Here is a 72,089-nt window from a genome sequence, read left to right as displayed (position 1 = left end):
ACTACCTCATGGAGAGCAGTGTTTGTAACTGCTGGGAAGGAGACAGAAATATGAAAACACATGAACGCAACCTCAAAAGTTGTCACGAGTCTTTTTGGTGACTGTGTAAAAGGTGCAAGTTTTTCATCATGGTGGAAAACGAAAACACAGCAAAACCATGAACACTTGTATAACTCGTGCTTTGACTGTGTGAGGGTTCTGGCTGCCCTGCAGCCAGGGACGAGGTGCTCAGGCCGGCAGGTGCAGCGCTCTCCATGACTGACACCCGCGACCTTAGTCCTCTGTGGGGATTCTTCCCTGTCTGGTAAAGTTACCTGATGGAGAGACCCCCAGGCCCTGCTCCTGACGACATTAAACCACTCTGAGTGCAAACCTACCCCGAACCAAACGTTTCATTCACGCCATGCTTGCACCCCTCTCCACTGTCTGTGAAAGTGAGTGAATCCCTTATTTCAAAATGAGGGACTCTGCTCCAAAAACACTGTCTTGCGGAGCGCAGGCAGCATGATATCTCAGGTTAGAGTGAAAACAACTGATACGAAGCTCTTTTGAAGGGCAGGTTTGGGCAGAGCCGAAGAAGGATTATGGCAGTGGTTTAGCGGAAGAGAACTCTACTGGCCTAGGAGTCGAGATGCCAGGTCTAGCGTTTGGGGTTAATGGGTGATTTTAAATGAGAAGTTTCTGTAAAGTGGATCTATCTTATGGTACTTAGTGAGGAGATAGGTCAGATGAATGTGTGAAAGCACTTGGAACACAAAAACCTGGACACTGATGAACAGGTGGGGTCGGAAGTGGCAGAAAGGGAGAAATGGGCCGCAGGGGAAGCTAGCCAGTTGAAGATGCATTCACCTGCTTGGTGGGTTTTTCCAGGGTCAACTCTGGGGGTTCAGATGTGGAGGTTCTCAAAATGGGCTAGTTTCTTCCTGCTCTTGTTTGACCAGTTGAGTGGGCTTGATGGCCAATGATGACACTGATTGCTCCAATGACACAAATGCTTCAGTTTTTCCAAGTAAAGAATAGGGTAAAGAGTGATTTCTTGCCGGAGTCCCTGTGATGATGAAGAGGACTACGCTGTTTCCTTTCAGGCAGTGTAGGATTTCCCCCAGGCCCCTGCAATACTGAAGAGTATACCGGCCCAATTGTCACAACTGCAAATTTAGGAGAATGAGTTCACTCTTGAGATAGTTAAAGTGGAATTTTAGACATTTGGGAATATCAGGTCAATAGCTGTCTCTGGCTTGATGACCACTTTTCCATCTTTTGGATGAACCAGAGGAAGAAAATCTGGTAGTAGAGAAAGAGAATGGCCCAATTGCAAATTCCCTTGATGTCAGGCTGGTAGGCAGAATTTTAGAGAAGGAAAAGCTTTTTGTCCCCTATAACATTACTCTGGAAAGTTTAGATTGCTGAGACGATGCATAATTGACTTTTGAGATAGGAATAGCTTTTAAGACTACGGTGCTCTTGGTCTTTAACTTTGGCTGAGCAAGAGAGCACCAGAAGAGGCAGTATTGACTCTAGAATTTCTACATTGGAGAGGTCCCGGGTAGCAACCTGCTTGCAAGCATGGGTTGGGGTAGGGCAGAGTCTGCTGGGGTTGGCCAGGGCATTGTTGGGTGTAGTAGGTACACTGCTTTTAGAGAGGATGTTTCACTGGGGTGGCTTGGGGATCATACTGTTCCTGATTTTGGGAAAGGGCACCCAACCTCCATCAGCAACTCCATGGTGTCAACTCTTAAGAGGAAATGGGCTGGAGAAGCTGGGGCAATTGCTTGTTGAAGTGTAACGGACAGTATATTGACAGAGGAGGTTAGGACACATGGGTTCCAGTCCTCGCTCTGGGAATCTCACCTTAGACAAATCAGACTCTACCCTCTTTAGGTGTTAGGTTAGTTATGTTTAAAATGAGGGAAGTAATCTAGCTTAGCACTGTCACACAAAATGGAATGTGGGAAATATGTGGAGTGTAAAATTTTCTAGTAGCCACATTTTAAAAAGTCAAAAGAAACAAGTAAAATTATAATATTCTGTTTAACCCCATATATCCAAACTATTAACCATTCCAACAGGTAATCAGAGTGTGCTGGGCTTTTTTGTACTAACTCTTCAGAGTCCGGCATGTAGTTTACACTTATGGTGCATCTCAATGCGACCGGCACATCTCAAGTGCTCAGTGGCCCCACGTGACCAGGGGCTGCCATATTGAACAGCATGAATCTAGATGATGTCTGAAGGCCTGTCCAGCTCTGACATTCTATGATGCCATGACAGGCCATCCCTGGACTGCTTTGCCGTTTTCTTAGTCATCCTTCTTCTTCTGGATTCTCACCCCTCAAGGACCCCTGTGCCAACCTGAGCACAGGAAGAAATAATTTGTGACTAACCTCCTTGCCCCCGATAGTCTATAGGCCTCCCAGGAACAAAGCAATTAGCTCCCCTACTTACCTTGGGAAATTGCTTTGAGATTCCGTGTGAAAGGAGATGACACATACAAATGCAAAGTAATTAGTCCGTGAGCATTTCTTCTGACATAGTCACCTACGTAAGTGCAGTGTGTGATGCATGTTCCTGCCCGGAGCCTCAGGAAGCCTAATTAACTATCTCCTGCAAAGTGCTCCAAGATGCTCCAGATGAAAGGTGGCCAGTGAGAGCCAAACATCATCGTGAGCAGCATTTGATCCTGCCTGTCCCCAGGCTGCACCATTAGGAGCCTGGACTGACGTCACTTTCTGCAGTTAGCAGCCCTTCTGCCTGGGGAAAGATGTCATGGGAGTGTTGTGGCCCCACCAGGGGACCCATTAAAAAAAAGAAACACCCCCAGACGTTTGCTTCAGGGGCTTTGCTTGGCTATAGATTCTAGGAAGCAGATCCCATTTCCCCCAAATTGCACCCTTACTGCCTAAGTGAGCTCGCTTCTCCTGGAGCTGAAGTCACCTCGGGTAGTGGATGAGTCAGAAACACCACTGTGGTTTCCTTTGCTTTGGATGCACTTTTTCTTTTTCCTTTTTGTCAGGTTGAGCTGGTCTTCAGGACAAATGTAGAGACAGTGGAGTTTGTCTTAATACGTGCTCACTTTCTCTTTCTGAGGCCCGATGCTCTTCCTAAGGACCCGGCCACCTCGCAGGCCGCCCGGGCCCTTGCTTCTGTCCGTCGTCCACTCCTGCCTTGCCATCTCCAAACCAGGCCTGGACTCGTTTTTTTCTGCCTCTCATCTTTAAAACTGCTTCCTCACAGTTGGTAGCTTATAAAAGTTTTACCACGTTCATTCTCTGAGATGCGAAAGCTGTAGTGGTCCGTCTCATTCTTTCTTTCCTGTCTCTTGGCATTTGTTAACTCAGCATCTCTTATGTATCACTGTGCTTGGAAGGCAATGAACCGGGCTTCTGGGGTAAGATGTGCCTCTTTCAATGATTCCTTTTTTCTACTTGTCCTTCACATGCTCATGTTCCCCCAGCTTTCATCCTCCTCATTTGCTCGTGGAATATTCTCCTCATTCCACACGCTTTCCTGAGCGCTGCTGCACTTGACTGCGAAGGTTGTGAACTGGGCCACTCCAGGGAACACTGGGACGGGGCTGAGTTCTCCGGCAGTTGGTCCTGCCTTCCCTGAGAAGTCTCATCTAGTTCTATGCCAATGAGCCCCAAATCCATACATCCAGGCCCGTCCTTAACTTTTGAATCCTAGGCTTAGATTTATTTTTCTTTTCTTTTTTTCTTTTTAAATTGAGTTAAGACATAGCTGCAGTAAAGTGTGCCAAGGACGCTGTCTTGGTCAGTTTGGGATGCTAAAACAAAAATAGCTCGGGCTGGGGGCTTGAACAACAGAAATTTCTTTCTGACAGTTCTGGAGGCTGGGAACGCCCAGACCCAGGTGCTGGCTGATTTCGTTCCTGGTGAGGGCCGTCTTCCTGGTTTACAGATGGTCCTCTTCTCATCATGGCCTCTCACGGTGGGGAGCAGAGAGAGAGAGGAAGCAAGCTCGGAAGTACTTGCTTATAAAGGCACTAATTCCATTCATGACGGCTTCACCTGCATGACCTAATCACCTTCCAAAGGCCCCGCCTCCTAAAACCATCACATTGGGGGTTAGGGTTTCAACATATGAATTCTGGGGACACAAATCATAAGTGGACAGTGAAAGACTTTCCACATGTGGGTCCTCTCTCCGGTTCAAGATGTAGAACGTGTCTGACACCCTGGAAGAACCTTTCAGGCTCCTTCTCAGTCAGTACCAGCCTCCGGAGGGAACCATTTTGTAAACTTTGGGATCATAGATCAATTTTGCTTGTCCTTGAACTTTAGGTGCATAGAACATAAAGTTTGTATTTTTTTTCCCTAAAGGTTGGCACCTGAGCTAACATCTGTTGCAAATCTTCTTCTTTTTTTCCCTCCTCCTTCTCGCTAAAGCCCCACAGTACACAGTTGCATATTATAGTTGTGAGTGCCTCTGGTTGTGCTGTGTTCTTTTTTTTGTCTGGCTTCTTTTGCTCAACACAATTTCTGAGAGATTTATTCTTCTTGTTACCTGTATCAATATTCAGCCCCGTATTTCTAGTAGGATATTCCTACCTGCATATCCTCCTGGGAAATACAAAGCTATATATCCACAACCAAACACATTATTTCCATGTTTTAAAATATGATTGAGGATCATCTTATCATAAAAATAATTAATACTGACTTTATAGAGTTATTGTGATATTTCAAAGAGATAATGTACCTAAAACACTTAGCATAGTTCTCAAGTAGTTTGTCAAAATGTTATGCAGAATTAGGGGAGGAGTGATACCTTATTGGTCCACTTTAATTTAGCTGCTTACTTTCTGTTTGTGGAAGATGGGCCCTAAGCCATCTGGTGGTTATTTTATTACCTTAAATAAAATTTTAGTCTTTAATAGGACTAAATAAAACGGAGGTTTTTTTTTTTTTTTTTTTTTTTTGCTCTGGGAATTTAGCAACATGTTGGAGTCCACTTATCTGTACATTTGAATATGAATTAATTTCTTAGGAACTATGTATCAGGTTTTGGGGGTGACAATTCACACTTCAGTGTGAGAAAACAATCTAGATATCTTGTTACCTTTAAGCACAAGGTGACACCTTTAATCACAGAGACAATCTTAATGCAAATAAATAAAAAATAAATAAAATAAGAACACCCCTACAACAGCCTTCATTCCAAGTAAGTGTCATACTGTATCGCTAAAGTAGTGAATTATTCACTTTGCATAACCTTAAGACAAATATAATGTGAATCTATGGTCCTCAGTGACGTTCTTTCAAACATTATAAATATCTAGACAAAGGAAAAAAGGAAACAAAATTCTGGGAATTCAGAGCATAGAGTCAGGGAATCTCCCACTATGGGAACAAATGCTAGGATCTGGGAAAGCGGATGAGCTGCAGATGTCCGGAGTCAGGAAAGAGTTGGGAGTTGCTAGGAATTCTACAAAGGAAAGGTTAACTGCTGAACAGGAATCAAAGTTTGACAAATCTCTGATGCTGTAGTTTTAGTCATTGCAGCTCTGTTGCTGTAATACACACTTGGCAAAACTCTAACCTCTTCCACCCCAAGCATTGTCAATTTAGCCTAATGTGAAACTTTTGTAGTCATAACACATTTTAAAAATAGAAACACTAGAGAAACAGGATTTACTTTGCACAGATATGCTTCCCAGCTCACTCTGTGGTCACAGATTTATTCTATAACATAAAGGATGCCTATAGTGAAGGGAAAGCACTGATCTTTTTTTCCCCAAAGTCGTCTATTTCTCAATCTTTTCTTTTTATGTAAATGCAGTAAAGAGAATGTAGGAGTGACACCATGATGGAAATGGAGAGTCTTCTGGTGGCCAAGCACATCTGTCAGCTGTGGGGAATTTCAGGCAGTAACAGATTAGCAGAGTGATCAGCTGGATCAGAGGAGGCAGAGCCCCTTCTGAGGCTGTGAGGACCCTCAGGAGAAAAGGACAGAACCACCTCTCAGCAAGGCAGTGACAAAGCATGGGGCAAGCAATTGCCTTAACCTTGCTCTCCCTCTGTTCTCATCTCCAAGTTGATAATATTAATGGTATCTATCGCATTAGCTATTTTATTATTCATTCACTGAATATTTATTATATTTACTCTGCACAGGATTTGTACTAGGGACACAGAAACACAGACGTGAGAAAGACATGGCAACGCTGACGTTATTGCTGCCCCTTCTTTACCATGAAGATGACCTAGTTCATGAGAAGAGTGGTTGGCTTAGAGACGGAAGAACCAAACATAAGAGCTTTGGGTCATGGCTTTGTGGGCAAAGGTGAAGGAAAAAGAATGCGTGATGGAGAAACACAGCGTGGTGTAATCCTAGAAGTGTGACTCGTAAATCAGGGCTTAAATCTCACTTCTGTGCTTTACTAGTATGTGACCTTGGACAAGTCACTTGTACTCTTGGAGTCCCCTTTGTAGAGTGGAGATTATAATACCTACTTCCAAGGATTGAGGTGAGGATCAATGAGGTAACGTATGGGCAAGGAGGAGGAGAGGAAGAAAGGTGATAATAATGATTCTTCACTGATTTCTTAAGCACCTACTCTTTCAATTCTTCCCTTTTTCCACTTACAGTGTGCCAGGTAGGGCCCAGTGATCCAGCAGAGACCAGGACAGTGGGCTCCAGCAAGGCCAGTCTGCTGCAGCGCACATTGAGATGAAATGTGGCTCTCCTGGGACTGGGGTTGCAGCTACTTTCTACCTTGATGGCCTGGGGCCAGGTCTGTGTTGGATAAGAAATTAAGAAATATGGACCATAATGAGAATTATCTTCACATGATTCATATGAGGTGGTTTATGTATTTCTTCATGCATCGTTCTTGACAGTCAAGAGTGTTCTTAGGATGAGGGGTATAAAACAGATAGGGAGAGAATAACTAACATGTCAGGTTGTACATATCTGTTCTCTTAGCCCTGCTATTCCTACAAGACTGTCATTAGTTTTCGGGAAAGTCTTCATCTCTGAATTAAACTTTCAGTGCGCAAGGAGGCCTTATACTGCACAGTAGTTGGTTTCTTATGAAGTAGCATGCAAATTTTTAAAAAAATTATTAAACCCACTAGGACTGTTGTGGGTTGTACATGCTTAGGCAGTTCTAAGCATACATAAGCAATCAGTCTCTAATTTGTATTAAACTGGTAAAGTTAGATGATCACGTCTTGGATTTTCTCAAAGTGAGAGATATCCTTGTATTTTGTAACAAAAATTAACAGCTACCACATAGGCTTGCTGTGGGCAGTTCTGAGCAGGCTATTCAGCTCCTGCTGTAGATAAGCACTGGATAAGAATGTCAAGTCTCCAGCCACCGCCCCCCCACCTGCTTCTGGCTCCCCACAAGCCACCCCAGCTCTCCCAGATGTTTCAGATTCCAAGAATGTTTGCATTGATTAAACATTCTATTTTTTGCTTGTTTACCCATCTCAGACCTTGAAAATGTTATCTTTACTTTTATTGCCTGAGATTAGGGCTATTTCTGGAAGGTGTGGGGTTCAGGGAAAAATCACATTTTGTGCTCTTCTCTTCCCTGGTTCTTTTCTTTCATATAAGTGGAAGCCAACATGACGTCAAGGGCAGCTGTTGTAGGAAGAGAGAATATCCAAAGTCTATCCTTGAAGGATTCTGCTGGAATACTCTCTGAGTGATGGATAAAGGACTGTTTATGGGCTTGTTGCATAGAAATGATTCAGCCACCTCTTTCAGAGCGCTGTAGTCTTTGCTTAACAAGAGTATGGAGTGAATCTCTGTGTGTGGGGTGGGGTGGGATGGGATGTATGGGGGAGGGTAAAGATAGTCATATCCCCATATCCTGGGGAAGGAAGTGAAAGGCAACAGTGCTGAGGAGCCGCCCTTTGGAAAATAAACCACCATCTCTGGGACCAGCCTATCAGTCATCTAGCAGTCTAATTTCAACTCTAACTCATTTCAGTGATTTGGTACCTAGGTCACTGCCTTCAAGCTATGCTTGGGCCAGCAATTAGAGGCAGCTATGGGATATAATACAATGCATTAAGGACTTCAAGTCAGGAGGCTTGGAACAAAACTGGATGCCGCCACTCCCCAACTCCATAGCCTTAGGCAAGTCAGGTGTCCCCTCTGAACCTCGGTTTCTTTATCTATTAAAATGTGGATGACAACCTCTGCTTCACAGGACTGGCATTTCAATGTTATTATGAGGTGTAAATGGAAATAATGGATGAGGAAGTTCCAATCCAGTGTTTGGCACACAGTAGGAGTTTTGAACTTTCAGGAATTTTGAAGTTTGTAAGGTGCCCTTTCCTCAAGAGGAGTAGGCTTCATGGCGCTTCTGTGCTCTAAAATCTCTTTAAAAGGGCCCTTGCCTGTCTAAAAGTGAAACTGACTTGGAGAGTTCTGCGTCAAGGCTCTATCAAAATGGAAATTTTCAGTCCTATTTCCTCAGTGGCTTTTCTTTGTAAAGTTTCCCTCACTCACTCTTATGTGAGGTAGGTGGGGTTTGCCGAGACTGAGGGGTCAGGGTTTTAGGAGCGATGGGGAGGCTTTGTTGCCCCCAGTCTGGAACATTAGTTGGGGCCCATGGAATTACTCAGGGAAGGCACGGATGCTCAGGCTCCCCCCAACCCCAGACTTGCTACATCAGATTATCTGAAGGTGGTGGCCGGAAATCTGCACTAAAAACCAAGTACCCTCGATGATTCTTGTGCACACCACCTACTGAGAGCCACGGCTTTAAACAGTTACTGGGCATTGTTGCTTGGTATGCCCTTGGAATCTGAGCACAGACTTTGATTGGTGTGGAAGGAAGTTGGGGAAGGAGAGTCGGCTCAGGGTAGGGGGAGAGGAGGGAACTAGGAGTAACTGAGACCAGCTTGCTGACTGTGGTGGTTCCAGGCCCATTCCTCGCCTCCTCAGGAAGGATCACATTCTGTGTGCTGAGAGCAGGGCTGATTCCCGAGCATTTGCGCTTGGAGTGAATCAATAAGTTAACTTGCATATTTTCCCCAACTTTTTGATTTTGCACAAGGTTGTGACAAGGCTCAGTGTTGCGCTTAATGGATATATGATAGGAGGACTGGAGGATACACTCTGACCATGGACTGGGCCGGTGGGAACATTTTCCTCCCTTTAGTAACCTTTTTGAGCTTAAATCGCATGTTCGCTGGCAGCATAAGAAACGGGCATGGATTAAGTTATTGTATTTCCTGAATTTGGCTCTGTCTTTGTAACACTCATCCCGCATGAATAAGGGAGAGTTTTCCTCCTGGTGACACATCTGCGGGTCCTCCTTCTACCTCCCACCCAAACATCCTTCAAAAAAAGGAAGGGAGCTTTAGCACCAAGCACAACGAGGTTTCAGACAATTTAGCAGGCTGTGGTAGAGTTCCTGGAATGGAGGGGAAAGCCCAAAATAGATATCCGGGAAGAAAAGAGGAAATGGAGACAAAGAACTTACTTTAAAATTACAGGACCCTCCTTTTATTGCCACCGTTGAGTCACGTGAATTTTTGGTCTCTGCCATCAGGAGGGGTGTTCCCATGGATTGATTCAGGCTTGTTTCCTCTCTGAAGAAAAAAAGGGAAACTACTCTGAAGATCTGAGTAATTTCAGCCATCAAAGTAGTAAGAACTCATTGATTTCAGGCTCACACAGAAGTCTCAGGGAAATACTGCAGGGCTTGGAGATTCTGTTCTTGTGAAAATTCACTCACTCAGCAAGGGTTTGCTGAATGCCTACTGTATGCCCGGTGCTGTGTTAAGCACTAGGGTACAGAAACTAATAAGAAATTGCCCCCACCATTAAGGAGCTCTTTGTTGATGGGAGAAGGCACAAAGTAAATGAGGAATGCTGTCAAATATGAACCTAAATGATCGCTCTGATTTTCTCTGTGGCCTCTCACATGGCTGCTGCCTAGTGAAATTCAACAAGCAGAAGAGTTTCACTGTTCAGTTGTTGTAGTGGTCTGTATAATGTCCTGCCAAAATTCATGTCCACCTGGAATCTCAGAATGTGACATCATTTGGAAATAGGGTCTTTGCAGATGTAATTAAGACAAGGTCATGCTGGATTAGTGTGGGCCCTAAGTCCAATGACTTATGTTCTCATGAAAAGAGGAGAGGGTACATGGAAACACACAGGGAAGAAGCCCATGTGAAGATGGAAGTAGAGATTGCAACGGTGCTGCCACGAGCCGAGGAATGCCAAAGATTGCTGGCAACAGCCAGAAGCTAAGAGAGAGACATGGAACAGATTTTCCCCATCAGTCCCCAGGAGGAACCAACCCTGTCAAAAATTTGATTTCAGAATTCTGGCCTCCAGAACTATGAAAGAGTAAATTTCTGTTCTTTGAGGCCACCCGGTTTGTGTGGTTTGTCATGGCAGCCCTGGGAAACCAACACAGTTCCTTTCTGGAAACTGTGCTATTGTCCATTCCCTTGCTTTGCCCTTGAATCTACTAGAGATCACATGCAATGTTCCTCTTACTTTTTGAAAATTAATGACTACTGATAAAAGGGAGAACAGGACAGGGGACAGCTCAGCAATGCAAAAGTTCCCATGGTTACTTCTTCTATGCCTTCCTCTTTGGTATTTTCTAGTCAGGTTATTTTGGCTGGTTCTTAATACCTCCATACTGGTAATCCCCTTGGCTGTGGTTGTCTTCCTCTCCAATCTTACGTGCTGTCCTCCTCCACTTTAGCTATCTCCAACATTCTTTCTAGAAAAGTCTTTGTTCCTTATAACATTCTCTAGTACCTAACCACATGGACTTGCTAATTAATGGCCAAATTGTGATTCCTTGGCCCCATCTCTTTAGCAAAGATTAGTAAGAAGGTAATGGCTGTGTGAATAAATGAGAATTTTAGCCCTATAGGTTTCCAGTTGTACTTATAAATGTAAGAATGTTGATGTTGAGAGAGGTAAATGTAATTAGCTTTTCTACTGTATCAATACAGAAGTTGAGGGAAGTGGTGGTGGTTTGTCTAATATCTCATAGCTAGTCAGTGTCAGAGTTGAGATGGAATCAAAGGTCCTTCCATCCACCTCTCCGCTGTGCCTGGCAGGGATAGAGTGGCCATTATTCCATAGAATCCAGTGGCATATATGCCAGAGATGAGGATTTCTCTATCAGATTGGTTTATCTGGGAAAATTTTTAAAGTTCTACTTCTCTTCCATTCTCCCAGACTCATTATTAAGCAGATGCCAGATGGTGAATTGCAGATTATATTTCAGTTTCTCCATTCACTCAGAAATTTTATGACCTTGGTTTCATATCCACAGGGGAAAAATATTTCCAAAGAAGCTTGAAAATTATTGAAGGGATTGAATGTCCTCCCAAAAACCCCCTGGGAAACATCTAGGGGTAAACATATCTTTTTAATCTATCCACTTTTCTTGTCTATGGAAGCTACTGGATATATCATTTAGAAAGAAAAACTAGGTTAATTTAGTCAAAGAAATGGCCTAAATGATCTCTACTGTCTCCTTTCACTCTCCCAAACATGATTGGCTATGAAACATGCTAGAAAGAGAACCCAGGGTTGTTAAGGGGCCAACCACCTACCATGCTTCTGTTTTACAGCACCAGCACCCATGTCACTCGCCAGCTGAGGGACAGGCCAGCCAGAACGAAAATCATCGCGACAGCCATATCACCCATTCCCGCTTCCAAGCAAGTGCTTGAGTGAAAGGACAGGCTTCTGAGTGGCACTACTGCTTATCAGAGGTGTCACTTCGGGAAAGTTACTTAACCTCTCTGGCCTCAGTTTTCTCGTCTGTGAAATGGTGATCCCTTTATCCACGTCTCAGAATCATTATGAGGAGTAGAGATGAGGTACATAAAGCAGTGCTTGGCCCTGTGATCATTTATGGATCTCTGTGCATAACCTTGATCACTATGAATTCTTAACTAAGAAGAAACTTCCCTTAGGCTTATCCATTTATTTAAGAGGTAAAACATCTTTGAATCACCTTCAGTCACCTTCTGGCTGTGATTCATTTGCTTGTTAATGTTTCTGGACTTTCTCAAGGCTCCTAGGCAACTGGCCAGCTGAAGGTCCTGTGGCCTCTGCCCAGCTCCAGGTGTCCCGACGCAGGGACTGGGAGGGGAAGTAGGAAGAGGCAGTGAGGGCGTCCGTCTTCAAGGGTGTTGCACACTTGGCTGGGTTGCTCCAGCCCCAAAGGGCTTGTGCCTTAAAGAGGACATCTCGGAGACAACAGAGAAGAGCAGTTCATATTAAAAGAATGGGGACATCCCTCTGTGCCGTTTGGCCCCTCCCTCCCAGAGAGACAGCTTCTTTGGCCTGCAGCAATCCTGTCAGCCCTTTCTGTGGCTATTTTAGACACTGTTTGGTCTGCTGCCCTGCATTTTTGCATATTTCTGACAAGACGGGCACTATTTCACTTCTCACCTAAAAGGAATTATAGTTGGTGCCTCTCTGTGCTTAGAGGAAAGAATATGGCTGTGTGTTATTAGACTTGCTAAAGGGTCTGAACGTATTTAAGATTGAAGGAGTATCTACTTAATATCTTCCTTAAGAAATCAATGTGGGCAAAACATGAGGTATTGCATTATCAAGAACTGGGACCAGTGGGGAAGACGGAGAGAGCGATAGATAAACACATGGAGAATTAGAAACGAAATGGTCACACCATCTGCAGGGTTTCAGCCTGAACCACAGGGCACTGTGTTCTGCTGGAAGAGGGCTCTGCATTTGAAATCAGAACACTTGAGTTGTGTTCAGCTCTGCTTTATACTCCTTTTCTTGGGCAAGACTCGAGCCTTGGTGTCCTCATCTATAAATGGGATTAATAATGCTCGCCCTACCTGACAGACTGGTTGTGATGGTCAAATGAGTTTAATGTCTCTGAGAGTGCCCTGTAAATTACAAAATGCCACAGAAATATTAGTATCTGGATATGGCCCAGTAAAAAGGGACTTCACATCTGTTTATATATGCTCAGCGCATAGCTGATCTTGATCTCCAAGGAAATTGGGATCAGCTAATGACTTCATATGGAAAACTAAAGGAAAGTACTACAAAACTCACATTGCCATCTATGGCAGCTTTTTGTCGTTTCCCAATGAATCCAGGAAGAATTTAGCAGCTGAAGCGGTTTCACTGCTTCATTTGCTTTCAAAACCTCAAGTCATCTGGAAAATTACAGAGTTGGAGTGGCTAAGAATGTGAAGCCACCGAGGAAGGCATTTCTGGAGGCCCAGGGACCTGGTGCTGCCGAGTCCTTGTGCACACACCATAGGGAAGTCGGCTGTTTTCAATGAGAGAGTGGGGTTGGAGAAACTCAAGTAACTGGAAGAGCCTTTCTGGGTCAGTCCCAAAAAGCCGGAGGAGGAAGTTAATTTGCCCAAGCTTGCTCAGGCCCTTTCTGGTGCAGTGGGAAAAAGGAAAAAAAAAAAAAAAACCTTCATGAATAGCAGGAGGTGGAAAGTTAGAATTCTGGAGACCTGTCTGAACGGCTGGAACAAGAAGGATCCAGCTCGGAACCTGGAGAATCAATATGTTCCTCCCTGGACTCCGTTCCTTGATCTCCTTCCTGGCAGAATAGGCAGTATTGGTCTCTCTAATAGGACTCTCGAAAGGCTTCAGCCAGCGTGTAGGCTCAGGTGGGAAACACATTTGGAGTGGTCCTCCCCCATTGCCTGGTATTGGTGGGTTGATGTTAGGACCATGAGGCATGTTTTTCATAGAGCGCCCAGTGGAAGGATTAATGCTAACGTATAGTTTAAGTTCATAATGCTTCTCATCTCTGGGCCTCGGTGTTAGAGAGCCAGAAATGTTCTCAGTCTTTAAAACTCTTTAGGATTAGGCCCACCTCTATAGGGGAAAGGGGATGAATAGAAAACATGGTATGAATAGAAAACATACTCAAAATAATAATATCTTCATTTATTCACTGGGTTCTATGCTTTATTCACTGTGTTTTGCATGCATTTTTTCTCATTTAATCATCACACAAATTTATGAGGGAGGTATTATTACCTTGTTTTTCAGAGGAGAAAACTAGTGCTGACAGAGGCTTACATAACTAGCTCAAGGTCACATAGTACTAGATGTCAAAGGCAGGATCTGCATCCAAGTCTGTCTGTAGTTGACTGTACTGTCTCAACTAAACAAAGATTTACTGAGAATTCCTCATGCCCTTGCAGGGTGTTATTGAAGATGCTGTGCTGTCTTACTCTCTGCCTGCAATGGGTTTTTCATCCCATAGGGTAAGCAAAGAATGCAGACAACCGTAACAAAAGACCCAACATGGTGGGTGTCTGAAGGATGAGTCATATTCACCAAATTGTAATAATAGGCAACTGACCAATCATAACGGGTTCATGCATGAAATAATTGGTCCTGCTATGCCAGTAAGTACAAGCTGATCACCAGTCCTAGTATTGAATAAACGATTTGAAAGCTGTATACATGACCAACAGTCAAAGAGGGAGAAAGTGAATCTTGTTAACAAGGCCACATCTAGAATGTTAGTTAAACCTTTTGCAATTCCAATTATAATTTCAACAAACATCCATGGCATTGGTATGGGAAATTAGCTCCCAATCCTACCCCACTGTCCCACAGATACCCTGAGAGTCCCCCACGTGTGTTTGTTAGATGTCCCACGAGGTCTTCATGGCTGGGCTCCTAGTCTGCTAGGCTCAGCTGTGTTTTGATGACTGCCACATGACTCCCACAGCAGACTCCACAGAAGGGCTGCTGCTCTCCCTTCACCTGCAAGAGACCCATCCCCTTAGGTGTAGGTCTGCTCACAAACCATTTTGCTGTCTAGGTTCTACTTTATTCCATTCTCAGGGAAGTTTATTCTCCCTTAGCTGTTTGAGAGAATGCTAGCAATATAGTTTAACTCTGGCACCATCCTCTCTAACCAATTTTATAGCAGCTTCAAATCAACAGAGTACCCATTAAACTCTTAGTGTTTACCCTGTAGGTGCCATGTCAAAGACAAAAAGAGAAGGTGTGTTTTTGCTCTCGAAGAGATTTTTACCCTTCCTACAGAAATAAGGCAGAGCACACGAGTGCTCTGATGGTGACAGAGCATTGGAGAAATAGGTTTGAGATCAGCTCTGCCCTTTGTTCCTGGTGTGACCTTGCTCAAGTCACCCAACCTCATGGTGAGTTTTCATGTCCCCATCCGAAAATAGAAGAATTGTTCTAGATGATACTTCATTGCCATTTCAGCTCTATTTTTTTCTAATTCCATTATAATACAAGACAACAACGCTAAATGATTTATAATCTCTTGTGAGTGTAAGACATGGACTATATGTGTCCCAAGAAAGCGAAGAATCATAGTGAGCTTGGAGTGTCCCTAAAAGACATGGTGGATAAGAAGTGACTTATTTGGGTATTGAAGAGCACTTAGGTTTGGATTAGCAATAGATGAGAAGAATTTGGTCCATTTCTATCTGGGGTATAAGTGGACTGAGTTTGGGAGAGGTGATATGTAGGTGGGTAAATTAGGTGTGCACCTTGGATGAATTTGCTATATTTCTGTCCCCAGTTTGTTTTCCTAAAATCCAATTCTATTTCTTCTACTTCTTTCTTGCCCTCTGGTCAAAATGGAAGTGGCAGAACATTTTCTTGCACATTTCACCACTTCTTTTTCCTGAGTTCTAAGGGGAAGAAAAGTTTATGTGAGTATTAATAACTGCCCATTGTCTTTATTTCTGGAACCCCCTTCCCAATATTTCAAATTATCCTAAGTGTTCCTCCAGGAATAAAGAGGACAGTGATAGTTAGTCTTCAAAAATGACCTCCTCCTCAAAGAACCACATCTCCCCTTAATCACGCCCTTGCATAACTCTCTCTTCTTGAACCAGGGCTGCCCTTGAAACTCATTCAGTAGAGAACTGATTGCTGCATGACTCCCAAGAATAAGTCGTAAGAAACCTTCATGCTTCTTCCTGAGTCTCTCGGAAAGTTCAGTCTTAGGAAACTCCCTGTTGGAAACTAGCCACCATATAAAGAGGATAACCACTAGGTTATTCCGAGCCCATCGTGCTGTGAGATGCCCAAGACATGTGGAGAAGCCTGGGAAGGTGAAATCCCATGTGGAGAGGAAGGCCAAGGGACATCAAGGTGGCAGACATGTAGGTGAAGGAGCCACCCTAGAAGTAGATCTTTCAGCCTAGTTGATGCTACATGGATCAAAGACAAACAAACCAAATCTTTCTCAAATTCCTGACCCATAGAATCATGATCAAACAGAAGTGGTTGCTTAAGTTGTTAAGTTTTGGGGGGAGTTTTTAAGCTGCAATGAGTGACTGGAACAAGTATCACTAAGCCATAACTATTCCAGAGGTGAACAGTGAGCTTGGAATGTATGAGCTTGGAATATATGAAAAATGGTAGTGGAGAGTAAGGATGGAAAGAGAATTCAGGTCAGACTGTAACATTCTAAGACATTTGGTTTTTTTCCATTAATAATGGGAAAATCTACTAAAGTTTTTGATTAAGAGAATGGCCTGTTTGAATAAAAAACTTACCTAAAAGTCTGTCTGATGTGTCAGATAGGAAAAAATGGAGCCAGAGAACCCAAGAAGCCCAGGAAAAGAGTAAGGATAGGGTGTAAAGTAGGTGAATGGCAATGAGAAGGGAGAGAGCAGAGGGGGCAAAGTATATTGACAATATTATTATAAGAGGACTGGACAACCAGATATGGGGTGCAAGGAAGCATGGGAAGAGATTCAAAGGGGACCCTGAGTTTGTAAGCCTGTGTGGCTTGAAAAGATTGAACCATTAATAGAACAAGAGGACTTCAGAGGAGGATCAAGTTTGGAAGTGAGGGAGGGGCCAGAGGAAGAAGGAGAATAATGAATTCAATTTTGAGATGTTTCATTAGTAATGCATTGCTGTATAACAAAGTATCCCCAGACTCAGCGACTTAAAACAACAAACACTTATTACATCACACAGTTTCTCAGGGTCAGGAATCAGGGAATGGTTTACCTGGGTGGTTTTGGCTCAAGGTGTCTGCTGAGGTTTCAGGCAAGCTGTCAGCACAGGCTGCTGTTATGTAAAGATTTGACTGTGTCTGCAGGATCCCCTTTCAAGCTCACTCACGTGGCTGTTGGCAGGAGATTGCATTTTCTTGCCACGTGGACTTCTCCATAGGACTGCTCACAGTATGGCTTCCCCCAGGGCAAGTGATGAAAGAGAAAGGCAGAAAGAGACAGGAGGGCAGAGGAGGAGGGAGAGGGAAAGGGTGGAGGAGGGTAAGAGGAAAGGAGGGAAGGTGGGAGGGAAGTAGACTCTGAGCCCGAATGAAGCCGCAGTCTTTGCTACGGTCAGAGTATGTCCCCCCAAAATTCGTATGTTAAAACCTAACCCCAAGGTGGTGTTAGGAAGTGAGTCCTTTGGGAGGTGACTAGCTCTCATGAATGGGATTAGTGTCCTTATAAATGAGGCTCTAGAGAGACCCCTGGCCCCCTTCCACAATGTGAAGATACTACAGGAAATCTGTGACCTAGAAGAGCAGCCTGACATGATCGTGCTGGCACCCCGGTCTTGGACTGTCAGCCTCCAGAACTGCTAGAAATAAATTTTTGTTGCTTATAAACCCTCTAGTCTGTGGTATTTTGATATAGCAGACTGAATAGACTAAGACAGGCTTTCTATAACCTGAGCGACACACAAACTCCCCTGCTGTATTCTGTTGTTAGAAGCGAGTCATTAAATCCAGCCCATGCACAAAGGGAGGGAAATGAAGAGCCACCTCTCTTGAAGGGAGAATTTGTGGGCATATTTTTAAAGCCATCACAGATGTGGTAAGTTTTTTCCACTAAGAGTCTACTGAGGTGAAGACTGTCGTGGACCTGAAGAAATGTGCCTATGAGACTCAGGATTGAGATTAGAGTGCAAACCGGGGATTGACAAATTATCTTTTGATTCATTTTAGAATTCTATTTTGAGCATCTCCAATGCGCCAGGCACCCTGCTGAGTGAGGAGGATATGGCGGTGAATAAGACAAACCAGGTGCCTAGCATTATCATGCTTATAGCCTAGGGGAAAATCCAGATAAGTCGATAGGAAATTGAAAATCGGAAATGATAACGCTCTGACAATAGGAAAGGGGGTCAGTGGTGAAGTTTTTAAGATGAGATCTGGAAGATGTGTAGGAATTAACCAGGCGAAAATGGGATTGAAAGAGAGATGTAGACAGCATAGGAGTGATGTGGAAGTCAGGAAAAAGGATGCTGTCTAGGAGACGGGCAGCCGAGGCATTGTTTTCAACCTGGCTGCTCGTGAACAGAATCTGGCTTATTTTATTTGGCCTGCATTCTGCTTTTTTTTTTTTTTTTAATGAAACAGTTGCCAATGTTTATCAATCCTGGGTTTCTATTTTCTCTAGAAATTTGCACTCTCATGTGGCATACCCCGCTGGTGCTGAGGTGGGGCTGCCTTCCTCTGAAGGGCGTTCACACTGGCTGCCCGCTCTTCTGGCCACTCTGAGTTAAGGCCAACACCGGCACTGCTATTTGCTAGCTCATTTACACTGTCAGATTGGATATCTTGTTCATCCATACTCTCTGCCTTGCTCTTGTTGACATTTAAGTTAGCGATCCTAGACTAGATGTTTGGATGTACCATCATTCACACAGATGTTTAAGTCACTTAAGATGATGGCAGATGTAGGATTGGGAGAAAAATTTTCTTGTAGAAGAGGGATTCTAGACGGCATGGCAGAAAGGTCTGGAAGGGGAGGGAGGCGTGGCAGAGCGGTCAGAGGAGCAGAAACCCTTGGCCATATGAGGATGAAATGCTGGAGAGGCCAGTGTGTGTGGGACTGCAGTCAAGGATGACAGAGAACAGGCCTGTGAGACATGTCAGTGCAGCTGCCACAATCTCTCCGAAAGAATAAGTTCTGGCAGTTCCCTGGAAGATGAAGAAAATAAGAACAGCCAATGACCGCTGAGCACCTGCTATGTGGCAGGCCCTGCTCTAAGTGTTTCACATGCCTTTTCTCAGTTTATTCTCACAACAGCTCTATGAGGAGGTACTAGGACTGTATCATCTTTTTCCAGATGAGAAAACTGAGGCAGAAAAAAGTTGAGCTATTCAAGTTAGAAAGCGGCAGAACGAGGACTTTTTCTTAAACCATCTGACTCTAGAACCTCAGCTCTCAACTCCCAAACTGTGGGAGAGGAAATCTGAAAGCTGTATCAGAATGAGCCAGCTAAGACCCAGGTTAACCACATTCACGCAGATTCTTCTCAGCAGGATGCATAGACACCAGTCTTCCTGGAAGAAGGTCACTTCACTCTGGATGACTTGTGTGTTCTCAGTTTTAGTTTATTTTTTTATTTTTGGGCAGGCTCCGTGGAGAGGCTGTCAGTCTGAGGTTGCTGGCAAGCAGATTCCCAAGACACGAGGAGGGAGAGTGGTCATGCATGCATGGCCGTCTCGGATAGCACCTTGGCGGCCAGATGCCTGGTTTCTCAAGGCTGATCTAAGTGCACAATCCAATGCAGCACTTTGGCAAGTTCATTTTTGTTATTAGTCTCGAGCACTTCTCAGTGGTGGGCCCTGCCTTGAGCTTGGTCTGTTGGTGTCTTGTGTAGTCACACATGGCTCAAGCTTTGGTCTTGCCAACATAACCGGAAATATTCAATCCTTACAGCCTACAGGTCTCTGCTTCCAGCTCCATCTTAGTGATAACTTCACTCTCCAATGGAAATCCTGAAATTCTTACGGCTAACGCTTCTTCTTTCCTGGACCAGGTTTCTCACTGAAGGAATAATTGAATTCACAGAAGCAGATAACTTTAATTGTAAACATAGTTTATGAATACGAATCTTTGCAACATGGACTGGCTTATCTCTTGGCCAGTCTTGAGTCCTGGGGACCCTCTGAAGAACAAACAGGAGCCCTTCTGACAGCAATTTGCTGTGGCCGTTTGGACTTCCTGGAAATAGCTTTTTGATAGTTGGAGACATGCTTAAAAAATAAAGGCTGTCATGCCCGGGTGATGGGTGAAGGAGCTATTTATAGATGAGCAAAAAGTCTCCAGTGTGATAACTTCCATTATTGTACAAGGACAATGGGAAATCCTCCAGGAGACAGATAGCGTAGAAGGGATTTAAAATTAACCACGTCATGTTTTATTCATCAAGACCTTAAGTTGACTTATTCTTTTAAAAGGGCCATATACTTTTGATTCCTCTTACTTCTTTTTGAAAAATAAAACAGCAAGCTATTTAAATAATTATGCCAGGTCACAAACTGTGGTCCTATGGGCCTGTCTTGCCTAGAGACCTATTTGTTTTGCTCAATAAATATTTTATAAAATTTTGGTTGAAATCCTTAGGCTGGGCCCCGGCTCTCTAGTTTGCTGCAGTCTGCACTACTCCCTACTATGGTGCCCTGGACTGCTTTGGCTGCCCCCATCCAAGTGTGTGACCCCTGTCCCGGGTCTCCCTATGCCTTGTACAGAGCACGTGCATTCTGTCCCCTTGCCTTTGTGCATGCTGCAGCCCCAACTAGTGTATCTTCCATAACCCTTTCTCTTATTCCAAATCTTACATACCCATACACTGTTTCTGAGAAGACTTCTCAGGAGATTTTGACCCATGGTGGTCTCTCTTCTTCCTATCTCCCCAACGCATGTAATCCCCAAATATTGGGGGAAAACACAGGAAACGTGATCGCTAAAAGGTGTTACAATAATGTTATAACAAAATTTAAGATCCTTGAGAGCAGATACCAGGCCATCTAATTGGAAATGCACACCTGAGTGTCAGGCGCGGCTCCTGCACCCGGCAGTGCGTTTGGGCTGCATCACAATTCAGGGTAACTCGGCTCACTTGTTTTAACACTTCAAATCATGAACTTGGGATTCAGAGACAGAGAGAGAAAAGGAAGAAAGAGAAAAAATAGAAAGAAAAGGAAGGAGAATGAAGGAATAAATTTGGAGTAACATAATTCTTAAAGAATCACCAAGATTAAAATATCATCAGACCTTAAAAAACACCTGGGATCTTCCCTCATTTTAGCACAGAGAGTTGAGGTGACCAATTCAAGGTCACACTGCTAGTTGACGGAAGGTTGGAACCGGTAACGTAGTCTGCTAAATCCTGCTACAATGTCATTTTTCTCTCTCTCTCCTCCCCTTCCTCCCTCCCTCTCCCTAAGAGTGTATGATTATGTGTGTATGAGGACTGAGTGAGTGTGTGTGTGTGTGTGTGCAAGCACGTGCATAATGGTATACATAGAGAATGCTTTGGAAGTCTGTCTGTACCGAAACCCACTGATACATAAATCTTTTCATGTCGATGGATACTGTAGGAATTGAAGGAGAAACGGTAGGAATTTATGGTTAATTTGAATTGAAAAAGTCAGAGAATCCAGGGATACATTTTAGAAAAGTTTTTATCTCTAAATGATTAAACAAAAGTTGGGGCTTAAATGTGTCAAAACCCTTCAGCTAACTAGAAAGCTGGATTGTCCAGATTGTCTCCTTCCCCAAAGTTTCCCGAGTGTTAAGCTTTTATTGCATTTCCATTACTTAGCAAATGTGACGCCTCAGCCTTTCTGAATCTGGGGAGCCAGGGAGGGAGGCTCCAGGTGGCAGGGTGCCCTCGCAGACGGCTTCTCTTGCCTTCCTGCTCTGTGTGTTTCTGGGACTGATATGCAGCTGTTCTCCAGATGCCGGCTCTTCCCCAGAAGCAGCTGAATCCCAGCAGGGGCCCCTTCTATCAATGTGACAACCTGCTGAGGGCTTTGGAACTCTTCCAGATGTGAGGCATGTTAAGGCTATAAAACATAATCATTAGCAGTATCCCCATTTTCATTTTAGAGTCTCAGCTGTTAAAGTTTCTTGTACAGAATTAGGGCTTAATTGTTCTCATTTTTCTTCATAGGTAGCTTCTTTTAGACAGCATGGAATCTTCCCTTGGAGCTGGATTTCCCAAAAAGAAAGAAAGAAAGAATAGCTTAGGAGTAACGGTCCTTGCTTCTGCGGGCTGAGAAGGCTGAGGTTAAGGGCGCAGTCTTTCCTGGCTGCAGTTACATGCATGTCCGTAAGCTAAACACAATCAACCATGGCTCTCTTTTGCTGAATCACAGGCTTTCTTTCGCTGAATTCACTTGGAATCAATTTCTTTTTTCTTGTTTTCTTTTCTCCCCTCCCCTCCCTTTGTTAATACAGCCCCTCTCTTATATATTCCCTGGAGAAGATCTCTTGTTACTTCATTCTTCCTGGGATCTATGCTTTATTCAAGAGAGGGAATATATTTTGGGGGGAAAGGGGTTTAAAAGCTAATGATGAAAAGCTAATGTTTCTTTGCAAAAAATAAAAAGGGGTTTCATATTGAAGGTGGAGAAAATTGGAAACATGGGGATCGAAGGTTTGTGAAAACATTAAAGAAACAGATAAAATAAAGACCTTGAATAAATTTGCCCATAGAAACTCATCTTGTTGGTTTATACTGTGGTCGTTTTGTCTTAGAAATCCAATTCCTCAGTGCGCAGCCTCAGAATCACACTGAGTTTTGATGACAGGATTAGAAATCCCCGCACAATTCCACGCTGATCTTCGCAGGCGGGTGCTAATGGCATCTGTGGCAAGCATCTTGTGCCAGCGACCGCTGAGAAGCATTTGTTCACACAGGGAGCTCAGTAATTGGCCAGAAGACAGAGACTTACACATCCCGATAGATAAATTTCCTGCAACGTTTTACAAGTCTTGAATTCTTTATTCAGAAGATTCCTGTCAGTTTCCCAGGCAGTTTACAAAATGCCTGCAGGGCAGGCTCAGGAGGGCCCGCTTGGCTGCAGGCCTCCCCCAAGGCCGAGTCCTGGGGGGCAGGGCCTGGAGAGCTGCTGTGAACCTGTTTGCTCCATGAGGCTCTGTGAAGAAGGATGCACAGTCTGGGTAGTGGGCCTGAAGGTAAAGGCAGAAACTCTTTGTGTCACTTAACAATATAACACAATATGCACAGTGAGATCCTATCTGAAAAAAAATATACACATACGCATATCCATCTATCTATCCAGCTATAAAATAAGGATTTAAAAGAAAATTGTAAGACATGAGGCTAATGTTGATTTTGTCTGGGTGATAGGCTCATGAGTGATCTTTTTCTTTGTTTTACAAACAATGTTTTGTATTTGTAAAATAGTCTTTTGTATTTTCTTTTTAAGTTTTTTTGTATTTGCTGATTATTTTTGTAATAAATATGAATTACCTTTATAATCAGAAAATATCTAAAGATATGTACAAATCTACTAAATATTTGAACCCCAAATTAGCATTAGACCCGGACAGGATCAGTGTTGAGATTCTTTTCTCTGCAAATGTACTTGAATCTCTTTTACTTAGGAAATCCACTATGTATGCAATAAAAGCTAGCTCAGCTGGAAGCTGTGTGAAACCCAGATTTACCATTTTGTCACCAATGTTGCTGATGGGTTTCTCCAATACCTGTAATTTTATATCTTGTTTCAGCTGGTTATATTGTGTATACAGTTGTTGAAACTCTGAACTCTCTTAGGATGTAAGCATTCATTGCATGTTAATTACGTACCAATAAAAAAGAAGTAAAAATGAAAACTCAGTGTAAACGGAATCTTTTTTTTTTCAGATTTTTGTAATGTTTATGAGATAATGCCACAAACTGAATGTACCGGTCATAAAACCACCTGATGGGAACAGAGTATTAGTCTGTTATTTGTATAGTGCCAGAACCAAAGTGTGAGATGTAATTAATTTCCCTAAGTTGGAAAATGGAATAATAGTAATATTAGGAGAAGTCACTAGGCCACCTCTTCCCCAAGAAACAGAAGTCTAGGAAGTGTCATCTTTCCTCGTGGAAGACATTGGTGTTAGGAAAGGAAGGCACTGGGCAAAGTCTTTCAGCTCTCCTAACTGGGAGAGTGACAAAGGAGAGCAGGCTAAGAGGCCTGGAGTGACATGAAAAGGGCTGAAGGGTAGAAAGCATCATCTGGAATTAAAACACTGAAGAGGACAAGAAACAAATAACTTACTTGGGATATCTTTTAATCAATAAGGTAACCTTCAAATTGTGATTTTCTCCCTTCACTGTTTGAGAAGATGCTCATTATGTGTGGGGCATTTCAAAATGAGTAACTAGCCTTAAACTCGTGATAAGGCCAAGAGCTTATTTCTTAGTCCTTTTTAATTTCGGTGATGCAAGGAGAATTGGATCATTAATCAACTATGTTTTGTTACAAATATTGGGCTAATAAAGTAAACTTAGAAAAAATTTAAATTATTCCAATTATTGCCTCCATCCTTGATCTTAGGCTATGTGTATAAATACATGATTATGTGAGTAATGGTATTTTAAGTTTATAGTGCATTATAATTTTTAAACCATTTTCACACACATGATTCCAGTAGATTACACTGACCATCTTCAAAGAAGTCAGACTAGGAATTACTGTTCTTTTTTAAGGAACATTAAGCTCGGTGAGGTTATATGACTTTCGTAATTCCACTGCTAGGAGTTGGGTCTGACCTCCACTTTGGCTTCTGATATCCCAGGTTCAAAAGAGACCTTTCTGACTTATTTCTATTTTTGAAAAATCCTATTAACCAGAATTTACTACAGTAGTGGTCTGGGATGCTCCAGACACGGGAATGCCCTGGACTTTCCACGCAGCAGTCTGCTTTAGCTTCAGGCTCCCCATGCCTCATGGGTCTGTGGAGTCAAATGAGATCACTGTAAAAATAATAATTTAGATTTGTCCAGATCAGGTTAACTCTCTGGAAAAGGTAGAAACCTAACATTCCATACGATTCCCCACTACCCTCAGTGCCCCCCGCCAAGGTATTCCCTTCTGAGCATGTTCCGTGGATGTTCATGGATGCTCTCATTCTCTTTCACTTGGGGCTCAGGTGCTTGTTGTCGGTTGGAGGCAGCCCTGGACCCCCACCACCATCATCAGCGCCCTCCTGGGATGCTGTGTCTGATGGCGGGGCCCTTGCTCTGTCCCTGAGTCACCAGCCTGGGAGTCACCAGAGTAGCAGGGGAAGGGAGAAGCTGGTACAAAGGATTGGACTTGGAGATTCAGAGTCAGCCCAGCTGTGTAAACTGCCAATGTAAACTGCTAGTAAATAGCTTCGCCCATCTGTCATTTAAGGGGGTCTGGAATTGTCTTTTAAAAAATGGGATCTAAATCTGCTTTTGGTAATCCTAACCCTCCCCTGGCCTCCCTGTTGGGCTGAGACCCTGAGGAGCAGTCAGTATGCTCGGTTCACCTGCTTTCTGCTTCTTTTTATCACCGGGGTATCTAAAGAGAACAGCTTAGCTCCCTCGCCTCAAGACTTGCTCCAGAAAAAATTCTCTCAGCTCCATTAGCAGATCTCCCCTCTCTTGGGTTCCGACCTGAATCCACAGGCTGAGCAGGGAACTAACGTCTGCAGCCAGGCATCAGGCTCTCCCCAGTTCCTGTTCTTCCTGCACCCACCTTGGAACACACACACCCATGTGCTCGAAATCTTCTTCAGCAAAAACACACGTGCAAATAACTTATGGCGGCCGCACCTGTTAGTCAACACACAGGCTAGACTGCTCAGACATATCCGAATCCCACTTTTGGCGCAAGCCAGGAACTCTGCCTCATTTTCCAGCTGGAACAACAAGATTAACACCTGTGAAAAGATTATCAAACAATCCAAGATAGAACATAATCAGATGCTACATAAAATATACATACTGGAAGCGCTTAAGGGTTTTGGGGCAAGAAAAAGTCCCTACAGGCTAGTGTTGTTAAGAAAGACTGCACGTGGAGATGGATGTGTGCTGAGCCCTAAAGCAACAGTAAGATTTTGATAGGAGGAACCCTGTGTCACATTAATTCTACTTGAGGAATGTTTAAGACACACATCCTTATATAAGCTATTTAGTGAGTTTTCTAACTTCAGGATTTTAATTGAAATCAAATTTCTGGCCTATTTTTTTTCTTTCTGTCTTCTGGCACTAGAGAGATAAGCAGTGGAGTTTCAATTCCATGCTCTGATGTATTGAAGTGATCCAGGCAAGAACTGTGGTCCTTTAGGCCAAAGTCGAAGCTACAGAGACATAAGAAATTACCAGATTTTAGTATTTGCTGATGAATTGGATGTGAAAGTGAGGAAAAGAAAGGAGTTAAAAATGGCTGCCAGAATTTGGTCTGATCAACTGGAAGGATGAAGGCCGCATCAACTGAGATAAGGAAGGCTGCAGGTTGAAGCTGTTTTAGAGGGGAGAAGATTAGGAGTTCAGTTTTGGATATTTTGTATTTGGTATACAAATGGAGATGCTCAGTAGCCAGTTAACTATAAGAGTCTGGAGGGCAGTCGAAAGGTTTGGGATAAAGATACAAAATTGAAGTCATTGGAATAAAGATGGCCTTTTAAACCACCTAGAAAATGAAAGGGGGTGGAGAAGAGGCAAAGTGCCCGGCCTGAGACCTGAGCTAAGGGGGCAATCCAACATTCTCAATAAGCGATGTGTATTCTGGATCCCTGGGCTTCCCTCCCTGTGTGCCACTTCCAGCCCAGGCTCTGGAGTCCAGTGAGCTGCTATGTGGTGTCTGCTAGGCACTGAGCAATTTTCTTCTGGGGTGCAAGACATTGATAGACTCTGCTACCTGAATCAGTTACCACTGCCATCCCCTGAGCACTCATCAGGCTTTTCCTGGGTACAGCTGCACCTTCTGGATGCCATGGCTCTGTCTCCTGCAGAGCTGTTGATATCCTGGGTGCCTGAGGTCCCAGAGTGGGGTGGAGTGATGCTGGTGTGTATGTGGGGGCAGAGAGGTTTACCAGAGCAGTGTAGCCTGTGGCTCCAAATTTAACAGCTGAAAACTCCAAATTGTCCCTCCTGCAGCCGGCTCCCCCACCACGTCTACAGGACTAAAATTCTAGTGAGAAACACGGTGCTAAGCTTAGAATTGTCCCTTCCCTGACCCCAGTGGCTGTGCTTATCTGTTTGACCTTCTCTTCTCTTGGAATGAACTCTCCCCTGGGAGGTTTCTTCATCCCTCATTCAAATAGACATTTGGCAAGCCTAGTGTGTTGGTTTGCCAGACACGTCGAGATATGCATCAGTCCTAGCAGTGGGGTTTCAGGCATTGACAGGGCCTAAAGTCGGACTTCTTCTATTTGATATGAGAACGCATCTCACATATTAGTCCACTGGTTTAGAGTGCTATATATCTGATTCATTGTAACATGCAAAAAGGTGGTAGCTTTTCATGTGTAGATTTCTTTTCTGAAAACCTCTTTGATCATTAGCCTGAAGGAAACAAAACTTCAGTTGGCATCAGCAAAGACAAGGACTGCTATGGCAATTGAGAGCCATCTGCTATTTAGCTGGTTTAGAGGGGAAAGCATGCAGAAGTCTTTTAGACAGTTATGCTTTTACGCAGGGAACAATGCTTAAAAGTGTGTGGAAATCTGACTGTAAAGTCACATTTCTACTCACTTTGTTAATTTTTATTATGATCATGTTTTATAAATTTCAAAGTTTTTAAAAAATTATATTGCCATTGGGACTCTATGTACGCCTTAACAAATACCTACTTTTGAACGGGGCCAGGCCCCACAGAAGACTTTGTGCATGTGCTTATTGGCTGGTTACTCCTCTTCCCTCACTGTGTCATATGAGATCCACTGAGACAGAGCAGACGTTCTTCTGGCAATTACCCGTACTGCTGGTCGGTGTTTATTTCAACTGCTAGGTGTCCTCTTTGATTAGTCTTGTCAACGCCACATCAGTCAATAAATATTTTGAGCATCACCCTGGTTTTAGATAGAGTTATCAATCCATTGATGCAGTAATTTACATTTTATAGAATGATTTTATATACTTATCGCATTGGAAAATTATAACAACCATACAAGGTTGACGGGGGAGAATGTAATATTAATTACCTTCACTTGAAAGATAGGAAAACTCCAAGTCACAGTGAGGATGCCCCGAATGACGCCATGAGAAAGTATCGACACTACCTTTAGATCTCAGGACCTCTGACCCCTCAGGAAGTTGCTTTCTCCATTAGGCAGCTCTCCCTTCTTGAGGTTCTTCTGCCTTTTGGGTCATTATTCACCTGGACTTTGGTTCCTCTTCAGAGTTACTGTAAAGGAGGAAAAATAGAAACTTTTGCCAGCGCATATTTTCCATGATTTTTTTTCTTTTCTTTTTTTTTTTTTAAGTAACATCTCCTCTTCATTCTGGGTTTGTGTGTTTGGGAAGGATGTCTAATCTAAATGGAAAAATTAGGATGTGCATTTATAGGCTGATGTATAGGTTAGAGGAAGGGAGTGTTTTGTGGGTGATGACAGGCATGTGAGGGATGTGAAGTGTTGAGCAGGGGTGTGAGAGGGTGTGATGGAGCACAGTGATGTCAGCCTGAGTAACATTTCCTCTCCACAGGGTAATTTACTATGGGACACTTGACCCAGCAGGAAATGGGGGAGTAGATAGTGTAAGAACAGCTGGAACACCTGGAGAAACTTGATACTTGGAGGGAACTGTGGATTCACATCTTCATTTTGTGTGCTACCTGGTATTGTTTTTTTATCTTTCTTTGGGTGTGTTAGTTTTCTTTCCAACTGCATGCCAAGCTTCTGGATGGAAGGAATGGCATTTTGCCTCATTTTATCCCTGCAATGTCTGGCCAGCGCAGGAACAGCATATGTGTTTAGAACCCATTGTTAATTGATTGAGTCCTGCCATTCCCAGTGGTCATATATTTCATTGCTCTGCAAGCTGTAATTAAAAAAAAAAAGAATCCATGAGCCCCAGTAAGGGACATCGTTAACAGTCACTGCTTCCCTTAACTCTTAAGGAGTTCAAACACAATAATGCTGTCATTTGGGTTTGCAAATAGAATTTTTTGGCAATATTTAACAAAAAAACTGAATAAACATTTTGGAAAGTCTGGCTGAAATAGTCTCTCCCAAGAAGGTTTTGTTTACCTAACCTTAATAATTCTATAGACTTAATTACTTCTTTTCTGAGATTTGCCCCACAATCCATTTCACCCCAGAGTTTGATAATTATCATTGTTAGCAGTAGAAACTCAGTGGGCAGAAAAAATAAAATGTAAGATCCATGAATGTAAGGACTTGGCACAAAAAAGATGCTTGTAGTAGATTACAAAAATGGCCACAAGGTCTTCTTCCCTCTCTTCCACAGTCCCTGCAAGTGACTTCATAGTTCTCATCACGTTTGAGCCTCTTTCTCTGCTGCTTAAATCCGGGCTGGACTGATTTTTGTCAATAGGACAACTAAGGAAGGTGGTCCAAGCAGAGACTTGAAAAGTGCTTCTTCAGTGAGACTCTGCCCTCCTGCTATTCGCACAGTCCCAAGCTGCCATGTCAACAAGCCCAGGCTAGCTGACCACATGAGATCCATGTGGCCCAGTGGCCTCTGTTGACCCAGCTGATGGCCAGCCTAGTTTCAGCAGTGCAGCCACCTTAGCTGACTCACAGCTGATTGTAGACACATAAAGGAGCCCCAACTGAGACTAGCAGAAGAACTACACAGCTGAGCCCTGCCCAAATTGCCACTCTGCCAAATTGTGAGCTAAATAAATGGTTAATGTTTTAAGTTGGGGTGATTATACAGCGAAAGCCAACTAATACAGTACTCACTAAAACTTTCTTGAGTAGATAAATAAAATGAATGAATGAATGAATGAACGACATAAGTAGTTATTTTATTCAGTCTTCCATTCCACGAGTAAAGAAACTGAAGTCAGAGTAATTAAATAACTTGGCTGATATTAGGGAATGAGTTAGTAGAGGGGCCAGTATAAACTATCTATTTTCCTTTTCTTTTAAAACAATGTCCTGTCTCCCTAATGCTGTTGCAAGCTCCTTGAGACCAGGAATCTCTATTTCCGTAGATCAGCAGTGTCTAATAAAGACACTTTAATGAATACTTTTTAGTAAATTTTAAAATAATTTCAAATAAATTTTCTATTTAAAAACTACTTTGAATATAGAACACATGCATACAGCATACAGGTGAAGAGGTAAAAGGCTTCAGTGAAAAGAAAAGCTCTCTCTCGCCCCTTTCACTGAGCCACCCTATTTTCCTCCCCAGAGGCACTGACTGTCAAAAGTTTTCCGTTTGCTTGTTGGTTTTGGTTTTTGTGTACTTATGTATGAGGTCTATCATACCTTTACTATAGATGATGGTGACTAAAACTCAGGGCTTGCTTGTTTCCAAAAATCAGGGAACAGAGAGGGACAATAAACAAAAGCCAGTCTGGAACCTCGTTCCCCCTGCTGTGCTCTCTACAAAGCTGCACCATTTGGGGAACAAAGCAGAGACAGAAAAGAATCAGGTCTGATGAGAATACTCAGAGTGAGCGTATCTTTGTGGTTACTGGGATCTAACTCTATCTTACTAAAAATGAGGAAAACAACAGTAGCGGGAAAACGTGGGGGCGTCCCTCTATTCTGGTCAAGATCCACGCCCTTCAATGATCTGTCTGGATCACAAAGAACTACAGCCCATCTCCAAAGGGTGAGGCTCCGAGGGATTGCCTGGTCTGCTGTCCTGTGGGGACAGCTGTGCACAGAGAATACTGACACTGTGCGTGCTGGATGGGGGAAGGCACAACAAAGGAGAAGGGAAAAACCCAGAACAGGTTAAGAAGGATGGGCTTTCGACAATTTAAAATGTGGCAGAGAAACTAAAAGGATGAAGCCCGAAAAAGGATTTGGGAGTGATTGAAGGGCAGCTATTACAGCATGGAAGAAAGACGCAGTTCAGCAGCGCGGAGGGATGCAGAAGCCAGATTGCTGGGAATGGAGAAGTGAGGGAAGGAAGGAGGGAGGACTCACAGAGAAACTGAAGGCAGCATGTGAAGACGATGTGCGCAAAGTTTTTTGGCTATTATGGTGGAGTGAAAGACAGGATGGTGGTAGAAGAGCAGAAAGCATTAAATAAGGCTTTTTATTTTTTTGAGATGGTTTTTAAGATAGGGAAGTTCAGAACGCGTTTGAAAATGGAGCAAGGCCGAGAAGAAAGGGCCAAAGAAAGAAAAACTGCAGAAGTCAGCTTTGGATAAGAAGGACAAATTCTGTTGTATTAATAATATCTTACGTATAGCTTTATTTTGTCAGAGTGCGTCAGTGTACTTTATCTCACAGGTATTTCCTATTATAAATACACTTACATGCTATACTTACAAATTTATAGCTATTTTCCCCTGTCCAGCAAGCCAAACATTTTTACAATTATGTTTTAGTTTCTTATAAAAATAAAAAACTGAGGCCAGCCTGGTGGCTCTGCTTTGGCAGCTCAGGGTTTGCCAGTTCAGATCCCAGGTGCAGACCTACACACTGCTCATCAAGCCATGCTGTGGCAGTGTCCTACATACAAAATAGAGGAAGACTGGCACAGATGTCAGCTCAGTAACAATCTTCCTCAGCAAAAAGAGGAGGATTGGCAACAGATGTTAGCTCAGGGCCAACCTTCCTCATCAAAAAATAAATAAATACAATTTTCTTTTCTCTTCTTTATTTCTCTCTTTTCCTTAATACATTCTCCTTTCATGGTCACCCTTTCCACATGTGCCTGTTTGTTTCTGCATTTGTCCTGCCAGAGATCGTAAAGTGTCATCCCCCTGACCCCAACATTTTCTTTCAACACAGCTCCACAAACTTGTTCTATCCTAAAATGTTGCCCTGTTTTTCCAAATTTTTTACTGTCAAAATTATATAGTTCACCTCCTTTCTACAAATGTACTTTAGGCAGGCTATTTTCTCCTCCTCCAGGGTGACGCAGTTTTCATCAGTTATCTGATACGTACCACATTCCCCATCAGATGGGCCTTTCATGGTGATGGCCATCACCCTGCAGAGGCTGGCTTAAATCTTAGCAGAGTCAAGCTTTTTCTACCACTACAACATCTCAGTTCTGTGTGGTGAGGGGTTTTTAGGTCCTGGTGGCCTTTCCATGTGCAGGAGGGTTTTCTGAAGACAGGGGAGCTGAATCTCTTTCTGGAGGCGCCCGTGGAGGGAGGCACTTCTCAACATCTTCCCACACTTGCTCCTTCTTTGCTCCTCCTGTTGCCTTGCCTTAGGTACGTCTTCTCTTTGGAGGCCAACCAAAGGTGTGGCAGAAGAAATTTCTCCACGACAGAACTGCACTGTAGCACGAATTCCGAAGACCCCTCCATGCTACGTTCTGGACATTCCATGGCCTGGGAAGTCAGGCGGGTGGGGGATTTGTTTTCAGTACACTCAGTATCTTTTCTCAAGATTCTGTTGCGTCTCCTTCCATTTCTCTCCCCAAAGTGCTCCTGTGGGTAAAACTGGGACAAGCACAGACATGAGAAGGTGTTAGTAACTTTAGGGAGAAGGCAGGACTGGATCTGATCCTGCAATGATGGCTTCTTAGACAACTCAGCACAGAAAGGGGAGATATGTCTGGGCAGACGCAGGGTCTCCCAGGTATCCTCCAGCTCACTCAGTAAATTGTCAGCTCGACTTGCTTATACTTATGCAGGCTCTGAAGGTAATTTTAGTGCTTATGCAAAGGCTCGAGGCTGTCTTTTAGCCAGTGCCTCTGCTTGATGACCGCTTCTCCTACCCCCATCACCACCTGGAAGCTCCACCCACTGCGCCTCCCTGGCCACCTGCACAGAAAGGTTGCACACTGTCTGTGCGTTCTGTGTCTGGCAACTACGGCGTTCAACCACCCTGAACTGGCAGAAGAGGAAAGAAGAACTAACAAATCCTCCTCGTTGAGAATTCATTCCAGCAGAATCACCCGGCCCAGGCACCCGGCGACGCCTTCCAGGTTCCCGCCCACGCGCAGCCCGCGGCTGCCAGCGCGGTATCTGCACAGCCTGGACTCTGTCAGCTTTGATAAGAGCCGGGGTGTAATCTGCGCAGCCGCAGTTCTCCGGCTCTGATTTCCCCTTGTGGCTTCTTCGTTCCTGTTGATAATTAAAGGAAGCTTTTCTTGCCATGCTGAAGGCTATATAAAATAAGTTAATAAGTAATAAAGCAGGTGGCGTGGAGCCAGGACTTGCTGCTTCTGGTATGTTCCCATCCCTGTGGTATGGTTAGGGAGGGAGAAGCTTGGCTCCTAGACTCAGCCTTTTGAATTGGATAGCTGGGAGAGTGAAAACTCAGCTTGGCACTCTGCTGAAAATGTAAGATGCGTAGAGAACATTCTGTGAGAGTGCTTGTGGGCCTTGACCTTTGAATGAGACTGGTCTCTCTTCCTATCTTCCCACCTAGTCTTCTCTTCTTTCAAACCCTCCATTTCTTCATACTCTTTGTCATTGTTGTCACTGCAGGGCTCACTCCTATTTTATTAAGTTTAAAATAAATGCAGTGGGGACTTGATCTCCGAGTAGTATGTGTACTCAACCATCAAGTTCTTTCCTGCCTTTTCAAGGACGTATGTGGACCTACACTAAAGATGAGTACCTTGAAGAGTGCTATTTTGGTGTTCCTGTGTGTTTGTTCACTTAGCTCTCTTGAAATGGCTGTGGGGCATCTTCCTGTTCCTGGAGGCCTTGGATAAACTCTCTGTAATGAGGTGTAGGCTCCAGCACAGCCAAGAAGACTTACAGTGAAGTGTTTGTGCCTGGAGGAGCAGAGGTGGTGCTGAACCTGTTTTGATTGGTCACAGATGCTTTCCTTGCATTCAGCTTGCCTTTGGCACGAATAAAGAGAATAGCTGAGGCCATTATTTGGGTTAAAAAATATCCCTATACTCAACTTCCCTGTCAAATAAGGGGTGATTTTGGTCGTGAATGAGCCAGGATGTCTGTTTCAATGAACGAGTGCAATCGATGCTCAAGACATGTATTTGCTTTTATCAGCTGTCCACATTGTTCTCCGGCCTTGAAAAGGCACAACACTCTAAAGGACTGGAAGGGCAGTTCCAGGAGCATCTCCCAGCAAAGCCTCTAAAGCAGCCCCTTTGAGCCTTCACAGCCCCCAGATCCACTGGCTTTTAAGAAGAGCACTAGCAAAATTACTTCTTGCACCCCTAACTGCTACCTCTGATTCTAAGGTCTATTCTGGAATTATCTATAGCTCATCTCTTGTTTCTGTCCTTGACATACATTCTCTCCATCCAGTCCTTGGTACTGACTTCATAGTTAACATTCAAAATCCTGCCAATAATTCTTTTTCCTTCCTGAATGCTGATATATCATTTCCTATTTGCCTTGCATATACTGTCTCAGAGTTATTCTTGGTTGATTCAGAATTTCCCCTTGGTTTTCTACCCTAAGGTGGCTCCTGACTCCAGCTTTTCTTAAGGTTATTCACTGTAAAACTTGACTGCAGGGTAGGTGATGAAACAGTTACCACCACACATCTATTTGCTGACTCATCCTGGAATCCCAGAGATATAATTATGATAACTTCCATTGGAATTAATCAGCCACATTCTATGACCAGAGGTGCCACAGTGCACAACCACAGCAGACACAATTCACATGGAATGCCAGGTGAATGGTGCTTCCTAGACTTGTGCTATGCGAAGACTTGGATGAAAGCTTTGTCCTTGTAAACCAACTTGTTCTTCAGTCCCATGCAAATGCAAAATGCATTTGCAAAATAAAATGCAAAGCTGTATTTTAGAAGAGTCTGGAAACTGGCATATTTAGTTACTGCAAGAATTTTTAAGATTAGACTCACTGTAGTTAACTGATATATTATTGTCTTCCATGTCTATACTCTAGGTAGAGGTAAAAGAGCCACATTCAGGCTGGTCACGCACCATATTATAAAAACAGATGTACTCACATTACTTTCTTCCACATCATCCTAACACACTTAGGCATCTCTATCCCTAGTTTTCTCCATTGTTCTCAACTTGGAACATTCCCTACTATTCAGAGTCTTTGTTTGTTTTTGGGCTAGTCAGTGTCCTTCCTAACAGACACTGAATTCTGAACGCCTCTTCTTTTTGCCCCAAACACATTTCTAGAAAGGTTTCTCTTGTTGGATTTCTTTGCTAATGTGCTTTGGCAATTTTACAGAGTAGTTATACTTTCTCATGTAACTTCTGGAATTCTTTGTTGGAAGTTTGGGAGAGAGGAGCTGTTTTATTATCAAGAGGACCAGGCGTTGGACTAAGCTATAAACATGTTCTTCTTGTGCAGATGCATGAATATAACTTTGATGACTACTTTTTCTCTCTCTATTTGTTTACTGTTATCATGAGAGGATTGGACTATATAGCTCCAGCAATATCACTGATCAGTGACCGTGTCACATATGGTGATTTCGTACTTTTTCAGTGTCTAATATATGCAAAATTCCATGTTAGAACTATAGTAGCAAATAAGAGAGATCCACATCTCTTATGTCAAGGGAGATAAATATTTCACAATTAGTTACAAAATATTTCATTATGGTTCCCTTAAAGTACCTTGGGAGGGAAGAATAGTTGGCTGTAAGAGCTGATAAAAGGGGAATGAACTTGTCTTGGGGGCAAGGAGAGACTTCTTTGAGCTGGAGTTGAGATTTGAATATAGAGTAAGAATTAATTAGGCAAAGAGATGATGGTGATGAAGGAATTGGGCAGTAGAGGTGAGCTAGCATTAAATGCTCTGAGTAGAGCCTAAGGCATGTGAGGATCTTGAGGCTGGAAGAAAAATGCCATATTCAAGGCACTGAAAGACTAAGGTGGCAGATATACAGAGAGCTTGGGGAAGCATGGTATAGGGTTCGGCAGAGGTCAGATCATGTTTGACTTTCTATATCATGTTAAGGATATTATCACAAGTCAGGATCCCCAAGAAACAGACTCTGAGGTGCAGATTAGCATGTAGGAAGTTTATTGGTGAGTAGTCTAGGGATCAAAATCTATAGGCAAGTGAAGAAACTAGGACTGGACAGAGAGATAAGTCGGACTATAATGCAGTCTCAAGAAACATATCAGTCCATTGTATATGGAGCTTAGAGGACCCTCCAGAGTTGTCACAGGTTTAGGTGAGAGGGCTGGGTCTTTACACTTTCTCAAAGACCAGTTGACCACCGGTTAAATGAGAACTGCCCTGGGGAAGAGTGTGTGGTCTTGGTTGAGATGGCTTTCTTTATCTGAGGGCAAGTCCTGGAGAGGGATTCAGCTGAAAGTTATCATCTGCTACACACCCAGCAGCTGGGGGAATGTATGCCTTGGACCTGAGTGCATATCATGGCAGCCACCACAGATATTTTTCTAAATCTGGTGAAAGACAATGTAAGGTTTTCTGCCTGGAATTAGTATCATATTTGTGTGAAAAGATTATATTCGCTATTGCATGGAGGATGGATTGGAAGGGTGGCAAGATGGGCTCCAGAGGGACTAGTTATGAGGCTATAGTGGAAACTCAGGCAGCAGATAACAATAGATTGGACAGGATGGTGGAAGAGGAGATGGAGGGGTACAAGTATTTGAGAGGCAATAGATCAGATATGGAAAAGGTGATCTGACAACAGATTGGTTGGGGGAAATTGAATGATAGAGAGATTCAGGGATAATCACAGAGTTCCTGGCTTGTAGTACTAGGCTGATGGTGAGGCCATCACTGAGATTCTTCTATAGAAAAGGAGAGTAAATCTTGAATTCAGTTTAGGGTAAGTTAAACTGAGGTGCTTGTGAAACATTCAAACAGAGGAGGTAGTTGGATATAATTCTAGAGCTCAGAAAAGATGCCTGGGCTGTAGATGTGAATTTTAGAAATGTCATGGTATTTGAGACCTTGGGTTTAGATAAAAGATTGCCTAGAAAAGAGTGTGGAGTAGAAAGTGAACCTAAAAATGCCCATGGACTAGCTGCCACGTTTCAAGATCAAGTGGACCAAGAGCTCCTAACTAAAACAGAAGAGGAGGAACCAGAAGGGTAGGAGGTAAGCTAGGATTGTGGAAAATCCTGGAAACGAGAAGGGGTCTCATTGAAGAGTGTGTCAAAGTGGCTTCTGTAGTAGGTAGGATGATAGCCATGTTTTAGACACTTTTTATATTGTTATAAAATGCTATAGTGTAAAAATGATGTAAATGTGTGTAAAAATATGCTTACTGTGTTTTTACGTTCCTTTTTAGGAAGGAGCTACTTTATCCAAGGTTTTGAATCTGTGGTCGTACATTACGTTCCTAATTAAAGAAGTACTTTATCCTGATTCAAAGAAGGGAAGCTTTCTTTTCTGTTGTATCATATAGAGAAATGACTGGCGAAGACCTACCGAGCAACTACTCTGTTCCAGCGCTCGGCTACGGGCTGTTGCATATACAGAGGCCAAGGTAAGGTCTTTGCTCTCCAGAAGCTTAAAACCTAATTAAAGGAATAAGACCTGCCACTTCCTCAGATATGCTTTATTACCAAAATAAATGGTGCTATGGAGCAGTAGATGAGAGCAAAACTTGTGAGATGGGGAGATCAGGAAAGGCTTGGGCGCAGACGTTGAAGTGTTTGCTTGGTTCTGAAGGTTGGGTAGGGTCTGGATGGTGGAAAGATACTTCAGGTGAGGGTGGGATTTAGGACAAGGTGGAGAGGGTGAAATATGCAAGACGCATTTAGGAGATTTTAATAATTGAGAAATATATAAACGTGGTGGTGCTTAAATACTGTTTGAAATAGCTGCTATATTCTAAATTCTTATCCAGTTTAAAGGCCTTTAAATATCTTGATAGTCAGTTTGCAACATCTTTTGAGATTCTAAAATTTTCTGATGAAATATTTTTTATTTGCTTTTCTTTTGACTTTTAATTGGTGTGTGCTTTACTTTGTGGTTTTAAATTTCAGATTGACCAACTTAGACATCAAACCTGGAGAGGTTTTCCCTGAAATACAATCCAGTGACCTCACACATTGTGCTTCATTCTTTTATCCCAATGCCACCCAAAGAGAGCATAGCATGTATTTTCACCAATGAATTATAGACAACACGTTTGGTGACGCTTTGGAATCCAGAACGATCAGTTCTTTGAAGCATCCAAAAGCTGTGCTTATACTCTTCCCACATTTATCTAGAATTGATAGACTGTAAAAAAGGGAAAATATGATCAGCACGTATATGTTGAACTAGTCAGCAGGCACAGCTCCACAGCATTATTTTTATGATAATTGAACTTATGTATTAAGTGGCAGATTGCTGTCTGGCTCTTTCCCAAACATATAATACTGAGTATCATTTCACAGGTTTGTAATCTTCAAACCTAAACTGCTAAAAGCTTATCTCTTCATGCCTGCTATGATTGTGGTCAGTTCCAAAACTGAACAGCTCCAGGGGGTGCCACTGAAGTCCTGCTTTATGTGAATCCCACCTTCTACCTCCCTTACTGGTGCAGTGCGCAGCCCATGCCGTTTATACCAACGCCTCTTGCAGGTGGTGTAGCAGCTAAGAGGTGACGCCCGGTCTGTGGGCTTGTGACAGAAACAGTTATCTTCCCCAAAGCCACAGGACGAAGCCACAGTCCTGATAGCTAGCTCTGTATAGCATGGGCACAAGCCAATCTGCCTTCTCCAACGCTTGATTGATAGGTTAATTGGATAAAGAATATTCTAGGCTGAAATTTATTTTCCCAATGAATTTTAAAGGCAAAATTTTAATGAACTTTCTTCCAACATGCAGTATTGCTATTTAAAAGGCTAATATATTTTGATTCTTGATTCTTTGTTTATGATAAGTTTTAACTGTCTAGATAGTTTTAGGATCTTCTCTTTGTCCCTGATGCTATCAAATTTTCTAGATTTTGAGTTATTCTCTCTCTTGGGTTACACCTTTGTCTTGGTGGACAGCATTGCTCAGTAGCTTGGGAGGTAAATCATCCAACACATTCCATGTCTGAAAATATCTTTATTTTGGTTTCTAGTTTGTATTTTGGCTAGGTATAGAATTCTAGGTAAAGATTATTTGCCCTCAGAATTTTGAAGGAATTGGTTCATCGCCTCATAATTTTGACAGTTGCCGTTGAGAAGGCCATTGCCATTCTGATTTCTGTCCCTCCAAGTGATTTGTATTTTCTTTAGTAAAATTTTTTTTTTCATCCTGAGAGTTCTGGATTTTCATAATTATATGCCAAGGTGTGACTATTTTAAAAGATATTTACATGTTGGACCCGTGGTAGGCGCTTTCACTCCAGAAACTCATGATCTGTATTTTTGTGAAAACTTTTGCATTAAAACTATGTTAATTAATTCTTCTTTATGGGAACCAAAATCTTTGGATTTTGAACATACTAGTCTGATTCTCAAAATTTCATAGTTCTTTAGTTTTCTCAGTCTTTTTGCCTTTTCTTCTTTAAAATATTTTATCATCTCTTCCAGCTTTCTTATATTGAGTGTTTTATTTGTGCTCTCATATTTTTAATTTCCAAGAATTTTTCTTGTTCTTGGAATGTTCCTTTTAAAAAATAGCATCATGTTCTGGTTCATGGATTCAGTATCTTTTCTGATCTCTCAGAAGACATTAATGATAATTAATTGTTTTTCTTCTCTTTCCTTTAGGACCTCTTTATTTGTGTGTTTTGGTTGCTGTTCATCATGTTTCAGGTTCTCCTCAAATATCTGATGATCTTTGGCAGTATTTAATCTTTGAGAGTGAAATTCAGAAAAGGTAGCCTCTGTGCAAGGCTTGTCAACTGGTGGGTTCACTGTAGGATGACTGGATCAGGCTGTTTCATTGGGCTGGTCAGTTTACCTGGAAAGGGGCCTTTAGTCTGGCTGGGGCCTTATAAGCATGGCTATCTTTATTCTAGGAGTCAAATAGAGGATGGAACTGTGAGTCTCGCTGGTATGTAAACTTTCCTGTCATCCGTTTGCAGGACTCTGGTCCTCAGCTGTGCCTGGCATTCCTTTAAACCAACATCCAGTCTTCTCCTGGTGGAGGGAAGGGAGCGGAGAAGGATATATTTCTATTTTCTTTGTCTTTGTAGGTTTTATGCCTTTTAAAAAACTCTTTACCTTGCTTTTGGTAGATATTTGAGAGACATTCACAGTTGATTTTTTTCTTTAATCTCCTGTATTTAACCTGTGGCCAGTGGTGTCTTCTTTGGAGCCCAGGGCCTCCTGGCCCCCTCAGACACTCTCCGGAGCCGTGAGGTACATCTCGGACCTCCATATCACCGTGACCACAGTGAATTCTACCAGAAGGTGATGGTCCCGAAGCTATCTCCACTGTCTTGCAGAGTCTGCCTTCAGGCCTGGTGGTTTCTCACTCTTCCTGCAATCTCCACTGCCCCTCCTCAGGGTCACCAAACAGCACCCTCCCCTCTCCAGGGTTCGGTTTGGGTTCCACAGCAAAACACATCTGTGGTCCATGGGCCTAGGTCTGTAGACCTTCCTCGTACCCTGGAAGACTCTGCCCACCACAAATGAAACTCCTGAGTCCAGCCAGTCCCTAACTTGCTTCTAATCCCTGTCACCATGTCACCTACAAATGCAGCCTCTCCAGTCTCCTGTCTTCCCACTTCCTCCTCTTCTCAGCCCTGTGCTTCCTCCTACGTCACCCTTCTCACTGCCGTCCCTGCTAACCATCTTTGTTAGAAACATCGTGGCAGCATCAAGAAGGCTTTCTTTAGTCTCTTTACAGAATTCTTTCTAATACCTTTCCATAACTTCACTTCACTTGACTACATTTTTTAACTTTTGAGCCCCTCTTGCAATATTTTGTAATCCTTTTGACAATTTTTTGAGTTTATAACTTATTAAATTATTTTTGAATGGTATGTTATAAAGAAGTACTTTCAAGTAAAATGTTTTGCTTATGTCAGTGTACTATTAAAATTCATATTATAAATTTCATTAAAATGCAACTTTTGTATTGTATTCTTAAACCAAGAAAGAGAAAAACTGAAATTTGTATGTATAGTAAAGACTATTCATTATTGCATATACATATTTAAATGTTTTATCCTATGTACATTTTAACTTTTTCTGCTTAAAAAATGAGGCATCCTCTTTATTTTACTGTACATCAAAACACATATATTTTAGCAACTAAATTGAAATTTAATCATCTATTACATCATCAAGAAAGCACTTTCTGGTCTGATGTTCAGCATTATTTCACTTCCCATTTTAACGGAAACCTAGCTCTTCTTCTAAGGATGTCATCTTCTTGTAGCTCTCTTGAGTAGAGACAGTTGTTCCCTCCTCTCACAGGGCATGAATATGCCGTCAATTTCTCCTTTCCTTTTGCCAGTCTTACTACTGTTATTGTCTGAATTTCAGGCACTCTCCTTTGTTTGTTGAGGGTATTGTCATCTGGCTCACAGTTGTCTTTCATCTTCAGCAGGGCTGTATGCTATGATGGATGAGTGCTGTCTTCAGGTGGTGGAGGGGAGCATTGTGTACCACATGTTTGACAATACCAGGCTGGACCAGCTCTGCGTCACCTCTGAAATCATCAACTCCAGTAGCCATTCTCTATGACTTCAGTCCTTTCTCTTGCCCCCAGTGCTCTGGGCTTGGATGCCACTATGATCCCCAGTCTCTCATTTCCTTCCTTTCTCTCAGTCCACAGGCCTTCTTCATAGCTTGACTTCTTCCCCATCTAGTCTAGACTTCCATTGCTTTATTTAACTATTATTTTTTTCTCACCATTTTCAACACTTTACTAGTGATAACAAAAGATAACATTTATTAAGCATGTTCTAGGATTAGGTATGTTACTAACCGCTTTACATAGATAATCATATTTCATTAAAAAGAAAGCTCTATGGTTAGATACTACTATTATCTCCAAGTTACAGGGGAAGAAACCGACTGAAAAGATAAGATACCTTGCCTCGGGTTATGTAGCTGGAAAGAGTTGCACTGAGTTTCTGTGTAGCTCTAGAACCGCTACTCTTTTAAATCATTGTGCTAACACCTCAGTAGTTTCATCTTACCTGCCTCACAGTTGCCCCTTGGATCATTTTTGTCATCCCTTTTTCCACTCTTACATCAGGACTTCTGAGAACTGTTGGAGAAAAATCACAGCCCCTCCGTGGATTTGTGCCATGACAGAATCATGGTCTCCAAAATCACCGGGGCATTTCTTTGAATCCGTGCATCAGGTCAGAAAACTCTTTCCCTTCTTGCAGTGGTTATTCCAAATTTTCAGCATAACCTTCAGGTCCTTTACCTTCCTCCCATCTTGTTCGCTCTTAGCAAACAACTTTGACTCCTACCTCACTAAGAAAATCCTGACTATCAGGCATAAACTGCCTGAATTTCCTGCCTACACACTGACAAATAGACTTATATCTGCAACACTTTAGTCTCTTTTCCTTCAGCCCAAGAAGACAATGCTTCTGTTTAAGATGAATTCTTCTGTCTGGACTCTACCTCACACTCTTCCATCTAGTCCAAGATAAGGATCATATCACACATTTCTTGCTTTTTCTTCTGTACTTTCTGTTTCTCCATCTCCACTGGCTCCTTCTCCTCACTCTGGTCCATAGTCTCCATTAGCAGGCTTGAGATATTCATTAATCATGGTCTTAGCAGGAAGCAGACAAGTCAATTTGAAGAGGGTTTAATAAAGAGAGTAATTGCAAAGCTATGAGTAGGCTGCAGGGAAACTGTAAGCACAGCGGACATGCAAGGCTGAGGGACAAAGGAACTGAGCACTTACTGGAACCCAGAAAAAGAGTCATGTGGCTAGGGTCAACTTAAGAGGAGTTGGTCAAGTGTCAGAACTAGTCCCAGTTGACGCTGTAGGAAGATTTCAGAGAAATAAATACCACAACCTTATTCTTCTCCCTCCGGTTTCCTGCCAGAGCCTCCCATTGGCCAAACACAACCAGAAGCTAGAGGACAAAAGATTCATTATAATTATAACCCACGGAAATCAGCCTCTTAGAACACAGAGCAGGGTGGAGAAGGATAGAAAGTGGATCTAGAGGGGCAAAGAGAAGATAGAAATGTTGCATGGAATCGTTTTTTTCCTGGAACATCTTCACCCTAATTTTCATTGGAATGCTAATTTTAAAGAAGAAATGTCCTTTTAAAAATTTTAATTGTCACTATTTTATTTCTAGATGGTGGAATAAATTTCAAAAAATATATCATTGAGGAAAAGTTCTGAGTTCTACAGTTCTCTGTTCCATCATTCTAAGTGTCCATTTCTATGTGTCTTGAATGTAGTAGGTGCCAATAAATGACTGATTGAATTTGTTTTAGCTGCGCTACACATCATTCTCTATTTGCTTGTGTTTCTGTTGCCTGGTAACTTTCAAAGGCTTTGTTCTATAAAAAGGAAAGGTGAGAGAAAAAGCAAAAACAAAAATACTCAGGTTTTTTCCCCGCCAAGTATCACAAAGTAAAAAGCAAAACAGAACAAAACATGGAGCGGTATGACACACTGTGGAAAAAGACTAATTTTAAGGTAAGGAAGAAGGCTTCCCCATCAGGCCTGGCTTTGGTTAAGCCCTGGTCCATCATGGCCAAACTGTATGTGGCCAGGGCAGGCCGAAGGGAAGCCCCCGTTTCAGGACTGACTGGCCCCGCACCTGCACAAACACCCTTTAAGAAAGGGTGCAGTTACATCTGGCAGCCGGCCCCCTATTGCTCTTTCATCAGGGCTTTCTCTTGCTTTTCTCCATTTATCCAACATGTATCTTGGCTAGTGTATTCCTGAAGCAGAGGAATCTGTGGCTTTCCTGGGAGCATGATGTTGAAGAGCGCTGGTGTGGGCTTCCTGGAGTTGACAGAGTGTCCCGGCTTGCTCGGAAACACTGAAGCCCCGAATATCCCTTGGGTCTGTCTGAAGGTTCACACAGCTTTCTTAGGTTTGGGGCAGGGTGCATCACCACCAATTATTTTGTCATCATTATGTCCTGAAATGGTAAACTTTTGCCACGTGGGCATATAAACGAAATATGGGGATACACTGGTGGGTGTAGCCTGAGGAGAGGGTGATATGCAAATCTTGGCTTTATCTTGAAATCAGGAGAGCCTTAAGAAAACTCCACTATCTTCTGAGGAAATTTAAATCATTTGTGCTTACTTTTCAGGCTCCATTTTCCCTTCCAATTTTCTATTTTTCTTTATAATTCCACTTAAAAACGTCTCCTGCCATCAGGCATGACATAGGACAGGTCCACATCTGGTTACCATCGTTTGATGCCTAGACATCTATTCCAGTCTGTAGGCTAAGTGGGTTTCAAATGGCGAAACAATCTTACAGAAGCTTTTCACTGTTACAAGAAATTATATTGGTTGTATGCCACCAGGTGAACAGCGGAGCTGGAACCAGATTAAATGCACAACGATTGGAAAATTGAATAAGGCAGGAATGTTCTCCTAATAGGCTGTCTCATTTCCATATAATTAAAAACTTGACATTGCATATACATTGGAATTAAAGTAAGACCATTTTCAAGTAAAGCTTTTAGTCCTTATCATTATTTTATGACCATCTTCACTATGTTCATTCTCTCCACAAATATTTACTGAGGACATTTTAAGTGCCAGGTCTTGTTTTAGATTCTGAGATGACAACGGGGAACACCAGGCAACACCTGAATTCATGCAGCGTCCATTCGAGTGAGGCAGAGATGCATGTGGTAGACTACCTGGCGGAGATAAGGTCTATTAGGAAAAGTGAAGCAGTGTGAGGGGAGATGGGGCTGCTTTGAAGCTCCTGTAGTCAAGGCCTTTCTGAGGAGGAAACTTTTAGTGAAAATCTGGATGCTGTGAGGGAGTGAGCCAAGAGACTACTAAGGAAAGAATATTGCACAAATTAAACTCTACAGTCTATATGTGTATGCATGCTTATGGCTACCCATTTGAAGCAAGTGATAAACAAGTGCCTATCTAGATGATATACATTATATCTATCGTGATGGTTAATTGTGTGTGTCAACTTGACTGCTCACGAGGGTACCTAGATTAAATATTATTTCTGGGTATGTCTGTGAAGATGTCTCTGGATGAGATTAGCATTTCAATGGGTGGACTCAGTAAAGCAGATTGCCCTCCCCAATGTGGATGGGTGGGCCTCATCCAATCCATTAAAAGCGTGAATAGAACAAAAGGCAGAGAGGGAGGAATTCACTCCTTTTTTTCTGCTCACTGCGTGAGCTGGGACAGCTCATCTCATCTCCAGCCCTCGGACTGGGATTCACACCATTGACTCTCCTGGTTCTTAGGCGTTTGGATTCAGGCTGAATTATACCACCAGCTTTCCTGGGTCTCCAGCTTGCAGATGGCAGATCCTGGGACTTAGCTTCCGTGATTGAACGAATAATTTGGCGTGATTAATCTGCTTTATATGTACATAAAAATCCACACATAAAATGCACATATATAAATGCATATATAAATATTTTGTTTCTCTGGAGAACCCTGACTAATATTTTATCTTTCTTTCTCTCTATATATCTCCAGATCTATCTATCAATTATCTGTTTCTATCTATGTTTCTATCTATCCCTCTATAATCTATCTATCCATCCGTCTATCATCTATCTATCATCTACGTATCTCTATATCTTATCTATCATCCATCATTTACATATCTCTATATCTATTCTATCTATCTATCAATCAATCTATCTATCTATCTATCTATCATCTATCTATCAAAAGTATGTTGCTATACTTTTTTGAGTTTCTGCTTGTTTGAGTGCCTGGTGACCTGGATGGACATTCAGCCCAGATGATGGTGCAAGGATATTCATATCATTTATTGGATCACGCAGCAGAGACTCAGGAATGATCTGAAGCAGGAACCAGGGACTAAGAAGCTTCAACAATGAAGGAGTAAGAGAATGTTACTCTCTGTGCCTGCGCTGGAGTGGTTGGAATGGCTACAGTGGTCAAGTTCCATGCTTCAGTTGTACTAACAGCTTTCTGAGAAGCATAGTATTCTTTACACAGTAACATTAGACTTGCTAGTCAGGCGTTCGAGCTCTCCAATGGGTCTTGCCCTTGTGTGGTTGGCAATCTGTGTTGGTTCTGAGAGATGCACTCAGCAACAAAGGTGGGGAGGTGAGGGCAAATCTGGAGGTGTCAGTAGACAAGTTTGACTGGAATAGAGGTTTTGAAGAGAAGAAGAGTGAGAGAAAGTATTAGGAATGCAGGTTAAATTGTAGAGGGCCTTAAACATTGTACTTTAAGCAAGACTTTATAGATGAATAAGCCTTAGTTACCTCATCTCTAAAATGGGGATAATAATGCATGTCTCATAGTGTGAGAATGAGGTGACATAATACATATAAAATGTTTAGCATTAAATTGGACTCACATTAAGTGGTTAATAAAGAGTAACTGCTACTATGATAATGAAAGTGGTGTTTAAGGGTGATTAATGTGGTAATAGTGTGTAGGATTAATTGGAGAAGGGAAGTAGTGGAATACGGAGCCCAGTTACAAGGTTGTTTTAACAGTCTAGGCATAAATATAGTGCTGAGGAGGCTGGGAGAGGAGGGACTCATGAGAAATCACATGAAGGAAGAATTAAGATGCCTTGGAGCCTGCCTGGGAACACGCCATAAAGAGTTGGAGAACTTAAATATAACTGGGATTTGGGCCTCGGTGATGGGGAGAGTGATGGGCAGTTCAAAGTATGGAACTGGTATTGACTAGAATTGTTAAATGACAATTCATGTAGGAGGAGTGGGCTGTGAGAGAGTCCATGGCTAGATCATGGGTCACACTGAAGGAAGGAGGATGGGGAGAGTCAAATAAAAGTTGAACGCTGAAAATAGACAAGCCATGAGGAGAACTGCCCAGTAATAAGGCCTGATGGTCAAGGAGAGACTAGTATCAAGGACAAGCTGCCTAGTCAGCTGTGTTAACTGAAGTAGAGTCCAGGAATTAAACAGATTCCTTTCTCCTTCTATTTCTTCCTTCCTTTCCTTCCTCTCTCAGTTAAAGAGTGGGCTAGGTCTTGTGTCTGGTACTGAGGGTATAAAGTTAAATAAGTGAGATTCTTGCCCTTAAAAGTTCACTATCCAAAGTGAGTTAGAAAGAAGTCTGAGTATAAATGTAGAGAGTAGGTTCAATAAATGATGTCTGGTTATATTGAATTAAGACAGAAAGAATTTAACCAACAAAGTAGGGATCTTTTCTTGTCTTCCTGGAGATCCAGGAAGTATGAGATAAGGTGATTTAGGAGTTTTTATTATTATTATTTTTTAATCTATAGGTGATATGAGTGTATTTTAATCTGTAAGTGATATGAGTATATTTTAATCTATAGGTGATATGAGTGGATTTTCATCTGTAGATGATATGAGTGGATTTTGCTCCAGATCAGCCCCGTCAAGTGACAAGTATGTGGGCTCTGATGGTAGAAGGTTGATTTTGATTTTCACTTCAAGAATATTGAGTTTGAAATGATCCCTCTCTTGATATATATGGCAAGATTTCATACCTTACTTCTCTTTCTGAATTCAATAGCCCCAACTTTATCCTTCTCTGATGATGCACCATTAGGTCCATCATTCTCTGAGTATGATCCCTGTTGCTGCAGCAGCAACCCGACCTGGGCATTGGTTAGGAATGCTTATTCTCAGGTCCCATCCCAGACCTACTGAAATAGAAGTTCTGGAGCTGGGGCCCAGCCATCTGCATTTTCAGGAGTCATCCGAGTGATTCTGAGGGCAGCTACAGTTTAAGAACCGCTGCTTAGGTTCCTAGCATGGAGCCTTGCATTTAGCAGGTAATCAATAACATCTGTTGAATCAAATTAGTAGTATCTGATACTTTTTTCCACAGCTACCCAGAGGTGGTAACAGACGCTCAGGATGAAATACTCTGTAAGGTTCTCTTAGAAAGTGGACGAAGCACAGATTTTTTGTCCTTTTCTTGCCTGGCCTGATTTTCCTTCCTCAACTCAGCAGTTGTCATATTGAACTTAGTATTCTGTGTGAGACCCAGCTTTGAGTATGGGGATAGCTACACTCTCTGCTTATTATGCTGCAGTGAAGAAGACAACGGAAGAGAATCGTGGGAGGCCATCTTTTCGTGCGTCCTTCCATCTCTAGGTTTTCTACGGAGTCAGAGACAGGAGCACCCCTGTGTGGTGGAGCCTCACCCCCAGGCCACATGACAGTATTGATCCTGTTGATTTATGCGATCTTTTGGAACTTCCCCTCTCTCAGCTTCCTCCCTGACCTCTGCTCTCTATTTTTTGCAAGCATTTTTTTCTATTTTCATTTCCTGTCCCAACTCTCTGTTCTCTCTGTTTTGTTGATTTCAACCACTTCCGTGGCTCCATCTAGTATTTCTAAGGGAATTTCTCCTAAATGTATCTCTCAAACACAGGTCTTCATCAGAACACTAAATCTCTACTTCTAACTGTCCTCTGGAATCTCCATATGGGCAGCTTACTGGTACCTTAAACTTAACCTGCCTGAACAAAATTCCTCAATTTCTTCCATCACTCAACATTTTTTTCCAACTTCTCCATTCCTGTTCAGAGTGCCTTTATTTTCCTAGTCACACTTCAAATACTAGACTCCTTCTTAATGCGCAGGATCAAGGTGAAGGCAGGATTAAGGCAGCAGCGGCCGGGAGCATCTTCTGGTGGTTCCCTCCCAGTGTGCCCTGTGTTTGCTTGCTCCCTGCTTTCTGGGTTGGCCCTTCACTATCTCTCCCCTCAGCTACTGCAGTAGCCTTCTAACTACTTTTTTCTCTGTGAGAGACGAAGAAACTGTGAGGAATTGCCCTTAGCTTTTCTTTCTCATTTTAAGTTCCCAAATCATTATTAAATATGTGGGGAAAATCATCTTGCTCTGCAGTTGTGTAATAAAGCTCTTTGTGGCAGCTTGTTCAGCGTGGGCTTGAGAGCATAAACAAATGGAGGTCATTTTGCCTTCTGGGGGGTTATTTGTAATATCCAAGATTTTTCAGTTCCTGCTCATTTCCCTTGCTTCTTGCTTCAGAAGTTCCTCACAGCTAAACCCATTGATGGCTTCCACAAAACATAAATCCCAGAAAAGCATGCATAATTTATTCATAGGAGAGACCCTTAGATCTTCAATCAAAACATAGGTAATAATGGATTAGACACATTCTAACACATGCTATTACCTGGCTTTGCACACCATGTGGAAACAGCAAATTAGATTTCTGAAAGGAGAGAGGACTGCTGATAATGCCAGGATTTGCTGACATTAAGAATGACCTTTCAGAATGAGCAAGGGAAAGAAAGAAAAGGAATCACTATATTTTTAAAGTATTTTACATTCATTTTTCAGTTAATCCTGACAACAACTCTTATTTAACAGATGAGGAAGGAGACTCAGAAATGTTTAGTAACTCACTCAAGTTATATTTCTGCAAGAATTAGAGATTCTAACTTGAGTGTGTTGGACCCCCCCAAAGCCAATTTTCTCTATATTACACCAGCATTTTCCAAAATGATTCCATGGAATATGAGTTCGTTGGAATGATGACAGGTGTTCTGTTTAAATTGTTGATCAAATTACAGAACAGTGTCAATACTTCCCCTTTATAGTTGACTTCTCCCTACTCCAGCCTCTGACAACCATTAATCTCCTCTCCCTTCCTATAGTTTTGGCTTTTCCAGCTGTCATATAAGTGGAATCGTATGGTATGTTGCCTTTTGACTTATCCCTTCTTTCACCTGGCAAGATGCATTTGAGATTCATCACGTTGCGTGTATCAACGCTTTGTTCCTTTTTATTGCTAAATAGTATTTCATTGTATGGATATACTTAGAAGACATCTAGGTGGTTTCTAGTTTTTCTAGTTTCTAGTGAATAAAGCTGCTGTGAATAATGCATACAGGTTTTTGGGGTAAATCTAAATTTTAAATTCTTTTGGGTGGGATTGCTAGAAAGCGGAGGAGTCTGAAAGTAAATGCAAATCTCTGTACATCGTCAGCTCCCAGTGGTTCTCTGTTTTCTTGCTGGCCCACAATTGACCTTAACCTTGACAACTTGGTCTGAATTTTTCTTAAATAAGTCTGGCTGCATCTGCCCTGTACAGAGGGCTACAGTTCTGTCTCTCTTTGCAAATGCCTTTCAGGTGCCCGTCTTTCCTTAGATTTCTGGCTAATTGGTTGCCCTAAAACCTCAGCTGTCTGATGGGATCATGAAAATTGGTGAATTTGCCATTTGTTTGGCTTTTTTTGTTGCTGACATTGTTCAAGGTTGAAAGCAATACTCTTTGCAGCTTTTCATATCTCAAGCTGAAACAAATCCCAAGCTGGAATTCTATTTATTCACTTTTTTAAAAAACCCTAATATAAGTAATGGTTTTGAATAGATCCAAGTGATTCCAAAAACTGGTGCAGTTTACTTCTAATATTGTTGATAGGTGGGTTTATGTGTATGTGGGAAATTTCTTCAAAAGCAATTTTCTCATCTGTAAACATGGAGAGTCAATCTCCATGGACTCCAAGTTCTCATGTATATCTAAGATCATCTGCACGTATGTCCTATAAAGAGAGGCTTGACACTCTTTGGCTGATTCCATCCCAAAGTAGGTTTCCTTAGATCTGATGAATGTTAGTCTTAAATTAGTCTCGTGTGTGTGTGTGTACACATGTGCATGTGTGTGTGTGTGAGAGAGAGAAAGAAAATGAATGGTTGATATGTAGAAATTAGCATTTTCCTGTCTGCTCCAAGCCATGAAAAGGAGATACTTTTGGGTGCTCATTCATTCAGCTGTACCTTCCTCACTCCCTCATCTTTGCTGTCATCATCTACTCACTTCCTGATCACTATAGCATGTCCACTGGGGCCTTGGAGTGGGCAGTCTTGCAATAAATCCCAAAGTTTGCCATCATCTAAATTATCCAATACCCTAGTCTCTGAGAATTACTGGAGCTAAATCACCAAAATGGTGCCTGCACGAATACATGCTTTCAAACGTGACCTCAGGGCTCAGACCTCCCCTAAAAACCCTTTTATGTTCCCCTAGCCTGTTAAACTCAGAGGATACTCCAAAATGTTAACCCCCTCTTTAAAATATTTAGACCGCTGTCCAACCACTCATTCCGCTGACGACCTCACTGCCTGTTGAGCGGAGAGAGAAAGCCACGCGGCAGGATTTGTGACTATTTTCCAGTGCTCCTCAGTGTCTTTTTGTACATTTGTCCCAACCTCCTCTTTTGTTTTACTTGAAGACGTTTCTGTTCCAATCTAAGGTTGATCCTTCTCTCAAAACCCAGCAATTTCCATCTAAAATTTCAAATCAACTGTCAGTTTTGACAAAAAAAAAGCAGCTTGTTGAGATTTGGGCTGGGAATTATTAAATCTATAGAGATATTCACATTAATTATTAAGTTAATAATTATTGACATATCTGGTAATATTTCCTGTTTGAAGGTTATTTTCTCTGATACTAATATAGTGACTCCAGCTTTCTTTTGATTAGTATTTGCACCCCTTTTCTTTTAGTCTATCTGTATTTTATATTTAAAGTGAAATTCTTCCAGACAATGTATACTTGGGTTTTGCTTTTTCATCCTGCCTGAAAATCAGTATACTTAAAATGCAGTGTTTAGAACATTTATATTAATGCAATTATTGATGGGATTTGGTTTATATTGATCATCTTACTATTTGTTTCATCTTTTTTTGTCCCATTTTTCTTTTTCCCTCCCTTCATTTGGAATAACTCAGTATTTCATATGATTTCATTTTATCTCCACCATTGACTATTTCGTGATACTTCTTGTTTTATTTTATTTTATTTTTTTCTTAAAGATTGGCACCTGAACTAGCAACTGTTGCCAATCATCTTCTTTTTTTCCCCCCTGCTTTTTCTCCCCCAATCCCCCCAGTTTATAGTTGTGTATATATTTTTTTAGTTGTGGGTCCTTCTAGTTGTGCATGTGGGACTCAGCCTCAACACGGCCTGATGAGTGATGCCATGTGCACACCCAGGATCCGAACCAGCGAAACTGTGGGCTGCCAAAGCAGGGTGCGCAAACTTAACCACTCGGCCACAGGGCTGGCCCCTTATTTTATTTTGTGAGTGACTGTTGTAAGGTTTACAATATGAATCTTTAACTTATCACAATCTACCATTTCATGTGTAATATAAGACCCTTACAATATATTTTCATTTCTTCCATTCTGTCCTTTGACTTGTACAAAGTTTAAGTGAAGATTTGGTTTAGAGTCATTTCCACTTCACCAGTTGGAAAGGCATACTGTGATGGACACCAGGGTACTAAGCCAAAGACCCAATCCCCGAGGCGTTTAGTTGAGAATATAACATGTATTTAAATGGGAAGTATTGTAATAGGGCAAAGAAATATATGTGGTAAAAGTCTAATGGCCAGAACAGATACCAACAGATACCCAGATAACATAAACTGAGGAGAGATGAGCGTGGATCGAGGAGGCCAAGAAAGACTCCATCAAGAAGATGGAACTCAAAGGAAGATTTACCAAAAGAAAGATTTTATTAATTGAACAAGAGTGAATGAGATGGTGACTCTGCAATTTGGTAGAAGTAGTCAGGTGAAAATGAGCTTGAGTAGAATGAGGAATTCAAGCTGTAAACAAAAGAATATAAATTTGAAGAGGTTGGCATATAATTTTCTAAAATTAAGCACAGTATTTTTTTGCAGAACACTATTTCATTATTTTACAAACTGTGTTTCTGTAACTTTGTCCCTTTATGCTATTCCGTCCCACTATTTTAGGCAACAGGGACTTGTTATATTGCTTTCCAAAAGCAGCTCTCCTTTCATAAACTTTGTGTCTAATAACTGTTTGTTAAATGAATTACCGAAGTGAGGAAAGCAGAGCTGGGAGGCAGAGAATTTAATAAGTGGTGGAGAAAGTAATAATGAGTCTAGTAACGAATATCACTTTTAGTCTTGAGAAATATTTGCTTGGGAAGGAAAAACTCACATTTCTTAGTTTCGTTCTCTCTTCCACCAGTCCCTCTGCTGTGCTGCAGCTTAGTTAGATTTAGCTCTTTTTTAAATATATCTCTAATTCATCTCTCATGTCATAACTTGTACTGCTTCTTACGCCTTAATTAATATTTCAATGATCCACTCAGTGACCTTACTTCAAAGTTGTTGCCTGAACCCAGATGTGGGGGTGGCCTATCACCTCTTTGATGGAGTCATCTGAGTGGTTGTGCAGGTATTCCACTCGTCCTTTGCTATTTCTCAAGGCACTTCTCAAGGGGGACTTTTTCTCAAAAGGATAATTCTCACGGATGCATGCACACTATTCTTCAGTCAATAGTGTATTGATTCCATATAGTCAACGATATGTGAACAAATTTCTGTATGATTGCCAACTTGGCACTATGACGCTTACTCCCACTGTCACCACCTCTAGCAGTACACAGCCACTGTCACAAACCAGTGCCGTCACCAACACGACTTCCATTTCCCTTACTGCTATCACTATTGGCTATTCTGCTCAGCACTGTGGAAGGCATTGTCTCTACATCATTTCCAATCATCCAAGAGTCCTGCATTGTTGTCCTCATGCTACGTGAACACACCAATTCCACAAAAATTAGGAACTTATCCAAAGTTAGTGATCAGCAAGGCCAGGAATTAAGCCTATGTTTGTCTGAGTCAAAGCTAAAGATCTTTCAACCATCCCAAACAGCCTATCAAGCAACCTCTGTTAGTTTAACAATTAATTTCCAATGCCTCCTTTGGATGCCCACAGTGCCTGTGCCTATCAACTTATTGTTGGTATGTTCACAAATGTTTTCTGATTGTCTTAACGATTTTATTTTCTTTCTTATTCTTTTCCTTCCTTTCTTTTTCACTCCAAGTTAAATGTGCAATCCATGATCTGGAGCCTCTGTAGCAGGTGGTCATCAATCCAGTGAACATTGCTTTTATTTTAAAAATGCTGTTTAAGTGCTGTTTAGCACTATTTTCAATGTGAGGGCATCTCATAATAATGAAAATTTGGCACTTAAGTAGCTTAATGTTCTTAAAAGTGGTGGCATATGGCAAATCTAGTTTGAGTAATTAGGGGGAAGGAGATATGATGGAGCATGATGGTAAAGGTTGCTAATTTATTTTAAACATGTTCACATGGAAACATTTCCACACAAATAAATTGCCAATAGCATCTTGTTGGGGGATCATAATTGGCCACCCCAAAATGTGTCTCTTTGACTTGATTATTTTTTAAAAAATTTTTTTGGTGAGGAAGATTGGCCCTGAGCTAACATCTGTTGCCAGTCTTCCTCTTTTTGCTTGAGGAAGATTGTCGCTGAGCTAGCATCTGTGCCATTTTCCTTGATTTTGTATGTGGGATGCCACCACAGCATGGCTTGATGAGTGGTGTGTAGGTCCACGCCTGGGATCTGAACCGGCAAACCCCAGGCTGCCGAAGTGGAGTGCACAAACTTAACCACTGCACCACTGGGCCAGCCCCTGGCTTGATTCTTTTAAAAAACAAAAGACTCTAAAAGAAACTTTGACCTTCCCCCTAAGTGCCTAAAAGATTTGAGATAGAAGGCCTGATCCAGGAAGGAGCTAATACCATAAGGTAACTACAGTATAATATAAACTGGGTGTCATAGACAAGGAGGAACCTAACAAGGGCTTTTCAATCAAAGTCCTCTCCATCTCTCATTGTCTTTACAAGGCATGATCAATATTTGTTTATTAAATGTTTGCTTTTCCATCTCCATGTGAATTGCTTTTCTCCTCTTTGAAGTCTCAAACCACCCCCCCCAACATCCTCCTTTGTCTTTAGCTGAACATGGTATTTAACATGGTGGCTTCAGCCATTTTGGTGAATTACTCAGATTTCTTGGGCTTCTCCCATGTATAGATGTTATGCAACTTTCTTTGATTTTCTCCCGTTAGTCTGTCTCATGTCAGTTTAATTCTTAGAGTAGCCAGAAGGACCTAGAGGTTAGAGGAATAGTACCCCCTCCCCTGCTCTGCTCTCAGGTTTGCCATATCTGTGTTTCTTATGAAACATAAAAAGTTCTGCCGCTGTTGGCTTTAATTATTTCATGCTCTGCCACCTTAGCCCCTACTCCAAACTCCAAATCATATTCATTTTCTGTGATTCCTAACCTCTAGGATTTCTATCTTGTCTTGCTATGCTTCAAATTTTTAATCCTGCCCTCATCAAACGAGCAGACACTATTCGTTGGTCTTATTCTTCTTATTGCGGGCAGGGTTGCAAGCTTAGCTCTATCTCAGCAAAGAGGGAATGGACCTTGATTAGTTTTAATCAGTCATATGTAATTTCATTGCCCTCAACGGCTAATGATTGAAGCATTGACATTTAATGTAATTTTGGCTAGTGAGACAGGAAGGGAGGTCTGTTGAAGGGCTTTGGGCAAGCGTTTTCTCACTGGTAACTATTCACACTGGAGTAACTATTTCTCTTTTCTTCTATCCCTTGATATTTTTGTGACTCCTGTTATGCAGGGAACTGCAGCAGCCATCTTGTGATGAGGAGGAACAAATATAAAGTTGGAAGAAAACAGGTCTAGGATGCGATGCTGGAAGATGGGATGAAACTGGGTCCCTAGTAATGTTTTCGAACAACTGCATTAATAAATTCCAAAGCTGAAATTTAATACTTATGTAAGATAGTAATAATACCAGGTTTAAAATTTCTTGGCATTAATAAGCTAACAAAATTCAGGAAGCGGTCAGTTTTTCTTTTTCCTCTTTTTCACAGCAGTACTTGTCAGAGATTGGGAAACCAGTAGATAAGTGAGGAAGAGGCCCATCAAGTGGGAAGAGGTGGAGAGATTACTTTATAGTTACATATTAGGATATGAATATCAGCAATCATTTTTTTGTTCTTACTATACTGAATTTCTAATGCATGCATTACTATTAAATATGATCTAATTATTCTGCTTTTATTATTCTCTTGAGTATAGAAATCTCTAGAGGGGAAATGTGGCGGTCAAGTTTTCTGCTGACCTCAAAGTCTTCCGTGAAGTGCTTTAGACTGCCAGCCACACCAACTCAGCTGTATCTGCTTTGTCAAAGGAGGTCGTTGGAAGAGCCACAGTTGTAGAGCTGCTTTTATGATTCTTTGAGACAGAATCCCACATTCAACTTTAAGTTGCTTTGGAGAGAATAAACAAGAATGGCATATATAAGGCTTATTGACTCTCAGAATTTTAACAAATAAACTGACTTGCCAAATCATGAAATCCTGTAAGTGACTAATGTTAAATAATAATAATAACTAAATAAATAATTGAAACCATTAGCAGATGTGCTTTATTCCTTCTGCATGGAACATTCTGGCCAATCTTCTCATTTTCCTCTAGTATTGTCTTTAAGATCTAACTTTTCTGAGAACCTTGGGTCTGTATCTTCTTTGGATGTAGATATATCTCTTTGAACCACACGTATTTTGTTTCTCATTCTGTCAAATGCTAGAATTTGTTGACAGATTGGAAATAATCTGATAAAAATACAAGATCATCTCAATGGAAGTCAGAAGACCTGGGTTCTGCACTCAGGGCCATCATTGACTAACGGCTTAAGTGTGGATATGTTCGGTAAATTTGCTTTATCCGTTTTCCAAATGACATAATCCAAAGCCAAATTGAACTGATTTGGGATAAGCACAGCATTCTCTGGTAGTAGTAACTCACTGAGAGTTCACTATAAACTCAAACTTGTCTTGCTTGTTGTATTATGCAAGCTCAGTATTATTTTCTTACTGTAGATTGTGAAGGTCCCTGACCTTCGAGCTAATAATACACAGGCATAGCTGGTCAAGATATGGTCTGGATCCCTGGGGCCAAGTAAATCTCTTTGTCCCAAGTGGACACATGGCATTATACTTGTTTTTCCTCAACTTTCACCAGCTGTGTTTACTGGCCTTGTTGCATATCAATTTGTTATGGATATCCATGCCAGAAACTGTTGAGATGAGTGAAAGATACTGAACAAATGCACACATCTCATTAATGGATCTGCTAATGTTAGTGAGCTATAGAGCTGATTACATGCTGTGTGTCATTTCTAGGCTAAATGCTGACTTTGAAGATGGCATCAGACCCAGGCTACTCCTCTGCTTTTCCATAGTTGATTTATAACCTATTGTCAAGTGATAATTTGGTGAGAGGAAATTATGTTTTCTAGAGAAATAAGCCTGCATTGCCACACTTGAGAAATTTTTATGTCACACCTGTGTTCTGGATACCTCACATAAAAATCAAACCTGCATGTGCTGGACTTCTATTATTTATTGACAAGGCCTGCACTGACAGCTCACAAATAAGGGTTTTCGTGTCAAATTCATGCTGGCACAATACCATGGCATGTATATTTTAAAGGATAATACAAACCTGCTTACTTATCAAGAAAGAGAAATTTGGAAAACCAAGGAGGAGAGAGCAGGATGAAGGACGAGGAAAGCACAAAGCACATATAACTATTAGGAAAATCTGCCTTTCAGAAAATGACAGGGAGGAATTTCTTTCTAAGAGTTAGCAGATAGTGGTATCCTACACGTTGTTTTCCTTCTTATTTATTCTTGTCCTGCTGTTAGGTTTGTGAAGCCAGATATGTTCATGTGTTGAATTCACGTATCTCAAGGTCAAGGAAACACTAAAATGTTGAAGTTTTTAAGAGTGAGAATGCAGGGTTTTTGTTTGTTTTTGTTGTTGTTAGTTTTGCACCTGTGTTTGTATCTCTATTCCTGGATATTCATAAATGCAGTAAAGATGAAGTGAGGTGATGGGTGTGGAGAGAAGAGATGGTTGTTATCACTGTTCAAGCCAATTAGTGGGTAGCAGTTTGAATGGCCAGAGCTTTATAGAGAGGATGCTATTGAAAGTGTCTTCACTGAACCATAGAATGACAGAGCAGGAGTGTGGCCTTTGGTGATTCTGGTCCATCCCCCTTCTTTCATAGATAGGGACATCGAGGATGAAAAAGATGAGATGATTTTTTCAAGACCACATGAAAAATTAGTGTCAGAGTCACTAGGATATTAAGGAGGTCAAATACCAAAGGGTATATGTATGTGGATTTTGGAGCTGTACTCTTTGAGCTAAAACTATGGTTCTGCCACCCGTTATGTCCTTGAATAAATTGCCTAATCTCCCTGGGAATCATCTTCCTCATATATAATCTGGAGATATTACCTACTTCATGGTTTGCTTTGCCTACCCCATAGAGTGATAACATATGATAGTATATGTAAAATTATCAATATATGTGAAGTAAATAAATGCATGCTTGGGCAATAGTAAGTGCCAGTAAGCATTGGCTACTATTAGTTGTCTTTACAGCGAGTAGCATTTCATATTTACTCAAATGTTGATAACAGTAAAGATGATTCAAGGTTGTAAAGAGCATGTGACATCATTTCTGACTGTGAGAAGCTTATGATCTGATTCAAGTGACAAAGAATGATGCCCAAATAGCTAAATAGTAATGAAGGGGAGTAATATAAGCTGGTTATCCATAACAGCTGGCTTGCAGAGTTAGGCAAATGGGGACATTTGGGCTGGTGCAGCTGTAGAAGTGTAAGTGGGCTCTCAGGGGGTTTTCTTTCAAAGCTGGAGTCTTTAGAAACAGTCCTCGGAGCAGCTGGCAATTGAATATCAGCAATGAAGTGAGTGTATCACAAAAAGCCCCAAACAAACGTGGAAGCCTCACAGGAATGGCTCAGATTCAATGATCTGCTGGCTGAGGGCAGCGCATGATGGTGCTGGTCAAGTCACATTGCTTCTGCTCACTTCTTTTCTCTTCCTTTCCTCCAACCTCAGAAGAGGGGGTCAGAATTGGCAGCCGGTGTGCGAGATAAAAATGAGGAAGAAAGAGAAAAGTTACTGCAATCCCTTTGCTAAAGGCAGTTGCCCTGTCTTCGATCAAGCTTATCTTGGAAAGGGTGCGGGGATAAGTCTCACTTCCAGTCAACGTAGGTAATTAGGCTGGATAATTTTAATCGCTGAATTGAGAGAGTGTTGTGACTCAAACTGATCATAAGCCTTTTTATTACCATAAAGAATCTTGAAAAACTAACTGAATTTTCTTCCAATGTCAGAAAAGAAGCCCTAGGGGCTGGCCCCATGGCCGAGTGGTTAAGTTCACGCGCTCCGCTGCAGGCGGCCCAGTGTTTCGTTGGTTCGAATCCTGGGCGCGGACATGGCACTGCTCATCAAGCCACACTGAGGTGGCGTCCCACATGCCACAACTAGAAGGACCCACAACGAAGAATATACAACTATGTATCTGGGCATTTTGGGGAGAAAAAGGAAAAAAATAAAATCTTTAAAAAGAAAAAAGAAAAGAAGGCCTAGCATAACTGGATACCGTTAATAGGACAGTGGGAAATAAAAATAAAGTTACTTTATGATTATCTTCATAAGCCCTCTGTCTTTGAAAAATCATTTAATTTTTGGTCCAAGTTTGCTATCAACTGGCAAATTATCCTAGCCAATTTTGTCACCTAAAGCCCTCATGGAGGGAAAGCAGACTTACCTACTTATCTACCTACATATATAAGTACATATTTATATACATACTTGGCACAATTCTCTTGACCTTTCTACACCCACTTCTGCATTGGCCCTTTTCAATGTGTGGCATGTGCAAGGCCTGCAGTTTGAGTGAAAGAAACATCCCGAAGAGAATATCTGTTTTAGTTGGTCAACCAATATAACAAGACAGAAGTTTCTAACAGCTGAAAGAAAAACCAACTAGCCAGTGAACTTCTGGAATGGCAAAGTAGAGACCTTGGTGAACTCCCTCTCCCCCGAAACAACACAAACATGGCAAAACAACTAAAATCAATATGCTAAAATCAAATGCAGAAATATGGCAATAATTAAAGTCAAAGAACAAACTGAAATCTTTTATCCCAGAGAAACTGTTGAAGCTCCATAAGACAGTAGGGTCTGTGATATTTTAACTTGGAGCTATTTCCTTTTCCTCTGCCTCCCCAGTTCAGTAGTGTAGTATCCAAAAGTCAGCAGCATTGCAGATAATGGAAAGATCTGACTGCTTTCTGAGATTTGTTAAAAGCACCTCCCCAGAGCACAGTCAGTATTTTGTCCAAACATGAAACACTGTGGAAAACCTCTATTCTCAGAATGTAGTAGCCATTTGAATTGACAAGAGCTCAGCTCAGTGTGTGTGTGTGTGTGTGTCTGTGTGTGTGTGTAGGGGGAAGCCTACCCCAGGACATTACAGAAAAAAATGACAGGGGCCGGGCCCGTGGCCGAGTGGTTAAGTTCACACGCTCTGCTTCAGCAGCCTGGGGTTTTGCCAGTTTGGTTCCTGGGCATGGACCTGGCACTGCTCATGAAGCCATGCTGAAGTGGCATCCCACATAGCAGAGCCAGAAGGACCTACAACTATAATATACAACTATGTACTAGGGGGCTTTGGGGAGAAGAAGAAGAAAAAACAAACAAAAAATACAATGGTAAAGTGCTGGCAAAATGTCAGTTTCCTAAGGCTGTGATTTTAGTTGGCCAAACAAGAGCCTGGCTGAAGGATTTAAAAGGAAATCCTGGAGAACTGGACAAGCATAGTGAACTCAGAAAAGCTCAGACATATTCCTGGGTATCTAAAAGGCTGCACATGTGCAAACTCTGAAAATATCTGGGAAGGGAGAAGACACCAGTCACTCACATCTGGCTGATCTTGAGGCCCTGAGCAAGTAGGAGATGAAAGCTAATCTTGTCTTGTAATCTGCCTGAACTTTTAAGGCTTGCCTTTTCACACAGATCTCCTTGGTAAAGGGTGGATATTTTAAGGCAAGCCGTTTAAGGAAATATTCTGATCAGCTATTTGCTAACCACTAAATTATACTGTACCAGGTGTGCTCCTAGGAAGTAGGACTTAGAAATAAAAATAAGAATTAAAAAACCAAAACAACTAGCAGAGAACTCAGAGGTCTCACTCTCCAGGGCATATAGAATCTAGGAAAGTTGCTAAACAAATAAGCAACAGGAAAAACAGGAGTAACAAGAAAACTTAGGGGTAGCTGGGTGAAGGAAACTGATACCACAGTTGTTATGATGTAGCATTTAAAAAGTCCAATTTTGAACAAAAAATTAAGCCTTTGTCTAGTCAGTCCCTGAGAAAAACCAGACATACTTACTAGATATTTTAAATCAGCTATTTTTGGCCTGCCCTGATGGCCTAATGGTTAAAGTTCAGTGGGCTCTGTTTCAGTGGCCTGGGTTCAGTTTCAGGGTGTGGAACCACATCACTTGTCTGTCAGTGGCCATGCTGTGGTGGTGGCTCACATAAAAAAAAGAGGAAGATTGGCAGCAGATGTTAGCTCAGGGCAAATCTTCCTCAGAAAAAAAGATCAGCTATTTTAAATATGCTTAAAGAACCAAAGGAAACTATGTCTAAAGAATTAAAGGAAAAGATGATAATAATGTCTCATTAAATAGAGAATACTATTAAAGAGTTAGACATTACCAAAAAAAGCCAAATACAAATCCTGGAGCTGAAAAATAAATACCAGAAAAGAAAAATTTACTATAGGAGCAATAGGAGATTTGAGCTGGCAAAAGAAAGAAGCAGTGGACTTTAATGAAGGTCACAGTCTGAGGACTGGAAAGAAAAAAGATTAAAGACAAATTAACAGAGTTTCAGAGATTGGTGAGAAACCAGAAGCACATACATAATGGGAATCCTGAAAGGATAGGAGAAAGAGAAATGGCAGAAAAAAATATTTGAAGAAATAATGATGAAACATTTCTTAAGCTTGCTGAAAAATATTAATCTACACATTCAAAAAGCTCAATAAACTCAAAGATATCTACACATCAACATGTCATGGTCAAATTGATGAAAGTCAAAGACAAAGAGAAAATATTGAAAGCAGCAAGAAAAATTGACATATCGTGTATTAAGCATCCTTAATGAGATTAACAGCTAACTTCTGACCAGAAACCGTGAAGGCCAGAAGACAGTGGGATAACATCTTAAAAGTGTTGAAAGAAAAAGACTGTCGACCAAGAATCCTGAATCTTTATAAGCTGTTCTTTAAAAATGAAGAAAAACTAAGATATTTTCAGACAAACAAAAGTAGAGAATTTATTGCTTACACATCTGCCTATAAGAGACACTAAAGGAAAGTACACTAGTTGGTAACTTAACTCCACATGAAGAAATAAAGAGCACCAGTAAAGTAAGTGACAGCTGTTACAAAAGGCAGTATAAAGATATTTTTGTTTATAACTACTACTTCTTAAATATGTTTAAAAGGTAATTGTATAGAGCAATAACTATAAAAGTATTTGTTATAAGCCCACTAATGCACAAATATGTAGTTTGTATGACAACATTAGCACAAAGGAGGGGATGGAGCTAGAAGAGCAAAGTTTTTGTATACTAATCAAATTTTGTTGGTATTTATTTGAGTAGATTGTTTTAAGTTAAGATATACGTGGGGGGCCGGCCTGGTGGCGCAGCAGTTAAGTTCACACATACCGCTTCTAGACGGCCCAGGGTCTGCTGGTTCAGATCCTGGGTGCGGACATGGCACTGCTTGGCACGCTATGCTGTGGTAGGCATCCCACGTATAAAGTAGAGGAAGATGGGCTCGATGTTAGCTCAGGGCCAGGCTTCCTCAGCAAAAAAGAGGAGGACTGTCAGTAGTTAGCTCAGGGCTAATCTTCCTAAAAAAAAACAAAAAACAAAACAAAACAAAACAAAAAAAACAAGATATAAATGGTAATGCTCAGGGCACCACTAAGAAGGTAATTTTTAAAAGTGTGTAGTAAAAGAATTGATAAGGAAATTAGAATAGTATGTTAGAAAATATCTATTTAACACAAAAGAAGACAGAAATTGAGGAAAAAGACATGACATACAAAAAAAAAAGCAAAATGGCTGGCAAATTGTACTTTATCAGCAATTATAGTAAATGTGAATGGATTACGTATACTAATTAAAAGGTAGAGATTGGCAGGATGAATTTAAGAAAGAAAATATGTCCCACTATATGCTATCTACAAGCAATACACTTTAGATTCAAAGACATAAATAGGTTGTAAGTAAAAGGATGGAATAAGACATACCATGCAAACAAGACACAAAAAAGAGCTGGAGTGGCTATACTAATTCCATTCAAAATAGAGTTTAAGACAAAAAGTGTTGTTAGAGACAAAAAAGAACATTTCATAATAAAAGTATCATTGTTTTACATGATATGGGCATTTTAACTGTGTTAATTCTTCCAATCCATGAGCACAGGATATCTTTCCATTTCTTTGTGTCTTCTTTGTTTTCTTTCGACAATGTTTTATGGTTTTTAGTGTGCAGATATTTCACCTCCTTGGTTAAATTTATTCCTAGGTATTTTATTCTTTTTTTGCGATTGTAAATGGGATTGTATTCTTGACTTCTCTTTCTGCTATTTCATTGTTAGTGTAAAGAAATGCAACTGATTTTTGTATGCTGATTTTGTACCCTGCAACTTTATTGTGTCTGTTCTTTCCAATAGTTTTTTTTGGTGGATTCTTTAGGTTTTTCTGTATGTAAAATCATGTCATCCGCGAATAGTGACAGTCTTACTTCTTCCTTTCCTATTTGGATTCCTTTTATTTCTTTGTCTTATCCAATTGCTCTGGCTGGAACTTCCAATACTATGCTACATAAAAGTGGCAAAAGTGGACATCCTTGTCTTGTTCCTGTTTTTGGAGGGATAGCTTTCAGTTTTTGACTGTTCAGAATGATGTTAGCTACAGAGTCAGTGCACTCCCTATCAAAGTCCCAGTGCCATTTTTCACAGAAATAGAACAAAGAATCCTAAAATTTATATAAACCAACAAAAGATCCTGAACAGCCAAAGCAATCCTGAGAAAAAAGAACAAAGCTGATTTCAAAGTCTATTACAAAGCTGTAGTAATTAAAACAGAATGGTACTGGAAGAAAAACAGACACACAGATCAATGGAACAGAAGTGAGGGCCCAGAAATAAACCCACACTTTATGGACAGCTAAGTTTTGACAAATTTCCAAGAATGTACAATGGAGAAATGAAAGTCTCTTCAGTAAATGGTGTTGGGAAAATGGACAGCCACGTGCAAAAGAATAAAAGTAGACCACTACCTTCAGCATATATAAATTAACTCAGAGTGAATTAAAGACTTGAATGTGAGACCTGAAACCATAAAACACCTAGAAGAAAACATAGACAGTATGCTTTTGACATTGGTCTTAGCAGCATATTTTTGAATATGTCTCTTCAAGTAAGGAAACAAAATAAATAAACAAATGAGACTACATCAAACTAAAAAGCTTCTGCACAGCAAAAGAAACATCAACAAAATGAAAAGACAACCTACTAATTCGGAGAAGATATTTGAAAATCATATATCTGATAAGGCGTTAATATCCAAAATATATAAAGAACTGATACAACTCAGCAACAAGAAAACAAACAACCCAATTAAAAAATAGGCAGAAGATCTGAGCAGATTAGTTTTTCTAGAGAAGATATACAGATGGCAAACAGGCACATGAAAAGGTTTTTGACATCACTAATTATCAAGGAAATGCAAATCAAAACCGCAATGAGATATCACTTCTTGCCCATCAGAACGGCTGTTATTAAAAAGATGAAATAACAAGTGTTGGAGAGGATGTGGAGAAAAGGAAACTCTCATATACTGCCTGTGGGAATGTAAACTGGTACAGCCAATATGTAAAACAGTATGGAGATTTCTCAAAAAATTGAAAATAGAAATACCATATGATCCAGCTATTCCACTTGTGGGTATTTATCCAAAAAACACAAAAACACTACTTTGAAAAGATATATACACCTCTATATTTATGGCAGCATTATTCACAATAGCCAAGATGTGGAAGCCACCCAAGTGCACATCAATGGATGAATGGATAAAGATGTGGCATATATATATATATATATATATATATACACACACACACACATATATATATATATATATACACACACACATACAGACACAATGGAATACTACTCAGCCACAAAAAAGATATAGTCTTGCCATTTGTGACAACATGGATGGACCTTGAGGGTATTATGTTAAGCAAAATAAGTCTAATACAGAAAGCCAAATACTATATGATTTCACTAATATATGGAAGATAAATACCAACAACAAACAAACACAGATACAGAGACTAGATTGGTGGTACAGAGGGGAATGGGGGTGGGGGGAGGGTGAAAGAGGTAAAAGGCCACATTCTTATGGCGATGGATGCCAACTAGAACTTTGGTGGTGAGCACAATGTAGTTCTATGCAGAAATCAAAATATAATGAGATACACCTGAAATTTGCATAATGTTATAAACCAGTATTACCTTAATACAAAAAAAGTGTCATTCCTTCAGGAAGATTATAAACTGATGCACCAGAAAAAAAAAAAGCCTCCAAATACAGGAAGCAAACACTGACAGAACTGAAAGGAGACATAGAAAATTTAACAATAATATTTAAATGCTTTAATATTCCACTTTCAATAATGGTTAAAACAACCAGGCAGAAGGTCAAAATGGAAACCAAAGATTTGAACAACTAGACCTAACAGACACCTATAGAAAATGTCACCCTACAATGGCAGAATACACATTTTTCTCAAGTGTACATGGAACATTTTCCAGGATAGATCCATTCTAGTCCATAAAACAAGCCTCAATATATTTAAAAAGATTTGAAATCATACAAAATATGTTTTCCAACCAAAATAGAATTAAATTAGAAGTTAATAACAGAAAAGTATTTGGGAAATTAAAAAATATGTGGAAATTAAATAACTCTTCTAAATAACTAATGGGTCAAGAAGAAATTGCAATGGAAATTACAAAATACTTTGAGAGAAATGAAAACAAAAACACAACATACCAAAGCATATGGAGGGCAGCTAAAGCAACGTTTATAGTTGCTAAGAAGCACATTAAAAAAGAAGAAAAATCTCAAAACAATAACTGAACCATTCATCTTAAGAAACTAAAAAAAACAAAACAAAATGACTAAGTCAAAGCAAGTAAGGAAGTGGAAAGAAAGAAATAATAAACAGAGCAGAAATAAATGAAAGAGAATAGAAAAACAATAGGGAAAATCAATGAAATCAAAAGATGATTCTTTGTAAAGGTCAACAAGATTGACAAACCTTTAAATAGATTGAACAAGAAAAAAAGAGAAAAGACTGACTTAAATCCGGAATGAAACAGAGAACATTATTACTGATTCTTCAAAAATCAAAAAGGTTCTAAGAGAATACTGTAAATAACTGTAGACCAACAAATTAAATAATTGAAATGAAATGGATAAATTCCTAAAATGATAGAAACTACTGATACTGACTCAAGAATAAATAAAAATCTGAATAGATCTATAATAAGCAAAGGTGAATTAGTAATTAACATTTCTTTTTTTTTTTAAAGATTGGCACCTGAGCCAACATATGTTGTCAATGTTCTTTTTTTTTTTTTTTTACCTTCTTCTTCTCCCCAAAGGCCCCGGTACATAGTTGTATATCCTAGTTGTGAGTGCATCTGGTTGTGCTATGTGGATGCTCCCTCAGTGTGGCTTGACAAGCAGTGCCATGTCCATGTCCAGGATCCGAACTGGCCCAGGATCTGAACTGGCGAAACCTCAGGCCGCCGAAGTAGAGTGCGCACACTTAACCACTCTGCCACAGGGCCAGCCCCTAACTACACTTCCAACAAAGAAAAGACTGGGCCCAAATGGCTTCCCCTGTGAATTCTACCAAACATTTAAAGAAGAATTAGTACCAATCCTTTACAAACACTTTAAAAAACAATAATAAGAGGAAGTGACCCTTCCCCACTCATTCTTTAAGGCCAGTATTACCCTTTTCCCAAAACCAGGCAAAGACATCATGATAAACTATATACTAATATCCACTATGAATGTCAATGCAAAAACTCTCAACAAAATACTAGCAAATCAAATCTGGTAACATATAAAAAGGATTATACACCATGACCAACTGGTATTTATCCTAGAAATGCAGGAGCAGTTCAACATTTGAAAATCAATTAATGTAATGAACTAAATTAGTAGACTAAAGGGCAAAAAAACACATCATCTAAATGCAGAAAAAGCGTATGATAAATCCAAAGTCCTTTCATGATAAAAACACTCTACAAACTGGGAATAGACGGAGAACGTCTTCAGCCTGATAAAGGGCACCTACAAAAGACCCACAGCTAAGGTCATACTTAATGATGAAAGAGAAAATACATTTCTCCTAAGATCAAGAACAAAACAAAGACGCTGCTCTTGCCATTTCTGTTAAACCTTGTACTCAAAGTTATAGACAGGGCAATTAGGCAAGAAAAAGAAATAAAAGGCATCGGGGCTGGCGGGGTGACGCAGCGGTTAAGTGCGCACGTTCTGCTTCGGTGGCCCAGGGTTCGCTGGTTCGGATCCCAGGTGTGGACATGGCGCCGTGTGGCAAGCCATGCTGTGGTGGGCATCCCACATATAAAGTAGAGGAAGATGGGCATGGATGTTAGCTCAGGGCCAGTCTTCCTCAGAAAAAAAGAGAATTGGCAGATGTTAGCTCAGGGCTAATCTTCCTTGAAAAAAAGAAAAAAAGAAAGAAAAGGCATCCAATTTGGAAGGAAAAAGTACAGCAATTTCTCTTTGCAAATGATTTTATGTATAATTTCATATACAGAAATTCATAAGGAATCCACTAAAAAATATTTGGACTAATAAACAAGTTCAACAATGTAGCAGGATATAGGATCAATATACAAAAATCAATCGTGTTTCTATACACTGACAAGGAATAACTCAAAAATGAAATTTAAAAACAATTCCAAAAAAGATAAAAAAAATAAAAACAATTCCAGGGGCCAGCCTTGCGGCTAAGTGTTTAAGTTCACATGTTCTGCTTCAGTTGCCCAGTGTTTGCTGGTTCGGATCCTGGGAGCAGACCTAGCACTGCTCATCAAGCCATGATGAGGCGGAATCCCACATAGCAGAACTAGAAGGACCTACAACTAGAATACAATTATGCATTGGGGGGCTTTGGGAAGAAGAAGAAGAAGAGGAAGAAAACGATTGGCAACAGATGTTAGGTCAGGGCCAATTTAAAAATAGAAAAAAACCCAATTCCATTTACAATAGCAACAAAAAGAGGATAATATTTAGGAATAAATTTACAAAAGAAGTGTAAGACTTGTATGCTGAAAACTACAAAAATTATTCGAAATAATTAAGAAAGATCTAAATAAATGGAAAGACATCTGTGTTCATGAATTTGAAGACTTAACATTGTTAAGATGGCAATCCTCCCCAAACTGACCTACAGACTCAACACAACTCTATCAAAATCCCAGTTTTTCCCATTTTGTTTTGTTGTTGTTGTTTGTAGAAATTGACAAGCTGATCCTAAAATTCGTATGGAAATGCAAGGGACCCAGAATACTCAAGGCAATCTTGAAAAAAAAAAGAACAAAGTTGAAGAACTCATGCTTTGCTGCTTCAAAACCTACTGCAAGACTATAATAATCAAGACAGTGTGGTACTGGCATAAGGATAGACGTATTTATCAATGGAATAGTATTGAGAGCTCAGAAATAAACCCTGTCATTTGCTGTCAATTGATTTTTGACAAGGGTGCCTAGAAATTGAATGGGGAACAGGATGATCTTTTCAACACGTGCTGCTTGAACAAGTGAATATTCACACGCAAAAGAATAAATTTGGCTCCCTACCTCACACTATACACACAAATATAATTCAAAATGTATTACAGACCTAAATGTAAGAACTAAAACTGTAAAATTCCTAGAAGAAAACATAGGCGTAAATCTTTGTGACCTTCAGTTAGATAATGGTTTCATAGATATGAAAGCGTTAAGTGTAAGTGACAAAAGAAAAAAATTGATAAATTTGACTTTATAAGAATTTAAACTTTTGGGCTTCAGACACCATCAAGGAAGTGAAAATATGATACACAAAATGGGAGAAAATATTTACAAATCGTATATCAGATAAGAAATTTGTATCCAGAATATAAAAAGAACTCATAACTCAACAATAAAAACAGCATCACCAAATTTAAAAATAGGCGAAAGATGTATATAAACACTTCTCCAAAGAAGATGTGTAAATTTCCAAAAGATACTTGCACCGTCGTCATTGGGAAATGCAAATCAAATCACAGTGGGAAACCATTTCATACCCATGATGAGTGCCAAATAAAAAAGAGGGAAAATAATGTGCTGGCAAGAATGTGGAGAAACTGGAACATTCATACACTGCTGGTGGGAATGTAAAATGATAAAGTCACTTTGGAAAACCGTTTGACGGTTCATTAAATGCTAAACATAGAGTTTTTATATGATCTAGCAATTCCACTCCTAGGTATATATGCAAAAGGAATGAAAATATATGTCCATAAAAACTTGTACATGAATTTTCATAGCAGATCTACTCATGACAGCCAAAGAGTGGAAACAGGTACCTAACTATGCATCCACTGATAATAATGGATAAGCAAAATTGGTGTATTCATATGGTGGGGTTTTGTCAGCAATAAAAATGAATAAAATATTGACACGTGTAACAACATCGACGAACCTTGAAAGCATCTTGCTAAGTGAAAGAAGCTAGTCACAAAAGATCACTTATTGTATGATTCCGTTAATGTGAAATGTCTAGAATAGGCAAATATATAGGGACAGAAAGTAGATTCATGGTTGCCTCTGACTGGAGCAGTGTTGGGGAGCAGGAATAGGATAGGACTGCTAATGTATATGAGGTTTCTTTTTGGACTGTTGAAATGTTCTAAAATTAGAATGTGGTTATGGTTGCATAACTCTGTTAATATAGTAAAAGCTACTTGACTGTACACTTTAAGTGGGCAAAATATCTCAATAAAGCTTTAAAAAAAAAGTCCTAGAATCCGAATTCCTACAGACACCTCTTTTCATATGTATAGTGAGCCTCTGTGAAATTAAATGGCTTATCCAGTGTCATATATGTCGAATGTGGCAGATTCAGGACAGAAGCTAAATCTCTCTAACATTGGAATTTGTGTTCTTATGATCTTTATCAGGCAAAAAGATCTTGCCTAACTGAGATAGCCACTTCATCTGGAATTGCAAAACACTCAGTGCTTTAAAAATAGCCTTTGATAGCTAGCACATGGTAAGCTAATGAGTAACGGAAAATTGATACAGTTATAAATCGTCTACTTTAAAAAAGAATATAGATGTTAATTTCCTCCACCTATATGATTTAGGTTCTTTGTTCCACATTCTTTTCCACATTGATAGAATTTGATTGAAAAATTTTAAGAAGTTAAAAATGCTGTATAATAAAGATTCTCCAACTAGATAGATGCTTGTGAGGGTGTGTGCATGCATGCTTGGGAGGTGAAATGTAGGTTTATATATATATTTAAAGCCCTACAGCATTCAGTAGAGTGCCATATACATGGAGAGCCATCAGTGGCACCTCTTGTTGGTACAATCAAGATCACATTTGATGTCCTAGTATTTCGGGCTCTCTATTAGCTCCTCAGCCGTTTCATCCACGTCTCCTCTAATACTCTTCATATAGCACACATGATAGCCACACTGCCCGTGGGTGATTCTTCGGTCACGTCTTGAGCTTTAAAGCTCTGACCAAGGACACAATCTTGGGAAACGTTTCCACAAGGATGGGGACATAGTGAGGGAGACAGAGATACAGCCTCAGAGGCAGGAGTGTTATCATAGCCAGACCACAGGTACTCATTGAGCTCCTACCACATGCTCACCTTGGCAATGTCAAAGAAAAAAATCTCAGGAAAACAGGGGTAGGCAGGCAATTTAATGTGGAAAGATACTTCAATTTAGAAATTAAAGAGAAGAGAAATAGACAGATTGTGATGGATCGTGAGTATTAGGGACAATGAGTATATGAATTTGACTGTGAGAGGAAATAAACTTCACGACTATAAGGGGGACAAAATATTCTGTGAAGGGCTTTTCAGGCTAGAAACACAAAGTGTGTTAAAGCAAAACAGAAGGCGGACTAAAAAGAGGGATTGCAGATTCTGATTGCAGCTCATCTGGAAGATAGGGCCACGGTCAGTGTGCTCAGTCGCCATCCAGGCCAGTTAGTTTCAAATAATGAAGGCTTTGTTTTTTGGCCACTGCTGCACTCCCCTTTTGGGCAATCATTTAACAATTGCATAAGATTTGATACAAGGAAAGTCACTCAGGCAAGAGCTGTGAATGTTTTGATGAAGAGTCATTTCAAAACATGAAAAGAAAACTTGGAGCTACGTCCTACAAATTAGTAATAGTGAAGTGCAGTAGAAATCCCACTAGACTTGGATTTAGAAAACCTCATTGCAGTCCCTCTCTGTCACTTGTTCCCTTAATACTATCATAACACTTCAGAATATTTCAGTGTTCTGATTTCCTTATGTGGCTGGAAGTAGCATAAAAATTCTTAAGACAATCTACCCTGTCTTTTAATAAAAATATGATTCCTGCACAATCTGGCGTGACAGGGAAGAAGCTGTAACTGTGGTTCACTCATTTGTTTATTTAACAAATACTTATTGCATGTCTATTATCTGCCAGGCATTGGACTAGGTAAGTGGGACACAATAGTTGAGAAGATAGATGAAGTCCCCGGAAAACAATAGGAAATAAATAAACAATAAACAAGACTTTCAGGGATGGTGATATGTTTTATGAAGGACATCAAGTAGGTAATGAATTTGAGTAACTGAGGGTGGTCTCTGTAGAGACAGTGGTCATGAAAGTCCTGTCTCTTAGTTTGGGTTACTCCAGAAACAGACTCTGAGATAAGAATTTGAGCAGAAGCATTTTATTTGGGGAGTAATCCGGGGAATCACTGGAAGGATTGTGGGTAAGAGAGACAAGGAGGGAAGGAGCCAATCAATGGTACTTTATCAACAGTGTTATCACTTGGGCAACTGCAGTGAATCCCCCTGCAGAACTGTTGGAATGGCGTTAAACATGGGCCTCTGAGTTATCCTACCTCAGGGGAGCAAGAGCTGGGGTATTTATAAAATAACTACAGTCAGTTATTGATTGATAGTTGCCGGGGATAGAGGGCTCAAGGAGCCCATTCCTTGGCATTCCCTCTCTGTGGCACATGTGGAGAAAACCCTCAGCTAAAGCAATGCATGTGCAAACAGTTGGAAGCCAGCTCTGCACAACAAGAGTGAGGGGATACGGTGGGAACGATGAAGCTGCCACAGCTTCTAGAAGATGACA

At 41.0% G+C, this 72,089-nt stretch overlaps 1 long non-coding RNA gene across 1 annotated transcript; it reads left to right on the top strand.

Annotated features, from left to right (window-relative positions):
* The first annotated feature begins 32,956 nt into the window (after positions 1-32,956).
* LOC124236928 (uncharacterized) lies at positions 32,957-56,050 on the top strand. Its single transcript, XR_006887885.1, has 3 exons — positions 32,957-33,045; positions 37,056-37,253; positions 55,765-56,050. It is a non-coding gene; the product is annotated as an uncharacterized LOC124236928 (long non-coding RNA).
* Positions 56,051-72,089: the final 16,039 nt, after the last annotated feature.

Source organism: Equus quagga, chromosome 3 (genome assembly GCF_021613505.1).
Source record: "Equus quagga isolate Etosha38 chromosome 3, UCLA_HA_Equagga_1.0, whole genome shotgun sequence".
NCBI classification, from domain to species: Eukaryota; Metazoa; Chordata; class Mammalia; order Perissodactyla; family Equidae; genus Equus; species Equus quagga.
The sequence above is the reverse complement of the archived record's forward strand: the minus strand, read 5'-3'. Positions and strand labels throughout refer to the sequence as shown.